Source organism: Protopterus annectens, chromosome 4.part0, assembly GCF_019279795.1.
Source record: "Protopterus annectens isolate FY-2018-M chromosome 4.part0, PAN1.0, whole genome shotgun sequence".
Classification (NCBI taxonomy): Eukaryota; Metazoa; Chordata; order Ceratodontiformes; family Protopteridae; genus Protopterus; species Protopterus annectens.
The window spans coordinates 357,815,426-357,887,514 of record NC_056733.1 but is presented as its reverse complement, the minus strand read 5'-3'; positions in this window follow the sequence as shown (position 1 = coordinate 357,887,514).

Sequence of the window (72,089 nt, the reverse complement as noted above, 5' to 3'; positions counted from 1 at the left end):
CACTTTGTAATGTTTGAGCTGGTGTATCTTTTCTGGTTGGCTTACCATTTTTTTTTTTCCCTAGGGAAAATATCGATGATCTGGCCATTCATGTAACTTGTAGTTCACTCTTTATGTGTTGCTGAAATGGCATTCAGTGTTTAGCTGTTTTCGCATCGTAATATAGACTCCAGTCAAAGTAAGATACTTACCTCAACCAGCAGACCTGTCACTAGTAGAGTACAACAAATTTCAGTGCTGGGCCCCCTCTTGTTTGGCATATACTTTTCAGAAGTCCAGGCCAAAATGGAGGGGCTGTGGCTATCCAAGTTTCCAGCTGACTGCAAATTAGGTGCTAGCATCGAATACCCTAGTAATCTCAGCATACTTCAAAAGGAGCTTACACAGACCAGTGATTGATGACAAAGCTATGGTCTTAAACTAAATGCTAAAAAATGTATCATCATTTCCTTCAGTAAAAACAATGTCCCTGCTGATCATAAAAGAAACAGTAATACTACCCTATGTACCGATTCAGTAGTGAGAGATCTGGGAACACAAGTTGACCGTTACCTCAGCTTTGACTACCATGTGCTTACTGTGTTGAGGAAGGTATTCTATGTCACTCATCTGATTAGCAATGGCATTGCCTCAAGAGCAAAAGGGGTTATAACTCCCCCATACACATCCTTCATCAGGCATATTATTGAATATAATGCTCCCTTTGGTATGGACCATATCAGACACTTGCAGAAACTTGAAAGACCTCAAAGATTTCTAAGAAAATTCATGATCTCCAGCACATGTCTTACATGGACAGACTGAAGTCACTGTCACTGTACTGAGTAGCGTATAGATTACTTAGAGCTGACTTATGTCTGGTTTACAGAGATATCTCTGACACAAATCTAATGGAAATGCTGAACATCCATAAGTCAAATGGGACTAGAGTTACCCATTTCAGAGACCTCAATCTAGCCTGTGATATAAACAGGACCTGCTGGAGAGACAGACACATCTCTTAGAGGTTGCCTCTCCTCTGAAATAGGCTTCCCATCCATATCAAGCTGAGCACTTCCATGGCCCTGTTTAAGTGCAATCTGAATGACTGGATGGGAAAACATAAATTTCTGCAGGGGACTGCCCTAGCTTATCTCCTGGATGTGGGTATTCCTTGCTAGAAAAACCTTGGGCATAGATGATATCTCTCATCTAGTATTATATTGGGATTTGATGGCTAGGCTTGTAAATACCATCTCGTCAATAGCCTAGTAACATCCTATGAACTTATGAATCTATGTCACGATAACTCAATTCAACTGTGAGGAGCAAGAACAAGTTGAGAAAACTGTCCAAAATGCAAATAATCTAATGAGAACGAGTTGTAGCAAAAGTAATGATCATTGTCATCTTGTAATTTTGGAATATGGAAATATATCACTGCAGGGTCTCTGTGTCATTCTCTTGCTGGTTTTAATTTTATGGTGTAAAGGTTAAAAAGCAAATTCTATACTTAAACTACATTACTTATGACTGAAAATCAATAGTATATAAAATGGAGAGAAATCAACAGACACACAGAAATATTGGTGTGATAGAAACTGCATGTGAGTCTCAGGTTTGCAAACTGGGAATAAAGTAAGAGAAAAAAATATTAAAAAGTTAGCAGAAATAAGTTAAAATAGTTGTTCAAGCAGCCAGGCCATGATCCCCTATTGTTCAGATGGAGGAAAGATAACTGTGCAGGAAGAATCACAGACAATTTGAGTGATATTTCCCTGTACACTGTTTCAGATTCTGGAAGGAATTTAATGACTGGGTTAAGAATGTGGCTATTTCTTTTCCTTCTAGTGAGCAGGATAATGGGGGAGTAGCAGTGGATTCTGAAGAAGACATTTCTGATCTTTTTAATGTCTGGCCAATCCATGTATTATGTGTAATGCATTTGATAAGCAGAATGGTGTAGGTTTGGATTTTCTACCTAACCTTATTAAGACTTTTGAGAAGAATATTTTCAAATATAAGTCCCTAGTGTCGGGCAACTTATATTTTAATCATTGTATACAAAGTAAACAAGTACCTAAAGGATTAGGATTGTATCATTTTCTTGACAATATATGTGCTGGCACTGCTTTATAATGTGAACTCTGCAAGTTTTTCAATGACACAGGGAGCAATCTCATATGCAGACCTGTGAAAGATAATGAGCAGCAATTAAAGATTTAGAGGGAGATTGCTAATTTAGATTAAAAAATCATGCAGGCATTTAGTTTTAAGGGAACAGTTCTGAGTACCAGGGGGTATTTGTGTCCTTAAATAGCCATGTAAGTACTATAAAAAAATAGGAAAATCAAAAAGGCACAGGGGATGCTAAAACTTGTATAGCTGGGCCTGCTTACTCTGTATCTAAGCTTTCTGGTAAAGAGTCAACCAATCAGGTCATTATTAATGATGGTAGGGATGGTGAAGTCCTTCTTATTGTCTTCTTTTACATTTTGCTGTTCATTTTAGGTCTTCTCATTGGCATTCTGCTGTCTTTTCTTCTCCCTTTTCCCAGATTCCCCCTCCTTTGCTGGTACCTTCCTCAACTTTTTTTTGTTGATGAAGACTGATGCAAAGATGATTGTCTTCAGGGCCTCAGCTTGTTCTTCTCCCTGCTTTGTCCTTGCCATTGTTAAACAACTCATGTATTGCCATTGCAACTCCCTTTCTTTCACACATTTTTTTATTCTGGCTGCCAACTCCTTTTATATGCTATCTTCTTTACATACTTTCCTCTTCATTTTCACTCTTTTTCTCTTTTTTATTTGGTTTTAAAACAATAGATAAATCAATTATAAAACAAACAAATAACTATGTACATAGGTCCACAGCTGATCAATACATCAAAGTTATAAATATCAACAATTAATATTTTTCAAGCAACTCTTTAAGTTTAAGCCAAGATTTATATGAATGTGTAATATTAGAAGTTTTCATCTTTATAGTATGCAATTCACTACTCTAAACAATTTTTGCCATACTAATAAATTCAACACTAGAGGGAGTAACTTTACTTTTCCAAGTTTTAGTAATTACTTTTCTAGCTATAGTAAGAAATAAGAGTTTTTGGAAGTATCTCGTGAATCGGGGCATTAAATAAAACTAAATATTTAGAAATATTACATCTATCTGACCATAGAGCTTGAATGAAATTATTATTTTTTTTCCAAAAAGGTGAGATGACTTCACACTCGTATACTATATCTGTCCAATCAGCTATTATTTCAGAATCATATCTCTAGTATTTAATTCTATTTGATTTATACATAACTGTAATTTTGTTAGGAGTGACAAAAGCTCTGTGTAAGAATTTCCAAATGAACATTTTCAGGTACAATGAAGATGTGGTTTTATCCACAGATTTTAATATTATTTTCTTGTATTCTTCAGAGAAGTCTTTGTTATTAATTTTTGAGGAATAGTTCCAATAGGAATTGTCTAAATATGTGAAGTCTAACTTAAGAATTTTATAAATTTGTGACAAATATGATTTATTTTTCATTGCATTATTATTGATATTTATTAAGAATTCCAATAATATGAGGAACAATTTCTTATCTAGGTTAAATATTTTATATGTTAATTAAATTTGTTCACAAAATCTCTAAATTTTTGTAAAATTAACCAATTCTCAGAATCTTGATTGTATTTGGACCTTACATTTTCAACAATATATATATCCATACCATTTAAGAATTGATGTGAATAAATTAAGTTACTTTGTTGTTTCAATACCAGCATTTTCTTGAAGTTATGAGTTTCTAAGTAATCATTTGTCTATGCAATTGAAAACATATAAAATATTAAGTCTTTAATACAATGGTTAAAATATGTGGACTTTTGGAAAGAGGAAATGATGTTATTTAAATAGGAAATTTCAGAACAGGGTGCAATGCCAATTATATACATTTTTTTTAATAACCAGATAAAAATATTAGGGACTGTTTGTTTATGATTAGTTGTGATATATTTATTATTTACTAATAATATTTCTTGATGCATTTGTTTCCATTTTGAGTCATAGGATGAATTTATCCACAATGCTATAACTTTTACAATTGTTGAAGTAGCATACAATTGAATACCAGGGAATCCTATTCCACCATTATCCCAACCTTTTGTGTGCCAATCAAATGAAACTCTTGGTTTATTAGGATGCCACAAAAAAAATAACCAGACTATTATTTAGCTTCTTTTTCAATTTTTTGGTGGAGATAGTACTAAAAATTGTAAGACAAATAATATTTTAGGGATAATTACCATCTTAATAAGCATTAACAGTTCTTCCATGGTACAGAAGAATTTGTTCCAATTTGTGACTAAACTTAAAATTTTATCAACAACCAATTGAGAGTTTGTTTGCATCATTTCTTTACTATTAGACATAATGGTTATACCAAGGTATTTCCTTTGATTGCTTTCCCAACTGAAGTTAAAATATTTTTGTATGCTTTTTTTTTAATGTTTTTATTAATTAATAATGTACTTGTTTTATTATGATTAAATCTTAAGTTCAAGATTTCTTCAAACTGACACATAGAACTAATGATATGTTATAATGAAGTTTCTATATTTCCTATTGTTAGCAAAATGTCATCAGCAAAAAAGTTGAATCTTTAGTTCAAAATTTTCTTTTATTTTGATACCGTTAATGTTCATATCAGATCTAATACTATCATCAAAGGCTTATATAACTAATGCAAAAAGTAAAGGAGATAATGGAAAGCCTTGTTTTGTGCCTTTTTGTAATTTAAATGAATTAGAAGGAAAGAACCTGTTTTAACATAAGCACAAAAGTTACTGCATAACTTAGGATTAATGCAGTTAGCTCAGGTGAGAAATTATAACTTTAAGTGTTTTAAACAGATATCACCAATTAACTGAGTCAAAAGCCTTATCCAAATTCAGACTAATGATACAAAATTATTTTTTATTTTTATTTGCATAATCTTTTAATGTGTGTATTCAGTTACTCGTTCATCTCTAACACATATAACAAGGAGGCCTGAAGTTTTGTTCAGGTGCTTTAAAATATACAGACACATCAGGATGGATAGCAGCATCATTAAATACGAACGAACTAGTTAAGAGACACAGCTTACATACACGCATGCTTACATCTCAACAGCTAACTTCAAAATGGCAGTCAGACTTGCATGTGCTCAGTATTTATACAGTCGTGCAATCCGTTCGATAGCTTCTTAAAGGTATATACACACATATTGATCTACATCCTCCCTCTTAAAAATATTGCACTTTATGAAAAACAATATCAGACATAGTCATGCATTACTATATACATTAGAAACAAAACACAATTTTCTTGTCCAAGTTGCTTCATATCTGCTACAGGGTTTAGTGATATGACCATATATCGGAACATAAGAGTTGGGACTAAATTTAGCAACAAGGTCTGTCTGAGATGCACAATTCATTTCAGGAACTTCTGGATTTCTCATAGGAACAGGAATGTCCTCTAGAACTTCCTCTGGAATTAGAACACTGGACAACTCACTCTGGGATAAAGGGTCTTTCTCACAGGCTATGTGCTGTGGCATAGGCTCGGATACCAGTCTCAAATGTTTCTGACTGCATAAAAATTGCCCCTTCTGATTCCACAATGCACGCTCTTGGCTCTGGACCAATATTCTTCACCATACCACTCTGATCATAACCTTTGGATGTCTGCATCCTTACCACTTCTACTTCTCGCAATGGATTCAGCAGTTTACTCATCTTACCATAGTAGGAATTCTGGGATAGGTGCTGCTTCAGTAGATTGGCTTTCACTGATCTGTTCTTCTTGACACATGGACACAACAATTGACTACTGATTGGTAATGTGGTTCTGATTTGTCTCGAAAGAAGTCTCTGAGCAGCTGAACCAAGATATTTATCACAAGGAATATTTATGACATTCAAGAGATTCAGGAAAACATCACTATCGTCCCGTTTGACTTCTCAAGTATATATTTTGCAGTTAGAACTGCACATTTTGCCAAACCATTTGACTGCGAGTACTCTGGACTACTTATGATGTGAGTAAAGTTCCATTCTTCAGCAAATCTTTTGAGCAGCTGCCTTGTAAACTGTGTGCCATTGTCAGAAATAGCTTTGTGCAGATTACCATGAACAGCAAAATGATGCTTCATCTTAGTAATGACTGTACTGGATGCAAGGTGAGGAAGCAGGTCAGTCTTAAACCAACTGGGGTAAGAGTCTACTAACGCCAAATAATGTTGACCATTCCACTCGAAGAAATCGGTAGCTACTGTCGACCATAGTGGTTTCAGAATCTGGTTAAGCTGAAGTGGTTCCTTCTGTTGATGTGGCATATTGATCTGCATATTCTTATTATGTTTTCCTGTACTTGTCTTTTAAAAATAAACCCAGTTTGATCATTGTTAATTAGTTCAGGTATAAGTAGATTAGTTCTGTTAGCTAAAATGGATATGAACATCTTATAGCCCACATTTAAAAGTGAAACTGGGCCTGTATGATGAACACTTTGTAGGATCCTTATCTTGTTATAAAATAGGTGATATAAGGGAATATTTCCATGATTGGGGGACTTCAGCAGTTGTTTTTATTTCCCTATAGACCTTATCTAATACTTATAACTATAACAATGCTTAACATAGCATTTTTTATCAACATAGGTATATTTTACTTTAGGCATTACTGGTGAGTTCTTCCATAAAATTGCGGTGCCTCTTCTTTTATCTTGAAAGCCAGAACCTGCTAAAACCAAATAATTCTTTAATGAAAGTTTATTTACATCTGTATTAAGTAAATATGTTTCATGTAGAAATACTATTTGAGCTGTATGTAATTGTAAGTATTTGAACGGACTCCCTCTCTTTACTGGATTAGTCAATCCATTAATATTAATATATATATGCATTTAAAATTAGACATTTGTATACAAGAGAAAAAAATAGGTATAATGAAATCACATTTATGTACACAACTTATTATTTACTTTATATATAACAATATGAAATCTTCATCTATGGACAAAACTTTTGAAACAAATAAAAATTACCTAATGATATAACCCTAAAACATTCTACCATGGAATAATGTATTCCTAGTTTGTTGAAAAAGGCATACAAACTACCTCTCAAACTCTCCAGTTAGATTAATAACGTTTAGCTCATACTTCTGAGTCATATTAATGTCTCATATGTTTAGAATGCATCATCTTTAAAAAAAAAAATGTGAGTTATTATGAATAAGAAAAGTTAAACAGGTGTTACGAATCTTTATTGTAAGTTGACTAAACTAAATATCTATATGATTATCTTTCCCTGTACCTAATATAATCTCCCTGGTCTACTATAGGGAGGAATTCAGTTGCCATTTTCATATTTATTAATTTATAGGTCAGATGATTTGATATTTTTCTATTTTATTTACTATGTGTAAAGTTGTTCATAGGATCATAAGTTCATAAATTAGCACCAGGATAAATGTCCATATGGTTCATTCCAAGCCCAGCCAATTATCCCATGTGAGAAACAAACCCTGCATTTTATGTCTAAAAGGTGAACACCTTAACCACTATGCCAGCCTCCCACTCTTGTAGATATATTTATTTTCTTTAACTGTAAACATATTTACTTATTCTGATCTCTTTCTATTTTTGTTTGTATACTATTCCTTGTACTATTACTATATTCCAATGTTTTATATTTTAGCTGTACTCCTAGTGTACAGTATCATATAATCAAGCATTTATATTTATCCTTATATATTTGATGCTCTCTAATCTATTTACTGTTAGAAACAGTCCTCTTTTTTCTTTAAATGTTATGTCTAATAGTATCTAAACAAACGTGAAAAATCTTTCCTTTCAAGATTCAAACTTTCCATAATAAATTGTTCTGAGATATTAAGTTTTGTTATCATTAAAAAGAGACAATAACAGAGAAACAAAATCCTACATTTTTTATCGGAATTGCCATTCTATAGGCTAGTGTATAAATTATCCTTTTGCTATACTTCAAGCATTCAGAAGTTTTTAATAACTGACAGTGGTTTAGATTGTAATTCACTAGCTTTTGCTTATTATCTAACTTGCATTCATTGACATGTTAACATATGGTTCAAAATATTATGATTATTTACTTTTAAACATGGAAGACGTAACCTGGACAGTTCTTAGAATGTTCAGAACTCCTGCAGCATCACAAATATATTCATGACTCTAATTAAGCTGCTTCAAGCTGGTCTTCATAACAATGGCTTGCAAATGACAGTTTATCTGTTGCAATTTACACAAAAATATCCAGAAGTAAATCCAAGAAACCTCCACAACATATACTAATCCCTAAATCCCTTCCAAATCACTAAACAAATAACAAAAAACATTTCAAAGTATTTTAACCACTAAAAAGTGAATGCATTTAAAGAAATAACATTTAATGATTTATTAAACACTATTTGTATGAGATGCTTGATATAAAGCAGACTGTCATTTTTTGAAAGGAGACAAAGCATATACACTTGCATTAAAAGAATGACAGTTGTGTGATCCAGGTTTAACTTGTAAATATATGAATGTTACTCTAATTATTTTATATCATTCCAGCAGTAACTTGTGTATATGTAAAAATCTATATATTTGTATACTTTGTTATAACATAGCATGTCTTTCCATGGTGTTATTGCATGTCAAGTATACTATCAGTAGTACACTACTAGACCATTTTAAGAACCCAGAATGTAACTTAACTTTAGTGTCATTATTTGCATCTTTTATTATACTTAATACTGTCATGTCCCACCCCTGGTAACAGTAATCAAGGAGCCTCAATCCTCATCACTAGCACCAGTGGGGGACACACACTGGGTGGATGACAGGTACACATACAGTATTTCCAGATGCAGCTCTCTGCATCAAGTGCAATTCCCCTTATGAGCATACAGAGACCACAGTCAGTCCAGGGCTGGTTTCTCCCTCTTTCTTCAGATCCCCAGAAAAACTCCCCATTGGCACAGCTATAGAATTGAGATCTCAGCTGAGTGACCAAGCCAAGATCTCCAGCACCCCCTCTGTCCAACCAGTGCTTTGTGTCCTTGCCCAAGTAACTAACATACACACCCTTTGAGGTTTGATTTACACACATACACACACACACACACACACACACACACACACACACACACACACACACACCTGAGAAAGGCTGGCACAGGTTTACTAGCTATGCCCCCTTATGCCCAGACTATAAAGTAGTTTTCACTGCCACCAGTCAGTCCTGCCAGCTATCTGAAGGCCGTTAACAAAGGGTGACCAATCTTACTGTGTAATGTTACTATCAATACATTTTTTTTTTGACCAAGAGCAAGGCTATTAGGCATGGTCCACACAGTATCACCAAATAAATATGCAAGTACTCTCAGAACTTAAATATGTCTCATAAAGATCATCCACAATTAAATATTTAATAATAAATAATAAAAGAACAAAACAATGCTAAATATATATGTACAGTAATATCGGAGTTAAAAATCACAGGAGATATTTAAAACAATGTTGCAGGACAGTTTCAAATAAATAAAGAAAAATGTCTAAGCTAAGCTTTGCTATATTCCTGACTATATCTAAAAGAATTATACTGTACCCTAGTACACTTACTTCAGAGCAAGCAAGGCAGATGTGGTGAGTGGATCTTGATGTTGTCAGGTCAAAGACAAATACAGAATACTGTTTCTCACTAAGACACTTCCCAAATTAATGTCTCAAATATTAGCTTGCAGAATGACATCATTTCTTGTCATCTGACTCTATCACAGGTGGAAAACAACCATTGATGCAGCTGGTAGCATTTAGCAAATACCTGTGAAAATACATACACAAGGGCTTTTCCTCAAATCTTGGTACTTGCTGGAAGTCATAAAACAATAAAATACTTGCAAGACAATGCAGAAAGTTCGCTAGTTTTAGACATTGTGTCTCCTTATTGCTATAAAGTAATTTAATTTCTGCTATTCTTCTGAAGTTAACCTGTTGTGTTCCAGTTTCCACTATTAAAATACATACATCCAAACAATTACAATAGTGTATGTACATTTCTGTTCCCTTCCAGCAGGGCATGCTGAGGATACATTTTTAAACAGTACTTTGTAAAACACCTCTTTAGCACACATGTCTGTACAAACCATCTTATATGACATACAGTTCTAATACATTTGTAACACAAGCATATGAATCATGTTGATATTCACAAATGACATATAATTATTTACAAAATTCCAGATAGCTGGGCTGGCAGTATTTCCTTTCATGACAAATACTACATTACTCAGCTATGCCAAGATATCTGAAAGTGTGCCACCTAACATAAGTTTCATCATAGTAATGATTAACTTTTAATAAAATGAATAGTTTAACCTTTTAAACTCTAAAAAAATATGTGGCTTTAATTTCATACATGACTAAAAGAATCAAACTCTTAACATTTTAAAAAGGGAACTAGCAACCATTTGATGTAGGAAAAGAAAAAAAGAAATGGTTTACCTTGTAAAAAGTAATATTCAGTACATGTTCTTAAGTATTCAAGCACTTCTTTAAATTAATAAGAATCCATAACCATGAAATACATTTGTCCTTCAGTTTTTTACAATTTTTGTCTTTTATTAACCATCTCTTGTTGCATATCTCTTCAAAGAAGTTGATAGATTCCAGTCCATTTCTTCTGTTTTTTCTAGGATTTAATTTTTCTGTATAAAGTCCATTGCATTTTCCAAGGTGTTAAAAAATCATCTTTCCTTTTGGAAAGCATATCTTTTTTTTTTTTTTTGCTGGAAACAAGATTTGTGCTTTAATATAGTTTTTCTTTAGGTTTTTAAAAGTGGCACACATGCTTTTCTCTTTGACATCACTAATGTTTAATAGTGATTGTGAAATCTTATAGCACATTCTTTAATTTTAACTGGATAATTAGTCCATGCAATCACTGACCTTGGTGAAGGTGGGTGGTATTTTTAAAGATGAGCTAGAAAGTGATCTATGTGCCCTTTTGATGCCAAATAAAAAATCTTCAAGCAGGTCCAAAGTTTTAGGCAACCAAGTATTAAGGAAATGAATCATCCTGTGCCCTGTGGCTGACCAAGTTTGTGGATGACTGTAAGTTGGGCACTGTTATTGACTCCCTAAATGATGTTACCATACTGCAAGAAAGTCTCACAGCAACTAATGACTGGTGGCAAAGTCATGGTCTCAAGCTAAATGCAAATAAATGTATCACCATACCATATGGCAAAAACACGACCCCTACCAATTACCACATCAACAGCAACCCCCTAAGCACCCAGCCTGTGGTGAGAGACCTGAGCACACAGATTGATAACAACCTCATATTCAACCATTATGTAGTGGCATTGGTCAGAAAAGCCTTTTACTTGGTTCATCTCATAAGTAAAGGGATTGCATCCAGAAAAAAGGAGGTTATTATCTCTCTGTACTCCTCCCTCATTAGACCAATATTTGAGTATAACATCCCGTTTTGGATGTACCTCTCCAAACATCTGTATCAACTGGAAAGGCCACTGAAATACCTCACAAAGAGAATCCATGGCCTTCAACACCTGTCCTATACAGACAGGCTCAAATCACTATCACTCAACTCGGTATCATACAGATTGCTCAGGGGTGATCTGTAACTTGCCTACAAGGCAATCTCGGACCCTGCCCTACTAGAGATGCTCCATATCCATAAGTCTAACTCCTCATGCACTACCCGCTCAAAAGGCCTGAATCTAATATGCAACATCAACAAAACCTGCTGGACAGACAGGTTTGTCTCCCCGAGGCTGCTCGTCCTCTGGAATAGATTTCTCATACACGTCAAACAGAGCACCTTACTGACTCTCTTTAAGTGCAACCTTGATGAGTGGATGGTAAACCACAAATCTGTCCCAGGGGTTCCACCTGTGTCCTTCATTGACAGGGGTGACAGGTGCTGACTAAGGTTCCTTTTCGGGATAAACTCTTCACTAGGCTTGTAAGGACCACAGGGCCATTAGCCTAGTAACTGCCTATGATCCTATGATCCTGTTTCCCTCTTCTTTTTCAGCAATCCCATAACTCCTGATGTTATTCCTTCTAGATCTGTTGTATAAGTCTTCTATTTTCTCCCATAATAAGTTGTTTTGTTTCAGAATAAATTCAGTGTTATTTTCATTTTCAACTAATCTTCAATCAAAATCAGACTTTGCCTCCTCTATACACAAGATTTACGATTGTTGTTAAGAGATTCATTCAGCACTTCAACTTGTTTTTAACATTCCTCTTTAAAATTGCCCATTTTGCTTTCTAATTTATCCATCTTTACAGATAATGCACTGATGTTACTTAGTATAGTCTTTATGTCTTTTTTCATAGTAGTGTCCTGTACACTGAGCTTACAGTGGCTCATTCTGAGACAATTAGTTTTTTCCAGCTTTCTTGACAAGGAAGAGCATTTAAAATAGTTTCAAACTTATTTTTGTAGTAAATCTTTCAACAGATATTCAACTATAAATCCATCAAGTTTTCAAATATTCTGTTTGAGTCTTTTAGTAAAAGAATCCTGTCAGAGATGTTAAAATGAAGTAGAGCTAAAAGCAGTACTGTTGACTGCTCACTATCTTGGCCACACCCTCACCCCTTTATCTAATGAAGCAGAGCTAAAAGCAGTACTGTTGACTGCTCACTATCTTGGCCACACCCTCACCCCGTCATCTAATGAAGCAGAGCTAAAAGCAGTACTGTTGACTGCTCACTATCTTGGCCACACCCACACTCCTTCATCTAATGAAGCAGAGCTAAAAGCAGTACTGTTGACTGCTCACTATCTTGGCCACACCCACACTCCTTCATCTAATGAAGCAGAGCTAAAAGCAGTACTGTTGACTGCTCACTATCTTGGCCACACCCACACTCCTTCATCTAATGAAGCAGAGCTAAAAGCAGTACTGTTGACTGCTCACTATCTTGGCCACACCCACACTCCTTCATCTAATGAAGCAGAGCTAAAAGCAGTACTGTTGACTGCTCACTATCTTGGCCACACCCTCACCCCTTTATCTAATGAAGCAGAGCTAAAAGCAGTACTGTTGACTGCTCACTATCTTGGCCACACCCTCACCCCTTTATCTAATGAAGCAGAGCTAAAAGCAGTACTGTTGACTGCTCACTATCTTGGCTACACCCTCACCCCTTCATCTAATGAAGCAGAGCTAAAAGCAGTACTGTTGACTGCTCACTATCTTGGCCACACCCCTTCATCTTCTCTTGGTTTTATGCAGTGTTAGTCACTTTCTTTTCTTCTTAACATGGCTTTCATTTCATCCTTAGACATGATAGTTCCTTCCCCCTTTCTACCTTGTGTTATAAATGTATCCCCTTCCATTCTTTTACAAATTCTTCTGTTATAAATGTACTCCTCCTTGCATTCTTTTCCAAACTCCTCACTATACATTTCCCCATTATTTATCTTCCCCTTGTTCCTAGCATTTATATAGTCTCCTGTGTTCCCTGAAACTATGGTGCCTACTTTTGTATACATTGATCTATACAGTCTGTTCCTAATCCTTTTAATGTTCCCTAAAAGTTAATGATAATCTGCACAAGCGTTTTGCCAGTGGCACCCAAACCTCCACTTCCCTGCAGCTTTCTGTCCAGTGCCATTCATTCCAACACTTCCCTAGTCCCTTCTGTTCAGTGCAACCCAGATCTCCACTTCCATGATTCCATAAGTCCTGCTGAATCCTACATCTTATGATTTTTCAACCTAAATACCACATTGCTGTTTTTCTACAGCTTTGATTACACTAATGCATCTGTGATGTTTTTTTTTTTCCATCCAAGTACTTGGGGTGGTATTTCTCAACCTGCCCATGCCAAGTTCAAGTTTTCCATGATTGCTACATTTTTTTGTGGTTGACCACTTTCCTACTATGTACACAGGCTTCATCTTTTCCTTTTATTCAACATTTGAAAACGTCTGCTTTCTCCTGATCTTATAATGTCCTTCTTCCATTTTTTTCTTTCCACGGTATATTCATTGCATTCATTACCTGATGAGTAAGATTCCCACAATCAGAAAAATATTCCATCCTTTCTAACCCTGTTCCATTATCTAATTGTCACCAACCATGAACGACAGGTTCCTTCAGCCAAGATCAACAAGCACAGGACAGTCAGCAAGCCAAAATCCAACAACGAACTGCGTCAGTATTTTAAAATGAACCTTTATTCCACAAAACAGGTTACGTGAAACGCATAGAGCGTTTTTCGTTTGAACCAATGTCCAAACTTCATCAGACAAACACTGGCTTTCGCGCCAGTACACATTTAAATATAGCACTATGATGATGTCATGTAAAACCTTAAATGGGCAGTCATCCCTTTTCTAAGTAATACAATCTACCTCTAATTTATACCTAAACAAAATATATGTACAATATAAAAAAGTTGTATATATATATATATATATATATATATATATATATATATATATATATATATATATATATTTTACTAAAAAAATCATCATCAATTTGATATATGATACCCAAACCTTATAAATAATTAACATTTCAAATGATTGTCTGAAGCTAAAATACAATACAATATCCAAGTAAAAAACATTTTTTATATGTATATATATTTTAAACTATAAAACCATCATTTGTTTTAAAAAATATTCAACCATTTTTTACAAACAGTATTATGTCATGTAAATACTGTAAAATCTGAATCATATATAACAACTTAGACAAGGAAACCTGTGTAACAACAAATAACAACAAATAACAAAGGAACCTTTGACAAAGGGACTTATGACAAGGAACTACTTGTAGGGGGCTTATCTTTCCCTAAATTTGCATAGGTGACATGCTTAATTCCCATCCTGCTTAGTGACTAGTGTATAATTTGACATGTCTCTAACTTTAAAAGGTACTTAAGGATACAGTACAATTATAGGTTAACAAACTATAAAGTTAGAGACCTGTCATATTATAAGAAAGATAAGCCCCCTACAAGTAGTTCCTTGTCATAATGTTTTTTACTTGGATATTATATTGTATTTTAGCTTCAAACAATCATTTGAAATGTTAATTATTTATAAGGTTTGGGTATCATATATCAAATTGATGATGATTTTTTTTAGTAAAATATATATATATATATATATATATATATATACAACTTTTTTATATTGTACATATATTTTGTTTAGGTATAAATTAGAGGTAGATTGTATTACTTAGAAAAGGGATGACTGCCCGTTTAAGGTTTTACATGACATCATCATAGTGCTATATTTAAATGTGTACTGGCGCGAAAGCCAGTGTTTGTCTGATGAAGTTTGGACATTGGTTCAAACGAAAAACGCTCTATGCGTTTCACATAACCTGTTTTGTGGAATAAAGGTTCATTTTAAAATATTGACGCAGTTCGTTGTTGGATTTTGGCTTGCTGACTGTCCTGTGCTTGTTGATCTTGGCTGAAGGAACCTGTCGTTCGTGGTTGGTGCCTGTTCCTTCCATTTTTGTGGTACGGAGTCTGTGGTGTTTTTGAAACAGTTCCCATTATCTAATTGTGCCAGATATGATAATCATTTATTGTTTTCAGTCACTCTTACCATATCTCTGCCACCCATCTCTACTATCTGGTCTTTGTATGTAAATGTTATCACTTCTGTAAGATGAAGGGAATGTTCAACCATGAGAAAAGAAATAAATTAAAAGGGTTATGTCCTGCCATGCATTACTACATGCATAACAGATGTAGAAATATATCCACATGAGAAAAGTTTCACCTGCATGGCTATAGTGTTAGCAACAATGTTTAAAATGAGTGGCATGTAAATATAGCAGATCTTGATATTTTGTATCCAAATAGAAGTATTCGGTCATTTTTACCTGAAACTCGTGTCTCTGCAAAAACTGTATTTTAATCAGGTGCAATCATTCTCAAGGCCGAAAGAAAGAAAGAAAGATGATTTCAGAAAAAATTCAATTATAGTGTATTTCCATTCCTGTCTACCAGAGTCAGTGTTTTTATTTCTCACTGTGTCTGAAAACAGCACCTTAAAATTAAATGACCTCAAGACAGCCTGCTGCAGGACATGACTTGTGCCAGTTTTGGCTGAATGACTGCAAGGGCTTCTGAAAGCAGATTAAGTTAACACAGCTTGAGGAACCAGCAATGATTACAAAACTGTAACTTAACTGTATTACCTGTAAATGAATATCTATTTAGTTACAGAAGCTGCAAACATCATATAAATCCTTCTCAACCATCAAATGGTTTCCTCATAGCTTTAGCCCAAGTTTAATTCATAAGGCGTCTGTTTAAAAGAAATAATTTTACTTATAGTGAGACAGTGGTTTTCTTTACAGTTTATCTGTTTTAGTAACAGCTTAACTACTATCTCCCTCATCCTCTCTCTTTATATATATATATATATATATATATATATATATATGCGTATGTATATATATATATATATATATATATATATATATATATATATATATATATATGCGTATGTATATATATATATATATATATATATATATATATATATATATACACACACACACACACACACACACACACACACATAAATTTGCCTGCCTCTTGTTATCTTTGTTTGTCTGTCTATCTCTCTCTCTCTTACTTGCAGTTCTCTCTCAAGTGCTTTGCAATTACTTTACTCCAGACAGTTGAAGTCTTACAGTTTGCTAGTCACTAATACAGGCTATCTGAGTTTTCTACATATTTTTCAGTGTTTCTCAGACAATCTATAGTAAATGACCTGTTCTTTTTTTTTCAATCCACTGTAGACCCATAAACCTGTAAAAAGTAACTGCAATAAACAGAATGAAGTGTTTAAAGGCATACAATAACAAAAGAACACCACTTGTATGACTTTTTTTCTTGGGTTCCCACACCTTAAGCCGAATGTAAGTCTGGGCAAAACTGCACTAAAATAATTAAATTGAATTGAGGCTCTGGGGCCATTCAGCTTCCAGAAGTCATGGGGTTCTAGATACTCTGAGGTGCATTTTACAGCTTTTTTTCTAACCTGTCTATCCAATGATGGTCTTAGCAAAAATCATTCATCCAAGAAAAAAATGAGTTATTTTCAAAGCTGACAAAAATAATATTTCCCAAAAACTGAGACGACAAAGACAAAGTGTACAAAAATGCATAACCGGAAATACTGTCTGCCTCCCTACCAAAATAAATAAATAAATAAATAAAATGTCATATGCCCTCCCTCTGGTGTTCGATTGGGATTAAAGTGAAAGAAAAAATGTCCACAATCAATTATTTAAGGTAGGTTATTGCTGTCATATATTTGCATATCATGTCCGCTTACCCCCTACATCCAAAAGAATCAGGGACAAAGGCCTAAATCAGGCACAGATTTTAGATCTTGTTGTTATATTCTTAGAAAGTTATTAGAATAATAGGTTTTGCATTTACAGGCATTTTCTGAACGATACAGTGTAAAATTCACATGCCTGTCATTATTTAGTGACTACAATCCACAACATTTTGGAAGAAGACCACAAATGTCATGAAGAACACATCAAAACATTGGGCAAGATTGTTTGCAGTTGACAGCAATACCCTCTGTGTACAAGCACACAAACTCGCGCACAGGCACAATGAATGCCACTTGTATGATTGCATGCACTTCAGATATTTGCTTGTAATCAAATAGATGCATAAATAAGGGCCTAAAATTATATTTCAGCTTGCTGATGTCATAACCATACAGACAAACCCACTTTAAACCCCTCCACCTCCTCAGCTTCCTAGCTCAAAAATCCATACTTAGAAAGTTGCTGGAATAGCAGGTTTTATATTGCATTTTTAAAGGACATGAAGTCTGAAAGGCTTTGTGTTGCATTTTCTGAAGGATATGAAGGGAAAAATTCAAATATCTGTCCATATCTAGTAACTGTAGAACTTAATGATGTCCCAGAAAAAATAATCAAATCATGTTTTTGAAACACTTAGCTCCCCAGTAAATACCCCATTGGAAAAAAAAAACTTGCCTCATGCTCCAGTATCTGCTTCCCCAGCCAGCCAGTGACCATCCATTCCCATTTTTTTTATTTACTGGCTTTCTTTTCCAGCAAGAGCCACAGTTTGAGTAGCATTCTTCTAGATGACATCTGGTTTTCCCAGTTGCTTCTCTTTCCTTAAGTCATGAAAGTGACTTATCAGATTTCACTGTATATAAAGTGTGTCATGTGGTCTACTTAAATTATACCAGTCAGGTCTGAATCAAACCTATTACTCAGGAGGAGGACAGACTACAAATGGTGTGGAAGCTGTGATGAGAGAGAGACTTTAAAATGAAGTAAGGGATGTCATCAGAATTAGTGACAAACTCATGGCAATCAGACTCAAGTGTAATGACAGGGCGGTATTCATAATCTCAGCCTATGCCCCACAGCAGGGTTATGATACTGAGGAAAAGATTGCACTCAGACAGCAACTGCAAGACCTACTAGATAAAGCAGGACAACATAAATTGGTGTTGAGAATGGGCGACTTGAATGCACATATCGGAATAGACAGAAGAGGATATGAGGACTGCTTGGGTTCATATGGGTGGGGTAACAGGAATAAAGTAGGAGAGGCCATTCTAGACTTCTCTCTGGCAAATGGCTTAATAGTAGCCAACACATGGTTCAGAAAGAGATCACATACAAGACCGGCCAACATGCAACTCCTGTAGACTTCCTCCTAGTAAGAAAAGGACACTGGGGTAGAATCAACATTTGCAAAGTCCTCCCCAGGGAAACCGTCGGCCCACAACATAAACCACTGGTTGCCACAATCAGCTGCTCAGAGAAGGTACTAAGGTATAGCCAGGTACGGAAATAAGGTACATAAGGAAAGCTTGTGGTGGAATGCAGAAGTCCAGGAAGTCATCAAAAGAAAGGAGTGCAGAAAAAAGTGGGAGATAGAAAAGACTGACTAGGCTAAGAAGTAATACTGGATGGCTAACAAAGAAGCTAAGAAAGGAGTTGCAATAGCAAAGAACTGGGCATCAGAGGCACTCTACCTGCTTCTGGAAAGTGACACAGTAGATGGCACAAAGAAATTACATCAGATTGCAAGGCAAAGACAGAAATATAAAGAAGATAGTCAGACACCCTTCATAAGGGATATCAGCAACAACTTGCTCATCAGTCCACAGGACATCAAAGGCAGATGGAAGGAGTATTTCCAGCAGCTTCTGAATGAAGAAAACTCCACAGAAGCTGTACTGCCCCAGATACAGCCTACAATGACAGAAGAAGAGCCCACACTAGAAGAAGTAAGAATAGCACTAAGGAAAATGAAGTCAGGGAAACCATCAGACTCAGATGAAGTCACAGCAGATGTGATACAAATGCTGGGTGAGATAGGGGAGAAATGGCTTGTGAGGGTACCAGAGAGAATGGCACATCCCAGATGACTGGAGAATAGGAATACGTATACCAGTGTACAAGAACAAAGGGGACATCCACAACTGTGGGCAGTACAGTGACATCAAACTCTTGTCTCATTACATGTAAGCTCTGGAGAGGGTGATTAAATGGATACACAAAGTAGTAGAAAGTAAGATGAGAGATGAGCAGTTCAGATTCAGATCCGGATTTAGCACAAATGACCCTATGTTTGCAGTGAGAAAAATAGTTGAGAAGAAGCTACTGATGAGGAAAGAATACAACTGGGAATTCCTAGACTTGGAGAAAGCATGTGACAAGGTCCCTAGAAAGCTGATTTGGGCAGCGCTATGGTGGGTCAAAGTTCCAGAAACATAGGTAGAATTAGTGCAGACTATGTACAAGGACCCAATGACTCAAGTACGAGCAATGCTTGGTCTCACAGAGGGGTTCCCAGTGGGAGTGGGTGTGCAACAGGGTTCAACTCTGAGTCCCCTGCTGCTCATACTGATGATGGATTACATTAGCAAACAGGTCAGAGGGGACAGATTAACAAAGTTGCTATATGCAAACAATGTGGCATTACAAGTGGACTCTGAACAGCAAACGATAAGTGGATGGAATGCAAAACTGAAGTCACGTGGGATGAAACTAAGCACAGATAAGACATTGGTAATGGCAGCAAATTGGGGAACTCAGAAGAAGTTGAGAATTGAGACTGAAGGGAACGGAAGATAGTGGAACTGGTTAGTAGCTTCAAGTATCTGGGAGGGGTGGTTGAGGAGAAGGATGTTTGAATGAACAGGTCAAAGCTAGAATCAGAGGAGCTGCATTCAACTGACATAGAGTCTCAGGTGCAGTGAATGACAGAAGAATGTCAAAGAAGCTGAAAACTAAGGTGCACAAATCAGTGGTGCAACCAATACTACTGTACAGTACAGAAACCTGGGCAGTAAAGGCATGAGGAAGCAAGAGGTGATGGAAATGAAGTGCCTGAGAATGGTGGTAGGATGCACAGTGTGGGACAGATGACGAAAAGGGGACATAAGAATGGAAGCCAAAGTAGCTCCAGTTGCAGAAAAGATCAAAGAGAACAGGTTCTGGTGGTCTGATAAATATGCAGAAAAGCAGAAGACAATCTGGTGAAGAAGATTTGGGACAGACAGGAAGAAAGTAAGAGGAAATGAGGACATCCAGCAAAGAGGTGGATGGATTGTGTGAGAGAAGATCTGCAACAGTCAGGCATGTGTTTTGAAGAAGTCAGGAGTGTGACATTGAATCAAGAGAGATGGCAACAGTTAACAGGTCTATTTTATATATTCGAATGCTTAATTGTTTGAATCATTAAAGATTGAACTTTAGTGATCAAACAATTAAATGTTCAAATATATTAAAAATAAATATTTACAAATAAATTAGAAAAAGTAAAGGGTGTAAACAGGGGGTAAGCCCTCCTGCACCCCACACACCCCCCATACTTAAATATACCAACTCTGAGATCTCACTTCAGTGTGCTACAGCGCAGAAATGGAACATTTCCCATTTCCCTACACTGTAGCGTGATCTTGCAGTTGGTATATTTAAGTAGCCCCTCATGTGGGGGGTGCAGGGGGCTTGCCCCCCTGCTTACACCCTTTAGTTTGTTTTTTTTTTAATGATTTTTTTTTTAATTTTTTAAAATATTTGAACATTTAAATGTTCGATCACTAAAGTTCGATCTTTAGTGATTCGAACATTTAAGCATTCGAATATATAAAATAGACACCAGTTAACACAGCATCCCGACCCCATGGAGAAAATGGGAAAGGGGGGGGTTGATGATGATGATGATGATGAGGTTGGAATAAATATCACATATAGGGTGCTTATTTTATAAACCTGTTACAAGTTATCAGTTTACATTTTAGACTTTATATGGCCAAGTAGGACAGAAGAGCATGATTATTCATCCCTAGAAGAAGCAATATTACTATGGTAAGTCGCTTCATGTTCACTTCCAAAAGATTCGACTGCAGATGTAATTGTCATATTCATCTAACAGGACTATAGCTAATCCTTCAGATATCATACTGGGAATGTTTTTGGACTGCACATACAGATTGCTTTATTTGCCAGTAGCTACAAATTTAGTTTGTGCCTTATTCACAGGTTAAAGAAATTCAGTTAAAAATACAATTTTTAAAGTTTGGGAACAGTGTATACAGATTATGATCAACAACTGAGTCATCAGGTCAAGCTAGAAAAATTCCTATCTTTTAGAAAAAAAGCACCTTGCAGGCTGCATTTGACTGGTACTTTTGCTTTTATTTATTTATTTATTTTATTTATTTAAGTTTGATGACCGGAGAAGTCCACTGGGCCAAGAAGAGTCCATTTTCAACGGAGGCCTGGGGAGAAAAGCTCCACAATAACTGCAAGTTACATTTCACGTGTTACAAAAGGACATAGTTAATACAGCAAATTAAACATTTACAGATAAGCTCCATGAAATTTGCAATTGGCTTGTCACAATGTTACAAAAATGAAAGACATAATTCAATATAGAAATTTCAACATTTAAATAAAGTGAATATTTTTGTTATAAACTCAATTGTATGTTTAACATTTCAAAATATATAGCTACTAGCCATTTGTAGGTTAGGAAAATATTATACAAGGAGAGGGCAATAGTATATTTGAGATTGGAGAGCATAGTACAATAGATATTAGAGAGAAAATTCATTTTTGGTAGGGAAGGGATTGTTTTGGGTGGGATGAAGTAATAGTAGAGGTAGTTGGATGAGTCAATGCAAGGTGGAATGGGTGGTTAAGTTAGAGCGTGGCAAGGGCATTCCCATTTGGGAGAAAGATGAGAGAGTAGCTGATATTTGAAATTTGTATGGTTAGGTAGGTTGCATAGGTGTGTGGGGATAGAGTTCCACTGTTTAGCTAAGGAGTGGGACAGCAGTAGATGGCCAGGAGGTCATGCAGGTTTGTGGACCTGAAGAAGAGTTTGGTTTTTGCATCTGAGTGAGTGGTTGGGAATGTAAGGTTTTAAGGAAGTAGCAAGAGCTGGGCAGTTGGCAGGTTTAAAGATGAGCTTGTGGACAATGGTGAGTTGTAGGTAACTGAGGTAGTTGGGTAGTTCAAGCCAGTTGAGGGTGAGGAGGGAGTGGCAGTGGTGGGATGAGGTTTTTCAATTGGTTGCAAATTTTGAGATCTTGTGGTAGCAGGATTCAAGTTTGGACCGAAGGCCAAGATGGAGATTGATGAAAAGAGAGACACCATACATAAGGGAGGGGAGTAGGAAGGTGGATGGAAGAGTTTGATGGGTAGAGGGGCTTAGAATGCGGTTGTGCCTATAAAGGAGTCCTAACTTTTGGTGGGCTTTCTTGATTGCGGAGTGGATGTGGGTGTCAAATTTTAGTTCTTCATCAATAATGATGCCAAGAAGCTAGGTATTGGGAACAATTTCATGGAGGGTGTTGTTGTGGCTCTGTATGGTGAATATGGATTTGTCAATGGAGTTTTTGATAAAGGAAAAAAACATTAGTTTGCCTTTATTTGCATTTAGTGCCAGATGGTTAGACTGCATCCAGGTTTCTGTTTTGGAGAAGGCTAGTTGGGTTTTTGCTAGGAGCTCGGAGGGGGAGAAGGCTGAGCAGATGATTGTTGAGTCATCTGCATACTGGATGATAGTTGAGTCTGGATTGGATTGGTTAAAGTTGTTAATGAATAGGTTAAAGAGAAGAGGGCCAAGAACAGAACCTTGTGGTACACCTGTGGGTGTTGGAAAGATGGGGGAGGTTGAAGTTTTCCATTGGACAGCTTGTTGGAGGTTGGACAAGTAGCTAGCAAATCAGGTGATGGCAGTGGGAGAGAGGTGTAGGGTGGAGAGTTGGATATAAGTAGGGTGTGTGAGATGGTGTCAAAGAACTTTGACAGATCTAGGAATAGTGTGGATACGAACTTGCCTGAGTCACGTTTGAGGTTTATGGTTTCAAGAAAGGAAAAAAGAGCAGTCATAGTGCTTTGGCCAGGGCAGAAGCCGCGTTGGGTAGGGGAGAGGCAATTGTTTAGTGTTAGGTGTGCCATGAGTTGTGCTTGTATTGTTTTTTCTCGTATTTTAGAAAGAGGGGAAAGGATGGCAATAGGCCTAAAGTTGGTAGTATCAGTATTTTTGCCACCTTTCTGGAGGGGAATGATGTAAGCATGGTGCCGGATAGAAGGGACATATGATTTTTGTATGGATCTATTTATAAGAATAGAGATGGGATAGGCAATGATGTCTTCAGATTGTTTGAGGAAGGTGGGTGGAAGGTTGTCGGGTGCATTGTGACAGGGTTTGAGTTTGAGGAGAAGTCTTTTTATAGTGCTTGTGCAGATGGGCTTGACGCAGAAGGATGTGGAGGAAAGTTGATGATTGGGGTGGTGGTTGTGGCAGGAAGGGGTGGTGGTGGAGAAGGGTGGTGGGAAGGAGACTGATAGTTTACCTATGCAGTCTATGAAAAATGAGTTGAAATGACTGGCTGATTCAAGATTGGAGAGGTTGGGATCTGGGCAGGGGTTTTCTTTGTTGCCAGGATGCAGCATGGATGAGATGGAGTCCCAGAATTTTTTTGGATTTGTTGAATGCAAGGACTGGCATTTGGAGTAGTGGGCTTTGCAGTCTTTAATTCTTAGTTTTTTTGCAGAGTTTCGTAGTTACTTATACTCTAGGAGGGTGTTAGGGTTTTATGTTTTTGATATTGTTTCCAATTTTTTTTGTCCCTTTGATGCAAGGCTAGTTTAGTATCTTTTGATAACCATGGGCAGGGATTCATTTTGATGAGTTTGGTTTAAGGGGGGGGGGGCTTGTTGATTGAGAAGGGTTAGGAATGAATGGTTAAAGCAGGAAACTGCATCATCTAGAGGAAGGGTTTTTAGAGAAGACCAGTCAGTATTCTTTAAGCATTCGGAGAAAGTTAGAGGGTTGAAAGAGGAGAGGTTGCGGGTTTGGATGTAGTGGTGTTGTTTATGCAGTGGAGATGGGAGACGGTCGGCGAAGGCTGGTAGGTGATTGCTGAGAGGATCAGGTAATGTTCCAGATTTGGTGATAAGGTTTGGGTGAGTTGTTATGATCCAGTCAATGATGGTACCAAAGGTACCATCTTTATTTGGTCTGGTTGGAGATTGTATTAGTTGGGAGAAGTTATACAGGTTGATTGTGTGGGACGAGGCTTCAGAGTTAATAGTATTCCAGTTGATGTTGGTATCACCGAGTATATAGGTTTCATTTTTTATATTGGAAGAGAACCAGGACAGGATGTTTTCAAGAGTTTTGATATTATCACCAGGGGGAATATAGAGGGCAGTGATACATATGGACTTGTGGTTCTTTATTTTTAGTAAACCTATTATAATTTGAGCATTGGCAAAGGTTGATATTTTATCGGAGTAGGGAGTTATGGTATGGGAAGTGGGGTAGATTATTGCTACTCCACCTCCTTTTTTGTGGGCTCTGTCATTGCAAATGATTTGGAAACTTGGTGGTAGGATTTTGCTATCTTTTACATAGGTTTTCAGCCAGGTTTCAGAAACAATGGTAATGTCGGGGTGGTTATGGGAGAGCCAGGCATGGAGGTTAGGTACTACAACTCTCCACCCTACACCTCTCTCCCACCACCTGGTTTTCCAGCTACGTATGCATTAAGTGTTGTGAGGTGAATGGACTTTGAGTTTGTGGGTTGAGTGGAGGGTTTGGTGAGACTGATGTTAGAGATAGGTCCGGGGCTGAGGTGGATGCTGACAGCTAGTGAGAGAGGATGTGGTGGAGTAAAACAGTGAGGCAGTGTGTTGGGCAAGGGTAGCTTGGGTTGTGTGAGAGTAGTGATTTTCTGGTACCACATTTAAGAGGAGAGTACAGGGGAGGGGAGGGTTGGGAGCAGTTTTGGTTTGAAAAAAATGGATTGGGTTAGAGGTAAAGAGATCATATGAGATGGATGAGTAGGATGGGAAGTGAGGTTGATGATAAGTTGTAGTGGAGTGGGCGTGAGAGTTATGACAAGGGTTAGGAAAAAGTGTAAGATAGGTAAGAGAAGAGAGAGAGATTAATAGGTCAAATGGGGTTATAGGGAGAGATGTTATGTAGAGCATTGTAGGAGAGGTGGATGTTTGGGGTGATGTAGATCTACAGGTGGGTGGGCTTTGGCTTAGATGTATTGTGATTGGAGAGGTGGTGGGTGTAGAGGAGTCAGAGGATGTATAAAAGTACAGGTAGTGGGGGCAGGTGGAATTTGGGGGCAGGATAGGGAAGAGGAGTGAGCCTGAAGGGCGAACGGAGCGGGTTACACCTTCTAGGAGTAGCACCAGTCGTCAAACAGAAAACAATCAGTGAGAAGGTTAGCAAATACAGAAATAGGGCAACCTATCATTTTGGTTTGAATGTTACCTTTCTGTATGTTTTTATTATTTATGCACCAATGGGGAGCTGCAGTTCAATGAGAAGTAGGAAAATAATGTAGTTATGCCAGGGGTTTAGAAAGGGACATGCAGTAAATTATGACTCAAGAGAGTACTAATTAAAAAAGAATGGAATATAGTATAAGTGAGTACACAACTGGGGATTCCTATGAAGCAAGGGCAGAAATGCTAAGTCAAAAGATGATGCCTTTCTACATCAGGCTTTTTGATTCAATATGTAAGTACAATCATAAGTATAAATGGTACTTACATTTGTGCACACTACTGAGGGACACCCGTGTGACAGACAGCAATAGTGTGTAGAGGCAGAGGTTTTTAGTATTTATAGATCACGCTGCAGCTCAGGGGAGGAATAAATAAACTCTCAAGAGGAAGAGGGAGGGAATAGACAGGAGTGACAGGGCTGGGGAGCTTACAATAAGATTATGTTAGGAGACTAAGAGAAGGGGGGGGCTAAGAGCCAGGGCTTGGAGAAAGCTGTGAGAAAACAGGTTTTACAGGGCTAGGAAACTTACACTAGAATTATGTTTTGAAAAAAAGAAAAGGGGGGGGGGCATGGACCAGGACTTGGAGAAAGCTGTGAGAAGAGAAAAACAATCAACCAGCTAGCCCAGGTCAGTATCTAAAGTTGTCTGTTTATCTGTGTGAATTCAAAAATAGATTTAGTAGAGCATCAGGGGAGTGGAATATAAAATACATGTAAAGCTTTGGGAAACTGTATATATTTGTTACAATAAATGGGAGAATAAAATATAAGAATATAAAAGAAATGTTATATACAAGAGAAATAAAATATAAGAATATAAAATAAATGCAAAGCTTTGAAAATATATATATATATTTGTTACAGTAAATGGGAGGAAAAAGGGGGGGTGGCAGTAGCATGCACAGCAGAAGAATCAGTAGGAATACCACAGAGAGAAGATTATAATAGACCTGCACTGCTCACAGTCTGTTGATAAAAGTAGAACTTGCAGTAGCTTTTACTGGTTTGTACGGGGTTCCGCTCTCCGTGTTCTTGTATGCAGGCAGTTGCTTCAGGGTTTTTTTCTTTTATTTATTTATTTTTTTTGTAACAACACTTCTGACTGCTAACAGCAGAATTCCTTGTAAATCCTAGTCAACAACTGGATGAGGGTATGAATAGAATAGTAGTGTCTGTATATGAGAGGAAGACAAAGGAAGATTAAAACTACCACATTTTTTTTAATTGTTAATGTATTTGTTTGTTTGAGGTATGTTGTTTTTGAGGGGCAGTACAAGGTTCTGTGGTTTGGGTAGCTTGCTGAAAATATTTAGCTCTTACTTGAAATATAAAGTCAAAAATGGTAAGTATATGGGTTGTGGGTCAAGGGCTAAAAATGGTCACACTGATTCAAGGCTGTTGCCACACAAGTGGACAGTCACTAGTTTTTACTAAATAAAGGGTCATATTCATAGCTCACAATTTTGTAACTGCATAGCAGTTATCCACGAACAGCACTGATACACATATATGCAAATAAGCCTAGTGTGGGTTATTCATGCTAACTAAGGAAATGTGAAGACATTTTGAAAAGCATGTCTACTTATGGCAAAAGCATAAAATACATGAAGATAAGTGTTAAGTATATACAAAGGACTACAAGAAAGAAATAGGCTTCTTATGATTTCATATGCATTTGGATATTGCGGACGAACTGGGCTATGCACATTCAAACTTGAAAGACTTAAGGCAGGTGGTGGACTCTGCCACTTTTATTATTAATTTTAAAAAAAAAACAATAAATGTTTTTACTATGTTTTATACAGGGGTATCTTTATGTGGATATCCTGATGTTTACATTAAAGAGTGGAAAGGGAGATGGGAAAGATTAAAAAGGGGAGACACAGCAGGAACAGGGAAAGATTAAAAAGGGGAGACACAGCAGGAACACATTGAGACGGTTGTGCTGGAGGAAATGAGAGAGAATGGGTACTATGTTTTTGTTGGGGCTAGACACTCCATTTGTTTCAGTTTTTTTTTTTTTTTTTTTTTTTTTTTTCTATAAGAGGGTAGTGTGGGTGCAAAAGATGTTAGTCGATAAGATATAGAGAGGATAAGGGAAGGAAAGTGGTGATGAGGCGTGATGCCTAACAATGGTTCCTAGTACACACGGCCTCAAATATTTCTATTGCCAGATGGTGTTACAGTGGAAGACCCAAATGTTGGCGAGGCAAGAACCTGTGGTGGCGCAGTAGTTAGCTCTGACAGGGGCAGTGAGTCTTCTACCTGCTGAAGAGAAGCTCCAATTAGCTGAAATCATCCATCCACAACCTGCTTCACCACATCCTCAACTAAGTCCTGAAGACCCCACTCAGTGAAGCTTGAAAGGTCGTTATGTTTCAGGGTGCCTTCAGGACCAGAGACACCACAATCATTCTGTAAGGATATTCCTGGATGCAGAGGGCAAATGTTCCCTAACGTAGTAGATACATGCTTGGGCTGCTCCTGAGGAATTTGGATCTTAAAAAAAAATAACAGAAATGGGAGAGAAAGAAAATAAAAAGGACAAAGGAATACATAATTAAAATAAGAAAAAGAAAAAAAAATGGTGACAGAGACAAACAGAAATTGCACACAATAAATTCATACATAATGAAGGACAACATTCAATTTCTAAATATAAAACTATTTTATTTTTATAAATCTTTATTGAATTAAATCAAAATGTACAGGAAGTGCTTATGCATGCATTGAAACAATGGTGTGGAAAATGCTTATGCATACATAGGAACAATGATCTGGGGAGTGCTTATGCATACATGGGAACAATGATCTGGGGAGTGCTTATGCATGGATTCCCTGTATAATCTCGAAATACTGAAATGTTGAATTTCAGTATCTCGAGATCATAAAGGCAAATCCACAAAACACAGACAGCCCAAAACTGTGAAATTTGAAATCCCAAACACACAGCATACACCACACCACACATACACCACAATACCCACACTACAAAACAAAAAAACACACAAAAACATAACACCATATATCCACAAACCTACACTACAAATAAGAAGGGGGGCAAGCCCCCCTGCACCCCCCCATGTGGGGGGCAAGCCCCACACTCCCCCTATTTATATATACTAACTTCAAGATCGCACAAACAGAAAAATAAAGTAAACTCAAACCCAGACATTCTACATTCCCTCATGCGTGCACACACACACACATCACACATATACAAATACCAACACATCCAACACTTACACACTCATACTTTCACCTGCCTACCCTAACTCACACGTACAACTAACAAACACACTCACATACACTTAAACTCCCACCCAAAACCCTTACAAAACACTCACTTACCTTAAATTCCACCTAAATCCACACACAACACCGGACATCATCCACACAAAGCACCGCACGTAATGTAGCATAAAGCCATAACCGCGAATTTGAGACATTCAAATTCACAATTATGCACTTTCACTGTTTCAAAAATTCGCCTTTATGGTCCCAAAATACTGAAATTCGAGATTTCAAAATTTCGAGATTATGAAGGATAACCTTATGCATACATGGGAACAATGATCTGGGAAGTTGTTATGGGTACTTGGGAAGAATGAGTGTGTTGCTATCAAGTCTTGGTGGTGTGTACATTTTACACTCTAATATAGTAAGATAAATAATAACTACATGTTATTTGTGCCTGATATGCATTTGTTTGTTATTGTACTGAAACCACCATTTATAAAATCAGTTAAAGACAGCATATAGTATTTATACATTGACATATCTTTCAGATTTGGTTGTAATAATGTACCAAAAGTAATGTAGGCTTTAATTTATCATCCTTTATAAATACTTGCTGTTATATATAGTAATGAAATCAGTTAAAGACACACTACTTCATTAACTACTTTATTCATACTTACCAGTGGCTTCAACTAATCTGATGAGTCTCCCACCGTATTGGGCTTTATTGTAGCTAATCTCCTCATCCACTGGATAGAGAACACATAAGGCAATTGTTGTTTACCTATATTTAAAAATTTTTCCTTAGCATTTCTGATATTATTTCTAATACTATGCAAGGCATTTCATTTACTGTTGCATTTGCTTAGTATATGTTTGTTTAAATATTCATTAATATCTGAATTCTCATATTGTGCCAATATTCCCAATTATGCAAGTTATAAATAATAGGACTAAAGCTTTCCTCAAAGTGTTATACTTTTATATTTGTGATTGATCTGCCTGTTTGGGGGGACACTGTTGCCTGGAATCTTTTATATACACTTTCAGTATCTTTGAATACACTTTCAGTATAGGTTCTACTTTGAACTGTTATGGCTTAAATACCTAAATTGCAGTTTCATGAAACAGCCTGTGAATTTTTTCAAGCAGAATTAGAATCTATAAAAACACAGAAAAATGTAGAAAGTGAAGGAAGTTTTCAGTTCCTTTCAATTCAACCTTCATTCAGCAAAACATAATACTGGTACAGATGGATGTAGTACATATACTTCAGGACAATAACGTATGCTTTGTTAGTTTTCTGCCTAGTAATAAGCATTGAAGGGAGTGCTTTAAAATGTATACAGAGGTAATCAGTGGCGGATTTTGGCATGGGCGCAGGGGCACGCGCCAGCCCCTTTTTAAACTTTTTTTTTTTAATCAGGTGCATCTTCCCAAAGGATCCTGTCTCCAAACGTGCCTAATACATAGGAGATGCGATTGGAGGTTGCAGTCAGATGATTTTTTTTATAACGATCCTCCTCCAACTGCATCTCCGTTGTAATTTACGTATGTTGGTGGGAGCTGTCATATGGCTGAGTAAGTTAATCTTTTGTTAGAAAATAATTTAGTTTAATTTTAAAATAAAAATACAGTTGACTTTGAAACTACTCTTCTACAGTGACAAAGTGATGTGCACTGAGGTAATGCTAATTTTTATTTTATTGACTTACCAATTTTCAAGGTGCCAAAACGGTACAGTTTTCTCCAGAAGAGTATTATGTGCGTTAAAGATTTCTTTGTAGTCTTTAAGAGACTGCGTAGTATTTTTCTTAGTTCTCCCCTTAAACATCAATGCTTAAGGAGAGAACTAAGAAAATTACTACGCGGTCTCTTAAAGACTACAAAGAAATCTTTAACACACATAATACTCTTCTAGAGATAACTGTACCGTTTTGGCGCCTTGAAAATTGGAAACTGATGACTTGTAGATCAAAGATCTTCATGGAATTAGAATGTTTTAATGTTGTATTAGTTCCAAAAGAATATACACATTTTTATTTAATAAAGGCTTATTTTCATCAACACATTTAATTAGGGTGTTAGAAGGAACATGTAAGCTGTCTTTCTATGACGTGAATAATTTGTCCAAACCTGCATATAATAAAAATTACTGAAGAAGGAATTTTTTGAGTAATAGTACCTGAAAAAATGAAAAAAATATAATCCTTGTGGAATGAGGCAATGCCTGATTATGTCAATGAAAACGAAACGTTTTATTAAAATGACAGCTATCCATTTCATTGTATTATTCCAAATCCAGTAAGAGTGTACATTTTATATAATAATTTGGTGATCATCACTTTCAAATGCTCTTCTGAGGTCCACAGATATTTATACTAGTAAGACTATTTTTTTTCTAGGGAGAAGTACATTTTATCATTGTTATCTGAAACTTACTAAGTCATGCAAAGAATTTATTATGAGTTGAATGAACTCAGAATTTATCATACTGTAATACAACTGTATATTCCTTTAACTCCTTCCTGAACCTGCGTCATGACTGAAAAGGGCATTGGGCCAGTCCATGTATGTGGTCAATAAATAGGTATGTGTTAATAAATAAAACTGTTATTGTACTTATAACATATACATTTTGAATTCAATCAGGTACTTGGCTATCCAAGCACTGAGGCACAAATCACTTAATATATTAAAATATTCTAGTGTTGAGAATGGCCTACTGTGCACTCCTAGGTATTGCTTAAGCCAGTAGTTAACTAACATGCTTGTTGTGAGGCAGGGTGAATGCTGGGGCTAGGAAATAGCAAACTTAATGATGTGTCATGTGTTGAGCATGTTACTTTTTGGTCTCTGTAACAGTTTGGTCTGACAGTTCATTGATACCAGCGAGGGTGACAGGGTGTGATGCTGTGAAGAAATTATAATACAAACAAATAATGTTTAAATGGATAGCTGATCTTTATTGCTTTTTTTAAACAAAGTTCGATATATGAGAGGTAAGTTAAAAACAAATGTCACGATGGTCAGATAACTTAAAATGCTTTTAGTCAATGGTGTAGCTGGAGGGGGGTGCTAGAGGGGTGGTCTGCCCAGGCACACATTTACATTAAGAGTTTTAATTGAAAAAAAAAGTGATTTTTAAGGGTGTTCTTCATCTTCGACCCATAGCATCTGTTCTTCCAGTCACGTCTGTGTATGCCGCACAATTTGAAATACAATACAGCATTTGTTTTGATCATCTTATTGCTGCCTGTGAGTGCACTAGTGAATGTATTGCTGATTCTTATTGCTGCCAGAGTGTTTAATTTGTCTTGCTGCTGGTTCTTATTGCTCTGTGTGCTGCTGGGTTGCTCTGTGTGTTGCCGGGTTGAATGTCTGGCTCATACATTTGGTCTGTTCCTCTTACAATTTGTGGTTTTCTGGCAAATCAGTGAGAATGGAATTCACTAAATAATGATAGCCATTTAAATTTCAGTCTTCGTACCTTCAGGAAACACATGGAAACACAAATCATGTTTTATTCTAGTAACTTTCTAAGATTATGCAAGCAATATTTAACATTTGTTCCTGGTTTTGGGCTTTTGATCCCCCAATAAATTTTGGCTTTTACTAGATTTCTTGTGCTGCAAAGGATTTAGTTGATTGTCAAGTGAATTTTACAAGGAGCTGAGAGCTTTTGGGAAAGAGAAGTTCTGCTTATGCCCAGTTTGCATTGCTAGTAACACAGCAGATAGTATACTTGCTTTTGATGCAGAAGGCTGTGGGTTCTAATCCCACAGTATGTAGATGGATTGCTGATATGGTACTATGTTGTACTTTAAAGGGGGTGGATGCTGCAGTCCTGTGTAGATTCTCCTTTGGAGGAGATAAGTTTCATCATTACTAGGTAATCAGTTTGCCATCTATTCCCTATTGCAATATTACTAGCTTATCATTTTTTTAATGTAACATGGGCAATTTATTCTTCAAGGGCAACAGGCACTTTATTTCTAGATGAAACAATGAAATATAAAGTTGTTTGCTAGCAGCAACTTCATTAGTTACAGATCTCTTTAATATGGAATTAGATGACTTGCAGAGATTGCGCATATTTACTGATATTGGTGGGTTGTAATGATAGAAGTTTCAGTAGACTTTGATGGAAATGTTCTGAACTGGGCAGTTTTGTCATTGTTGCTTTATGTAATAAATGTTCAAAATAATAAATTTAAAACATGCTCTAACAAATGTGCTGTATTATATAAGGAATATAATTTAATACAATCAAGAAGGTGAATCAAAGAACACATGTATGTCTGCATGCTCCTAAATATGTGTGCAAGTGGCCTATGATTTGAAAACAGCCCAAAGTTAAACTTTTTATCAGTCACTGCCCAGATGCATTTTCTATGAATGTGAGTTTCAATGCTGTTTCAATGAATGCAAGTTTAAAGGGCAGAGAAGTTTTAATGCTAAGTCTATTTTCATTGTGAAACTGTTTTCCTTTGTTTAGCAGATTTCTATTATCAGTGTTTGTGCCATAAAATTTTAAAATACATTTTTAAATGAAATCCATAATAGTAAATGTAGAAGTAAAGCATAGAGCAGTATTTATGGTAAATGGGGAGAAATAGCCAAGTAATGGGACACTGGAATGACTGTGGGGGGTCTGTGTATTGGGAGTTCCATTTGACCATGATTTTTGTGTGAGGGGGGGCTGCAAACTCAGACATTCCTGGACAGCACAGACTCTAGCTGGTTAAGTTAAGGCGCTATTGTAGAATATTGTGTCAGATATTTGAACTGAAGCCCAAAAATGACAGCACTTTATATGTTTGAATGTAAATATATCTCCCTATTTTTCTCTCAGTGGGGGATTTGCAGACCTAATGGTTCTTTTCTTCTGAACTGAGAATTTTAAATTTGTAACTGAATAAGAAAATACATAGTTTGACGGTTTTGTTTGGGCTGAACTGCCTATTAATAGACTATGTAACTGCAGTCAAAAACTGGCCACAGTGTCAATTAAATTCAGTTTTATTTGACCCTAAATAGGTTATGAAACACTCATACTGGCCGACTTTTCAACCAACAGCCCTGATCCATCCATTCACAGCCCTCTTTTTTTTCCCCCATTTGTGCACAAGGCATCGGGTTGTCACTTCAGCAACAACCCTAGTGTCCTTAGCAAACTGAAATGATGATTAAAAATATAATTGAAATATAAAAGAAAAAATATATAATTGAAATAGATGCAAGGAAAAGAGAACACGTGAAAAATAATAAAAAATTAACTTATTTACATTTTAAGAGCGGTATGCAAAGCAGCCAGTAACAAGTGATTGAACATGTTTTTTAATCGGTCGTAGTTGTTTTAAAGTTTCTAGGTAACTCAATAATGTTTGTGTACATTCATGTAGCTCTCCTTAATGTGAAAGTTTTACTAACAGCTGCATCTAGAAAGCTCATGTCATGGTTAATAATGCTGTAATTAAGAGTATATTGATGAATTGACATGATTCTGTATTTACAACAGATATTTGTTAAAAATGTCATCATTAAATGTGTGACAGACCCTTTTAATGTGGAACATGCAGTTTAAATAAAGTACATTTGAGAGGTTTATGTTGGGTTGGAACTGGAAAGAAACTGACGCTTTCATTACACAAAACGAGAAAATTGAAGCTGAGTAGCTGATTAAGATTTTTAGATGTCTTGGGGATGGCAACAAAGGCAGAGTTGCAAGAATAGATGGAGGATGGGGAAATAAGGTAAACGTTTTATTGCTTTGGAAAATGAGGTGGTTGATATCCTCACTGGCATGGATTTTATCCTGTGTAGTAGTTCCAGTTATACAGAATGTTTCTGTATTGGTAAGGAGCTTCTGTGATGGATGCCACATATGAGGTGAATGTTTTGTGCCTCTGAGTGCTTGAATGTGTTTTTTGATAATGCAGAGGTGAGTTATGGAAAAGGTGGTTGTATATGTGAGTTGATAGGAGCTTAATCAGTGACTGCTAATCATTTATGGTACCTAAGCATTTGGGAGTACATTTACCATTTGAAGTAAGAAATGTAGAATGCTTTGATGGTAGTATAGAGCTCATGTGATGAATGGTATGTCTGAGGTGAACATGATGTGGCTTTAGGTGAGATTCTGACCTTTTTAATAGTGCATTGGAGCTAGCTGAGCAATAGCCATGAAACAGGAGGTTTGCATATCAGGACTGATAGGAGCTTAATCAGTGGTTGGTATTCATTTTATGGTTGTTAGGCATTTGGGAGTACATTTAACATACAGAGTAAGAGATTCGGTTTTGAATTGTTTGAGGGCACCTATTGGAATGTGTAGCAGAGAGAATGAGCCAGGGAAAGGTTTGACACATTGGGCAATAATTTTATTTTGCTTTCTTGGCTAAAAATGTGTTTTATGGCATAACCTGCTTTCATCTGCTGATTACGTGGGTGGTAAATATCAATGATGCATCTATCCAGAGGCTGAACTGTTGTTGCTAATGGTGTAAACTGTTTCATTAGGCTACTAAGCCAGAAGATATAGCAAACCTACTGGCTGATTAAATTCAGCTCCAACTTTACCCCTCTCTCCCCCTTAACCTTCCCTCAGAAATACCATCTAATATACCCCCCCCCTGCTATCACTAGGGAACAGGTCCTTGAGGCCAAGAACACTGCATCAATGGGTCCAGACAGTATCTCAGTATGCCTTCTAAATAGCATGAAAGTGACCTGCCAGAGCCTCTGGAATTGCTATTTAACTATAGCTTCTAAACAGGCTTTTTGCCACATGAATGGAGAACAGCAAATTCATACCTCTGCACAAAGGTAGGCCGTCTACAGACCCTGGAAACTATAGACCCATAAGTCTCACTAGTCTTGTATGTAAATCCATGAGAAGAATTATCATGGAAATGATCAACAGTGATATAGTAAACCTCCATACACTGGATCCAACCCAGTTTGGTTTCATCAAGGGCATATTATGCCTACTCAACCTGGTAGACTTCTTTGAGAAGATCACCAAAGCAATGGATGAGGGCAAAATGGTTCAAACTGCCTACCTTGACCTGGCTAGGGCATTTGACACAATACCCCACTTGGGCATTGCTGACAAACTCAAAAGGTTGGGTACAAACTCATATGTTACCCAGTGGATAGCCCACTGGCTCAGACAGGACCCATGAAGTTAGAACTGGGCAGCCACCTCTACAAATAGGCCAGTTACAAGTGGAGTCCCTCAGGGATCAGTCCTTGGACCACTCCTTTTTGGCATTTACTTCTCTAAAGTCAAGGCCAATGTCAGTGGTCTCTGGCTGATAAAAATTTGCAGATGATTGCAAATTAGGAGCTGTCATTGAATGTCCAGGAAGGGCTGACAGACTGGTGTCAGAGCCACGGACTAAAACTAAATGCCAAGAAATGCATAATAGTATCCTTCAGAAAGTCATCCACCCCTGGTAACTATCATATTGACAATATACCCCTTAGAGTTGATCCAGCAGTCAGGGGCTTGGGGACATGCATGGATAGTAATCTAGCCTTTGACTATCATGTGTCTACAGTAGTGAGGAAATCCTATGCTGAGCAACTTATAAACAAAGGTATGGCATCTAAGTTCAAGGAAGTCATTGTTCCACTGTATTTAGCATTCAGAAGACCTGTCAACTAGAATACCCCTTTGGTATGTACTTAACTAGGTCCTACCTCTCAACCTCTTAGAGCAAGAAATCTGGACAAAGACATTTATAAAAGTGGGACAAAGGCCCAAAAGTAGGGACAATTTTTAAATATTGCTCTTACAAGCTTAGAAAGTTAGTAGAACAGGTTCTGTATTAGCATGACTTTACTGAAGGGTATGTAGTCGGAAACTCAAATGTCATTATTTTCTAACTTCAGTCTTTAGTGATTTGCCACTAATTTGCCAGAAAACCACAATTTTATGAAAAACAGACAAAAAATATGCGGCAAAAATCTGGACATTCTGGAAAAATTGTGCAGTTTAGAGATATGCCAGGCATATCTAACTACTGGAACGTCCACAGAGGTTCCTCACTAAAAGAATACAGGGTTAAGTAAAATGTCCTATGCAGACTGCCTTAAGGTTCTATCCCTGTCTCTTACATGCTTTTGAGGTGAAAGCTATTCCTGATATGCAGGGCATTGTCAGACCCCACTGTGCTGGACCTCCTGCATATCCACAAAACAAACAGTACCAGAATTACCTGTTCTAAAGACTTAAACCTTACCTGTGATATAAATTAGGTCTGCTGGAGAGACAGGTATGTATCCCAGAGATTACCCAGTCTGTTCAAGTGCTGTGTGCTGCACAAGAATTACCTGTTTCTTCTGCCATATCTACAGCAAAATCATATGCAACTGAATGTACATTGATGTCTTTCCACATGTCAGAGCTTCTTAAGATGGTCTTTTCACAACCAACAAACCTAGTGTCCCACTTGACCGCTTACACCCCGGTAGTCAACTAACCAGACTGCGCCCCCCCTTTTGCAAATTCCTGGATCCGCCACTGAACACAACTGGTAATTTCTCACAAACTAAGTGTGGGTCATTCACTTGACACTGCAACCTCCACCCTCACCCCCAATCTCCACTCTGAGGTACCTGCCCAAGTTCAACCATCTTGTATATGCACTTAATACTGTGGAAGAAATGAATATCTTTCATAAGTACTATACTAATAAAAATGTTCTGGCCTACAAAAATAAAATCCTTTCTTTACAAAAACTGCCTGCATGCCCTTCAACTGGTAATTAAGGTAATGTATTTTGCAAATTAAATTATGTGACAATGCATTTTTTTTTCTTTTGTGTATAAATACATATATTTATATACATGAAGAAATACTTACTTATATGTCTTTACTCATGCATTTACATTTGTATTTATACAGAGAATTATGTTATTGCATAATCATTCCATATATGTGTATACTGATGCAGTTCTGTGTAAGAAATATTTATGCTTTTTTTGCATTATTATAACATTATAGATACATATTTGCAGTTACACATATTTGTTAAGCTGTGGTGGTGCAGCAGTAGCATTGTCGCCTCACAGCAAGGGGTTCTCCCGTTCAATTCTCGGCTGGAGCACCTTCTGTGTGGAGTCTGCATGTCCTCCCCGTGGTCAAGTGGCATTCAAAAGACATGCATGAATGGGCATGCCTTCGTTGAAGGTTGGGCGTCGGGCTGGCATCTTGGCACCATAAAAATCGACTGCCAATCATTAGCGGACAGGAGTTCCGCTGTGGTGACCCCTAACCGGGAAAAGCTGAAAGAAAAACAACAACATTTGCAGTTACACATATTTCTTCTACCAAAATACCTTCAATTATGCAACCTTCCTACAGTTTACTTTTCAAACATAAGTTTAATATAGCCAAAAAAACAAAAAAAAATACTATACTATATATACTATAGATCTCTGGCCTTCTCAGTTACTGCCTTATCAACCCACTAAGCCAGCTGGTCAGGCCTACACTTTTCTAGATTATCATACTTGTGATGGAAGTGGTGGCCAGAGCAGATTATCCCTGTCAAGGATGACAGATATTCATTCATTGCCTATCAGATGTCTACTTTTATCCATTTGGAACCTCTCACACATGCCTGGATCTTATCATGGTATGAATAACTCAGAAGGCGAAGCATTATTTTAGTCTTTTCTTATGACCAGATTAGAGTGAAACTTTGTGCCTTCACAGATGCTGTCATCATTTGAAGTGTCAGTACCAGAATGAACAAAATATGAGCAGGGCTGTGGTTTACAAGTTTAGAACCACTCCCTCTGGGATGTGACATCACCCCAGCCAAAGCCAGTCAACCAACAGGGAAGTGAGACCAGGAACTTTTATTACTGGCATGTCTGGTTTTACCAAAAGTTATTTTTCCACTGCATGGGAATACATTCACATTTCATTTATATGGTGGATAAAAGTCATTAATGACATCATCATTTTTTTTTTCATTTTAGAGTTGCTACTGCTGCCATGCATTGCCTTTGCTACATTTTGGATTATTACACCTGAATGTCATGTTTACATGCCTCATGCAGTATATCAGCAGCATTATTGTTTTTGGGGGCTTGTTTTTCGTAATAATAAATATACCTATAAGTACCAACTTTTAGTAAATACTGAGTGGTTTGAGGTGATAAAGTATGATGTTGGATGGGCAAGGATTATACTTTATGGTAGTGCATACTCATATACAAAATTGACTCCATTTTGCCTTTTCTAAACATTGTCAGCTTTAAGAGCAACTGAGGCTATCCAGACATTGCCATGGCATACTGGAGACTGCTGAGGAGTTCTGTGGACTCCATCATTTTCCCCAGTGCATTCACATGAACCTGAAGCTACATTCATGACTAGCTGAGACCTGACTACATAAATAAGTTGCCGTACACATTTACGTATTACTGCAATTCAGAGCAATAAATGTAGAAAGGCCTAATATGCATACAAAATGCTAAATAACCTTGAACTTACATGAATAAGTTCAACACCACCATATTAAATTTTGATTACTCAAATTAAGTGGCAAATACATTAGAAAACTGCAGACTTTTTAAAGTAGGAGAAAATAAGAGAAATGTTGCAAATTAATATGAAACAGTTAAAAAAATATTAAGATTATTGACTTCACTTCAAGAAATGTTTTCTTTTACTCATAGGCATAACAAGCTGACATTTTTAAATGGAAAATCATTATGCCAGCAGTGGAAATGATTGGAGATAACTGAGAAAATCATTTGCTTTGGTGTCATTTAATGATTATACATACATGGTAGAAATGACTGCAGTGGTGGTGCTGCGGTAGCGTTGTCGCCTCACAGTAAGACGTTGTCCTGTTCAATTCTCAGCTTCTGTGTGGAGACATGCGTGAATGGGCGTACCTTCATTGAAGATTGTGAGTCAGGGCCGGCAACTCGGCATGTAAAAATCTATTGCCAATCATTAGCGATCCGGAGTCCAACTGTGGCGACCCCTAACCGGGAAAAGCCGAAAGACACAACAACATACATGGCAGAAATGTAGTGATTTAGCTGTGAAGTACTGAAGTGGCAAGAATGTTTGTTGGCTCACTGGGAGATTTCTGAGGGTCACTTATGAATGAAAAATGACAGTACTGATTACAAGAAAGTGATAGCGGCTAAGGAAATGGTGGATGTGTTAACAAACTGCTTTCTTTGCTATTGTGAATACATTCATGATAGTGCAAACATAACTTCAGTATAACTTTAGTTGGCTGGACTGAGACTCTGTATGTGTATATAATTATGGGGTTTGTGTCACCTAATTTTTTTCTGAAGAAGGCAGGCATGCTTCCTTTGTTGTGTTATTTGACTGATAATTGTTTCAAAACTATTTTTGTGTATGATTGTGGCATATTTTTATGTATAGTAATGATGCAAAACAAGTAGTCAAGACAAGGAAAGGACAACTTCAGCCCTGAGGAAAACTGCATCTTTATGCCAGCCCTTTTGGGCATATGGCAAATGTCTGTTTTATAAAGGGGGACCCAAGCAAGCTGAGAGGGCAAAAGCCTAGAATTAAGTTGAAATGGACATTAATGCAGTCAGTAGAAGGAACTGCACAATAACACAGTGCAAGAAGAGTTCTGTGTTATTGATATCTGTTGCACTCAACCGACTTTACCTACTGAGTCCCTTTTCAATACCTTGACCTCCTGACCAACACATTCAGCCACCCAGTCTAGGACATACCTGTTTACATTTCTCTCATTTAAACATATTCCTCTATCTCCTCACATTCCCACCAGTCTCAGCACTCTCACTCCACCCACTCTAGCCCCACACAACCACCCACTCTTCTCTTCACTTCCCTATCTATCTACCCACTGCTCTGCTCTCCTTTTTGGTAACATTTCCTTCTTCTCATTCCAGTCCAGCTCTCAAGAGTCCAGCTCGCAAGCCCAGTCAACCAGGAACAACACTCTAAACCTATCTCCCTCCAGCCTGGACAAATAAAGAATCTATTGAATAACCGAACCTCTGCTGTGTTACTTAGTACACATGTAAGCTAGTGTTTTCCTTCATCTCTTCCTTACCTGTGTAAATTGTATTTCAATCTGCCATAAACTAAAGCATTTCCCGATAGCATGCACACTTGCTGAAACCCTATCCACCACTATTCCCAAACTGTACTGCCTGTATTTTACCATTAGGTGGCAGCAAACATACACTCCTCCCTGTAGCTCAGCCCAATCACCCTTCCCAACCCACATGTACCCTACTAAACCCTGGCCCCCAGCTGCTCCAGCTGAACAAGATAACACCTCTCCTCATACAACTGCAGTAGCCTAGCTTCACTTGCATAGCTGCTACAGACGATGTAATCACCCTATTTTTATCCTATAGTCTTAAGCTTTGTAGAATCAACCCTATCTCCTGCTTTTAGACTTCACTACCTCTAGTTAATGTAAGAAATAACAATTACTCCCACAGGAACTGTTCCCTCTTTCCCTTTGACCAACCACCATCCTCAGTCAAAATCAGTATTCACTGATAGACTCACACTCACCTCTGCTGGGGCTGTAATCCACTCCTTTCACCCTGCGGGCTCACTCCGCTCCCCTACCCTGCCCCCAATTCCCACATCCCCCCATTACATGTACATTTATCTCAATCCCCACCACGCCCATTACTCCAATCAACCTATCAGGCTTAACCACTCCCCCCGACACATTATTTCTCATCAAGCACTCCACCCAACACTACACTGTGACCACTCCCCTAGATCTTGTCCTACTCCTAACAACCACTATTACCTCACTTAACTATCTTACTTATCTCACTCAACTACCCTGCCCCAACCACACACACCCTACACACTCCACATCTACCATACAACCTGCCTGCACACCACCCTTCACCTCCATAGCACCTAATCTTTACCCTCTCAACCCAACCTTACTTTTCAAACATAGGATACTACCTATCCTTCACTCGCACTACACACCCCAAAACCCAGACTCCACCAAATCTCTCCCATTCCTTCACTCACACTCATACTCCTCAATCATATTAAACCACATCACACTCATCCTCCTTCAGATCACCCTATCACTCTCCAGTGACATTCACCCCAACCCTGGGCCCACACCACCAACTCTCACCCCCAGCTCCCATCACGCGTACACTCACACCCATAAATCAATACATCTGGCCACACTCAATGCCCAAAGCCTAAGAAATAAAATTCCTAATCTCCATGCATGGCATCACCATAACCATCCAGACATTACCACCATCTCAGAAATCTGGCTTAAACCCTCCATAAAAGACAGCAAAATTCTCTCACCTGGCTACCAAATAATATGCATTGATAGACCAAACAAAAAAGGAGGAGGTGTTGCTATAATCTTCTCATCCACCAATACCTTAACTCCTTACACCAGTCCAGTCCCTAATTTTGGCCACGCTGAAATAACAATTGCTCTGCTAAAACTGAGCAATCACAATTCCATATGCATATCTGCCCTATATAAACCCCTGATAATAACAACCCAATACTTGTACACATCCTCTCCTGGTTTTCTTCCAACATAAAAATGAAACCTCCATCCTAGGTGACACTAACATAAACTGGGCCTCAGTAAATACACTAGCCCCATCTCAATCACTCAACCTCTTTAATTTCTCCCAACTTGTAAACTCCCCTACCAGACCAAGATAAGATGGGTCCACTGGCACTATCATCGACTAGATCCTTACATCCCATCCCAACCTTATCTCTAACTCTGGAACCCTTCCAGACCCCCCCACAATGACCACCTTCCCACCTTTGCTGACCGTCATCCCTGCCCTCTTCAGCAACAACACCATTATATACATACACGCAATTGCTCCAACTTCAACCCTCAAACTTTTTTCCAAATGTCTAAGACTTAGGTTCATAGGTTCATACTAGGCTATCTGCCCTGGGACAATTACAAGTCTAGCCCGATTTTGTTTGGCTTACGCCACCCCTTGATTTGAGTATACTGTGCCCTTTTTAAGGTTTAGTTTACTGTGCCTCTGTCTAATAGTGACACGGAAGTAATCCCCGGGACAAACCTACGATCCCCCATCCACTCATCAAGATTCTTCTTGAAGAGATTCAGTGAGGTGCTCTGCCTAACATGAATTGGAATTTTATTCCAGAGTGAAGAGAGCCTCTGGGTTATGAATCTGTCCCTCCAGCAAGTTCTATTTATTTCTGTGCTGAGGTTCAAGTCCCTCGAGCGTGTGGCTCTAAGGGATTTAGATTTACTGAGGTGGAGCATGTCCATTAATTCTGGATTGGACATAGCTTTATATGTCAGGCATAGATCGCCTCGAAGTAGGCGGTATGCAACTGAGTAGAGCTGGAGTTTTTAACCGAGCAGCATATGGCATCTGCTTGAGTCCCTTGATCCTCTTGGTGAGGTACTTTTGGGGTCTTTCTAATTGCTGCAGGTGTCGGGTAAGGTACATACCAAAAGGGGCATTGTATTCTATGATGGGCCTGATGAGGGATGAATAAAGGGCACGATTACCTCTCTTGATCTAGATGTGAATCCTTTCATGATGAGGTGGGCTATGTAGAAGGTCTTTCTAACCACTTTGGCAATGTGGTTGTCAAAGGAGAGATTGCTATCAACTTGGGTCCCCAGATCCCTAATTACTTTCTCTGTACTTAATGGGTTACCGCCTATGTGGTAATTTGTGGGCACATTGTTTTTGCCAAAGGGTATGATTATACACTTTTTGGCATTTAGCTTTAGACCATGGCTCTGGCACCAGTTATCTGTCTCTGTGAGACCTTTTTGAAGGATGTTTGTGTCAGCTGGAGAGTCGATTATGGTGCCCAGTTTGCAGTCATCTGCGAACTTGGTGAGCCATAGTCCTCCCACGTTGGCCTGTACCTTGGAAAAGTATATACCGAACAAGAGCGGTCCCAGGACAGAACCTTGTGGGATGCCACTTGTGACCGGTTTCGAGTCTGACATGTCTCCAGCAACTCTCACTCTGTGGGTTCTGTCTTTGAGCCAGTTTGCGACCCATCTTGTGACATAGGGGTTTATATTTAAGCTGGATAGCTTATCTATGATGCCCGAGTGGGGTATTGTATCAAATGCCTTTGCTAGGTCCAGATAGGCTGTGTGGACTAGCTTCCCTTCATCTATGGCTTTGGTGACTGTTTCAAAGAAGTCGACCAGGTTCAAAAGGCAGGATCTGCCCTTGACGAAGCCAAATTGGGTAGGATCTAGTGTCTGTAGGTCCCCAATGTCTTTGTTTATGAGCTCCATGATGATCCTCTCCATAGCCTTGCAGACTAGGCTAGTCAGGCTTATGGGGCGATAGTTTCCAGGGTCCGTAGAGGCTCCACCTTTGTGGAGTGGGACCACTGTTGTTGTACGCCATTCTGTGGGCACATATCCTGTAGTGAGGCTGAGATTGTACAGCTGTTTTATTTGAGGGATTAGTTCTTCTTGGAGTTCATGTAGGACGCAACCCGGGACGCCATCTGGTCCCATGGAAGCAGTGTTTTTTGCTTTGGAGAGGGCAGCCTTCACCTGAGCATCAGAGATGTTTGGGAGGCAGCCCTCTGCTGGGATAGATACTTGCTCTTTTGGGGAAGGGGTGGAGAAGTTTGCACTGAACCTGTCTGCCAGGATATTGGCGATGTCTATGGGTTCAGTGTATTTTTTGTCATTTAGAATCAACTCAGAACAAGTCTGGGAGTTGCATCCCAGGTTCCTAACATAACTGAAAAAAGCCTTATGATTGTCTTTAGTGTCCTGTGCAATTTTTCTCTCGAAGCTGGCCTTGGAGGATTTTATGAGGGATTATAATTTTTTGCTAGTACTGATCAGAGCTGCCTTCCCTATTAGGGATTTTGCTCTATCATGTAGTAGCTTCCTCCTTCTGTTGTACAGTTTATTTATGGCTGGGGTCCACCAGACTGGACGCCTGCCTTTGGATGATTGGGTCTTGGTTTTGTTTGGGATAGCATGTTCCATGCATTCCTGGAGATGTCCGTAGAATGCATTTATATAGGATTCTGCAGTTTGGGCCGTAGTTTCCACTGGCCCTGGGGCCTTGAAAGATTCCACTTCAGTTTTGAGAAGTGAGAAGTTCGCTTTTGAGAAGTTTTTCACTGTGGTTTTCTGGGCTGGGGGTGGGGTCAGGACGTGGATATCCAGTGAAATTAATTTATGGTCTGATCTTACCAATGAGGGATATACTTCTGGTGTGGAGCATAGAGTACCCATGTTGGTAATGATCAGGTCTAGTATATTATCCCCTCTTGTGGGAGTGGTGACTAGTTGTTCCATAGCATTTGAGTTTATAATTTCCAGAAACCTTTGGGCTAATGTGCTGGGGCTTGAGTAGTGCTCCCAGTCTATGTTTGGATAGTTGAAGTCACCCAATATAATGGTGTTCGGAGAGATCTTCATGTTCTCCAATGTTTTCAGGAAAGCCGAGTGGGATTCCCGACATTGAGAGGGTGGTCTGTAGGATGCTATAAACTGAAAAGCAGTCTTGCCCACTGTTAGTTGCACATGGATGATCTCCGATACTTTGTGCAATGCCACTAACCTGGAGGTGTGGATATCCTTGATAAATATGGAAACTCCCCCTCCTTTTGTGGTTCGGTCCGGGTTTTGGGGCCGAAAAGCATGATATGAGGTATAACCTGGTAGTGATGGAGTGCTCTCTGGAGCCTTGAACCAGGTTTCTGTCACTGCACAGCTATCAATGTTCTCCATACTGAGGAGAGCTTCGAGTGCGTGCATCTTGAGGTAAGACTTCTGGCGTTTAGCAGCATTACCCTTAGTTTCTTGTTCCTTGTGCTGTCTATGGAGGTGGGTTTGACTTTTGAGCCTTGCCTAAAAAAGGCACAATGGGGGTGGCAAAAGCCTTTGCCAATATCCGAAAGCCCAGTGGTGACAGGTGCAAGCCATCCCTAGCGAAGCAAAGTGGCTTGTCGAGCATGTCATCCCAGGCTGACAGACACTGGATCCCCTTTGAATGACACCAAAATTTTAGCCAATTGTTAAAATTTATCATTTTGTCTTTATACTGTGGCATCATTCTAGGTGAGGGTAAGATGCTGCTCAAGGTCAGGGTCATACCGGCCTGGGCTACATGATCAAAGAGCTCCTCTATGTCTTTTTTCATGTAGTCCAGGGAGGTACATCTCAGGTCATTCACACCAGCATGGACAATGATGGAGTCATATTTGTATTTGCTTTGGAGTGACCTGAGTGCTTGCGTTATGTGGCGGATCCTAGCGCCCGACAGGCAGCTCACTGTGACCTTCTCTTTGTTCAGCCTGGTGAGCGGGACATCAGTGTGTCTGACAATAGAGTCACCTATTACAAGAGTATCAGGTGTGTTATTCAGCCTTAAGGGCTGTGGCTGCTTGGCACACTGATTTTGTGGGCTATGTGTTGTGCGTGTTTTGTTTTGGGGTAGCGTTTGCTTGGATGTCTGCTTTGGAGGTCTCTGTTACTTAGGTAGATTTTTATTTAGAGCCTCTGAGTATGTTTTTGTGTATTTATGCGTTTGGTTCACAAATGTGGTGGGACTATGTGATACTGGAATTGTGTTGTGTGAGGTTACCTTCTCCTCCTGACTGGATTCACCAGTTTTGAGATGAGAGAGCTCAGCCTCCAGTTTGGCTATATAGTTGCATCTCTCACATATATTTGAACTTGTTTGGAGGAGGAGAGGGTTGTCCGTGTACATGAGACAGTTGTAACATTGCCACAAAATTCCCAGATTCACCAGCTGGACTGGAGAGGAAACCATTGACTGACCTTTGGACATGCTAGAGTAATATAGGGAAACTGAATTAAGACGGACCAATAGGGGTCAAGGTAATCGTAGAGAGTATAAGAGTAAGTAGTGCTTATGGTTTAATAGTGCTAACTTGTAAGATTACTTATTTGGACCAGTGAAGGGCCTTAGAATGAGAATATGGTGTTTAATTTGAGAGATAGAGCAGTTCTAAGGGAAAAAGTGAAGAGCAGACTTTGTGGAACCAGGAATAGTTTAAACCCAATTAGAGTGTGCTGCCCGTTGTTGCACTATGCACAACAACGTGCAAAACCGCACAAAAGAGGGTTTTAAGAGAGGGAGATCAAGGAGTTTGGAATTGACCCAAAATGGCCAATAAAACTACAGTTTCAAGGCAGTAACCACTCCCACAGGGGCAGGCAGGCTGCTCAATGTTTATCACTGCCACTGATGAACAGAGAGACTTCCCTTTAGCCCAAGCAAAAAATGGCCTCCAAGAAACTTACAAACAGTTGAACAGCAAGCCTGTAACTGAACTTTTTTAAATCTCAGAAAAGTGGAAAAAAAGCAAGATTTTTTTTTTTGTTTTGTTTTTTTTTAAAGATAGCAGAGGTTCACAAGTATCAACAAGTTATAACTGTGCAGTAAATGACCCCACACTTGAGTGCTAGGCCAGAGACAGATAAAATGCAAGTTTTAAGAAAAAAACGATTTTAAAAATAAGTGCAAACAGGAAATTCAGTAAACAGCTCTAGGTTGTGTTCTAAATACAGTTACCAATGCAGAAATCAAGTTTAACAAGCCAGAAAATGCTCGAAGTAGGCGGCTATGCAGAAAAACTTAGCAAATAATCTGAAGAAAAATACTTAAAATTTCAAAAGTGGCTCCTTTCTTCTCTCAGCATTTTCTCCCCTTGGTGGGTGCTTCCCCAACAGCCAACAAGTCTGAAAAGATGCCAAAACCACAAGGCAATCTGGTTTTAAGAGAGGGAGATCAAGAAGTTTGGTATTGACCCAAAATGGCCAATAAAACTACAGTTTCAAGGCAGTAACCACTCCCACAGGGGCAGGCAGGATGCTCAATGTTTATCACTGCCACTGATGAACAGAGAGACTTCCCTTTAGCCCAAGCAAAAAATGGCCTCCAAGAAACTTACAAACAGTTCAGAACAGCAAGCCTGTAACTGAACTTTTTTAAATCTCAGAAAAGTGGGAAAAAAGCAAGATTTTTTTTTGTTTTTTTGTTTTTTTTTTTAAAGATAGCGGAGGTTCACAAGTATCAACAAGTTATAACAGTGCAGTAAATGACCCCACACTTGAGTGCTAGGCCAGAGACAGATAAAATGCAAGTTTTAAGAAAAGAACGATTTTAAAAATAAGTGCAAACAGGAAATTCAGTAAACAGCTCTAGGTTGTGTTCTAAATACAGTTACCAATGCAGAAATCAAGTTTAACAAGCCAGAAAATGCTCAAAGTAGGCGGCTATGCGGAAAAACTTAGCAAATAATTACTGACCAGTCCCCCCTAAGAACCCTAACCCTCGACAATGCCACCACCTACTTCAGTGATGTATTCATAAACACTCTCAGCAACCATGCCCACATATGAACCAAATGAATCAGAGCCAATGCCTCCCCCTGGCTATCAAAAGAAACCAAACTTCTCATGCTACAAAGAGATAAAACCTGGAAACTATATTAAAAAACTAATTACCAGACTACCTTCTTGAATTCAAACAACTTCGTAACTCTGTAAAAAAAAACTTATAATCAGAGATTGTAAATTATACTATTTCAAACTTCAAACCAAACACTCTACCAGCCCTAGAAAGTTCAGAGCCTTTATCACCTCCCTCCTCCACCCTGGTAACAAAGAGAGCCCCTGCCCAAACCCAAACCTTACTGACCTGGAAATTGCCACTCAATTTAACTCCTTCTTCATAGATTGCATAGCCAAACTATCCTTCTCTTTTCCTCACCCCCCCAAACATCAGCTTCTTCACCCCATCCAAGTCCACTCACCCCACCAACCCCTCTCCCCTTTTAACCTTAAACCCATCCCCACAGGTACTATAAAAAAGCCAATACGCCAACTAAAACCTAGCAGGAATTCACCTGACAATCTCCCAGCAACCTTCCTAAAACTCTCTGCTGACAATATAGCCCTTCCCATTTCCATATTAATCAACAGATCCATCCAAGAAGCATATGTTCCATCCATCTGATGCCAAGCATGTATCGTCCCACTACATAAAGTAGGCAAAAACACTGACACCTCCAACTTTAGACTATAGCTATCCTTTCCCCTATTTCGAAATTCCTAGAGAAATGTGTCCAAACCCAGCTCATGTCATACCTTACCCAAAACAATTTTCTCACCCACACTCAACACAGCTTCTGCCCTGGCCACAGTACCATGACTGCCCTCCTATCCTTTCTCGAAACCATAAATCAAGCTTGTGACTCTGGCAAACTAGTAACTTCCCTGTTCCTAGATCTATGCAAAGCTTTTGACACCATCTCCCACCCTCTACTCTTAACTCAGCTTGCATTTCGCAACCTCTCCTCCACTGCCTTAGCCTGGTTCTCAAGCTATCTCTCTGAACATCAACAAGCCGCTCAGTGGAAATCCTCAACCTCCACCTTTCAACACACCCCCACCGGGGTCCCACAAGGTTCTGTTCTAGGTCCACTGCTCTTCAATATGTTTATTAACAATCTTCACTTTGCCATCCCTGACTCATCAATAATCCAATATGCAGAAGACTCAACTATCATCTGCACTGCTTACACCCTCTCTGACCTACTCCTAAAAACTCAGTTAGCTTTCTCTAAAACAGAATCTTGGATGAAATATAACCATCTTGCCCTAAATGCTAACAAAACAAAACTGATTACCTCTTCCCCTTCTAGAAACTCCATAATAGACAAAAACTCTTTCTCAATACTTAATAGCGATAACATCCCAATAGAAATTGTATCCAATGCCAAACTCCTTGGCATCATCATTGATGAGCATCTTAAATTTGACATACATATTCAATCCACCATTTAAAAAAAACACCAGAAAATAGGACTTCTTTACAGAGGCACAACAGCTACCTCTCCCCTTCCACCAGAAAAACCCTAGTATCTACCTACCTTCTCCCCTGACTTATGTATGGTGCCACACTATTAAGCAATCTGAAACTAGGTCTATGATCCAAGCTCGAATTATGCTATAATAAAATAAACAAATTTGCTACAAACTCAAAAAACACCTCCCACCACTGCCACTCTCTCCACACCCTTCAGTTGCTCGAACTTCCCAATTACCTGACCTTGCTTAAACTCACTATTGCCCATAAGCTCATCCATAAACCTGCTAACTCCCCACCCTCTCTGCCACACTAACCCCCTACATCCCTAATAGCTCACTCAGATCAGAAAACCAAAACCTCCTACAGATCCACAAACCATCATGATCCCCAGGCCACCTCCTACTGTCCTACTCCATTTCCAAACTATGGAATTCTCTCCCTCCCACTCTTCAAAATACCCAAGACCCCACTAAATTCAAAACTCTTTTGTTCTCCTATCTTACTACTAAATGGATATGCACACCCCACTCCCCAACTTAATTTCCCCCTCTAGTCACTAATCCTCTCCTCTCTCACTGCTACTACTACTTCTTCACCCTTATTGTGTCAGTCCCCTAACTTACCAAAAAAAATGTGATTTAATACTTTTATCATTTGTCTGCATCAAATATGCCATGTTATTGTATTGTATACTGTATTTTCTCTGTGAAGTTACTTTATGTTACCTCACTATTATTTTGTACACTGCATATTCTCACATTTGATTGTATATTCTATTTCTCGGTAACTGTACACTGGAGCTTTTCTCCCCGGGCTTCCACTGAAAACAGGCTCTTCGTGGCCAGTGGACTTCCCCGGTTATCAAACCAAAATAAATAAAATAAATAAATAAATGAATAAATAAATAAATAAGAAGAGGACAAATGATATGGTACAACATGCTACAGCCAAGACAAGGCAGAATGCATGTGCCCATAACAGGAAATGGGGGGGCTCCAAAACGTCTTCCTTTAATACCAGATAATGATTATTTCCTCTCGATTTATGGTGATGACTGAAACACAGAAGACGCTGGGACAGGAATAATCAGAGGGGGTTGGACATTGGCTAGTACTATCATCTGTAGCAGCAGCAACAGCAGTTTGCTCAGGGAGATTGCTTTAAAAATGACATATATTTATAGAGAGAATTGAATGCTGACATCAAATAATTATATTAAATACCTGACAATTACTACTAAGAGGTGAATCTTCTGCATCCGCTCAGAATAGCAATGAAGGTACTGTGCATGATGAGTGTCCCACATGTCCTTACTCAGCATATACTCATCCCTACAAGCTCTCTTTTTTAAGAACATTTTTATTAATTTACCACATTTACAATATATACACAGAAAGGAAGAAATTCAACATCCCAAACTGGCATAAAATGTTAGGAATGCATTAAATTATCAAGGTAATCTTATACAATTAACACATTAGGAAACTTGATATTTCAATAGTAACATTTTAAAGCTATCCCAACCACTGAAAATCTTAGTATGATTTATACATCTTATTCTGATCACTTCTTTTTTTTCAGTTTTACGTAGTATTGCTGTTAAATTTAAAAATTCTTTGAACGTAGGAACTGGGTTTGAATCCCAGTTTTTTGTAACAACTTTTATAGCAACTGCCAAAAGACTCCAAAATATTTGTGTTTGGCTTTTACAGATAGAGAAAGTGGAACATTCATTAGTATTATTGATCTAGTTAAAGAACAAATATCCTATGTATATATTTTCAAATAAAAACATTCCGGTATAAGCATGAAGATGTTTGGCTACTAATTTAAGTAACAAAGCTTTATTCTTACCACCTACTGAGTCACTCAATCCACTACTATCTAAAAAGTTCCAAAATCTGACATCAAATTATTATTATTTATAATTAGGAAGAAACAAAAACACTCCAAACTAAGAAGAAACATAGCAGGATCCACAACAAATAGTGAAAATAACATATGACTAGCCTTCAAACAGTTCCACACCCAATATCAGAGAACGTAACAGCAAACCATACTGCAAAGAAGTAAAATCCAAGAATTTTTATTATTATATTATTTATAATTAGCTTCCTTTGTAGGTCAATTTACCTTTGATGACAGCATTCATATATTCATATAATGGGGAAATAGTGTTGCATTCCTCTTCACTCATGTTATTTACAAATTCATTTCAGACTGACTGTTAATATCAACTGGTTAACAGATTCATCCAACTTATAATCATTCATTAAATATTCTGGTGACTTGGTTTTTCCTTTTTCAATACAATTAGACCATAATATTAATCCATTCCTTGTTATCAGTTCATTTGAACATTGTTCTAAGTTTCCTTAAATCAAGAGGTGTGTGCAATAGGAAAGCACAACATTTTTTTTATTTTGATAGTAATAACATATTTCTTAACTTCTTAAGACCAATTTCACATATGCAGAATTTAAAGATCGAAATAAATTTCCTTCTAAAGTAAGTTTCATTAACCAGATGAAAGGATTGTTACATATTTCTAAATTATCATATTTGATAAACTTATAAGAATTTAGTATAACCTGCTCCTGAATGGTTTTCCACTGATTAGTGGAAGTTGAGTCTATGCAGAGTATAATATAGTTAAAGTTTGCAGCAATAGAATATGATTCTACATCTGGGAAGATAATAACACCATACTCCAATAATCTTATACGGTTTCTATATGCAATTCTCAGTTTTTTGGAATACCATAAAATGAAGTTAACATTTTTTTTTTCATTTTCTTTATTTTTTTTGGACAGTTATTAAAGCTATTGAATGCAATATATATATATATATATATATATATATATATATATATATATATATATATATATATACACACACACACACACACACACACACACACACACACACACACACACACATACAAACACACACACATACAAACACACACACACACACACACATATATATATATATATATATATATATATATATATATATATATATATAGTAAACAAAGAATAAAAAATGTATACAAAGAATAAAAAGAATAAAAACATGGCTACTAGAGGGGGATAAAGTAAAATATAAAACCACAGGATAGCAAATGTTATCACAACCACCACGGAAAAGCACAAGTTCTTAAAACCAAAAATGCAATACATGAATAACTAAAAACTGGTGTTAAAACTAAAAGATGAGCACTTTTAGGTACATAGCTGCACCCTTCATCAGATCTAGTAACTTCTCCTCCGTGTAAGACTTTAAAAGTCAGCATGAACTAATCACAGTTCAGTGTTTCAATCTCTGCCCTCTCAGGGCAGATTGGAGAGGAAGACATGGGTTAAGGCCAGGAGGTGTGTCTGCACATAAGTTGCCAGTCCAGTGCATCTCAGCTGTTTCTGTTCTTAAACAGATATCACCATCCCTTGGATCTACTAATATAACTTGTAACACTGAAAAGAGAAAATTATGAGCAGCATTTAAAGCAATATGTTTCATTAGAGGATTCTTCATCTTTCAAGCGTATGTCACTTTTGTGCTTAGAAATCCTTAGAATCTGTATAAAGATGAATTTTAGATTGACACTCCTTGTTAATTGAGAATCCATCATTTTTTTTCATTGCTTCTTATACTATTATCTAAGGGTTTGAGAACTAATGCAAACAGTAGAGGGGGCAAGGGACACCATTATTTTGTGCCTTTATTTAAAGTGAGTCCTTGAGAAATATAAGGTCCAGTTTTAACATATACTGTGGTGTCTCTATAGAGCTTTTTTAATATTCCAATAAATTGTTCTGGAAATGCAAATGTTTCTAAAGTTTTGAACAAGTAGTTCCAATCCACAGAATCAAAAGCTCTCTTGATAGCTAAGCTAATTAGGGACAATTTACTGTTCACTCCTTTTGCTACATCTGAGACAGTTACTACCCTTTTTATATTATTATACATTAATCTACTGACTATAAATCATGTTTGATCTTTATTAATTAATTTGTCTACTATATGTCTTAATCTTGTAGCAAAGATGGAAGTAAATATTTTATAGTCCAAATTTAGTAATGAAATAGGTCTATATAAGAAAACTAACTGATTTTTATTTCCTTGTTTAATTATAGGTCAGATTACAGAAACTTTCCATGAGGGAGGAAGTATTGTGCCATGCTGAATTATCCTGAAAATGACACTCAGTAATTCTAAAATATTTAATGGAACCAAACTGTATAATTCCATACTTAAACCAAGAATTCAGCATGGGACAATGTTTGCTACAAGATTAAGAAATATAGTAGACAACCCATGTGCATAAGAATAATGAGTAAATGTTGATTATTTAGCATAGCGTTACTCGCTGTGATCTTAACCAGTTGCGCACCTATCTTGTGCTCCAGTAAACGGATAGCACTATAAAACATTAAATAAGAGGGAGTTTTTCCTCCTTAGCAGCTACTCTACTTGCTATCCAGTGAGGTTTAATTATAAATTGCTTACAGCCTACTTTTAATGTGCTCAGGCACAGAACGCTGTACTCTATCACCTATCTCAACTATCGGATACTTTTCCCAGGCAAAAAACATGGGTTTTTTGCTATCAGGACTATTTTTATTGACCTGCTTGCTGCAACTGGTTCATACAATTAATTGGAAGCTGTGTTCTGTAAAGCTTAACTTAGTATGTCTGATGTGAAACGTACTTGCTGACATTACTGTAGTTTTAGCCTGTGCAAATTACCTAGCTATATAAAATTACCCTACCGTCTTTACCACATTTTTTCTGATTGATGTTTATCTATCTAGTTGTTTTTGAAATGGTTTAAGCTTATATTCTGGGTATTATGGGCTCCAGTCCACAGGAAATGTTCTACTGAATATAGCATTTACATGACTGTGAAGGTTGTACCAACTGTTAACCTGCTCGGTTTAATTTCTTTATCTTTATCTAAGCTTTTATAGTAATTATGAATTATTTGAAGGCGACTGTAGTAGGCAAATGCTTTTTCTATGTGCCACACAATTAGATGTTCAGGAGTCTATATGTTGCTTACCTGTGTTTAAACTGCACTGCTTCTTATACTCCACTCAGCTATTGACTTGCACTCCTCCTCAACATTTCAACTCCCACAGCTTATAAGCCTTGTGCTGAGAGACAGGCTATCCCCCTATCAGCAACCTTGCAAGATAAAAGAAATCCCAACTGAAATGAAGGGAATACCCACCCTGTAAGCCCTACGTGAACTACCTAGATGTACTTCGCTCAGCCTCACAGTGTAGGTGATAACCTACAGTTTTTTTAGAAATGTAACTATAAAATTGTGAGTGCTTTTGGTAGAACTATTTATAAGGGCCAGCACACCCGCGGACCTACCCCCGAGGCCGTCCATCCCTTTCTTACTTTTCCTCCTTACCTCCTAACTAGCTTAGTGAATTTAGTGTAATTCCCTACATAGATCACTAGAGGGCAGCAGAACATAAGGCATATAACGCTGTATTTTACTGCTAGCCGAACTCCACTAGCTCTGCAGAACAGCCATTCTCAGTTATCCCTGTTAGTACTTTACTTCTAGAAATTACCCCCCACCCCCAGAAAGACATTAAAATGAATTAACCTTTTAGTCATAAATATAGATAATGTAGACAGCTTATTCTACTGTCACTACTACTCCTGCTATAGGACTCTTTAATAATACCTTCTCCCCTACACACCTAGACCAAAAGCTCACCCTTTTTATGTCTTAAGATAAGTAGATACAGAAAGTGCCTCTTACCTACCCAAAGCCTTGTAGAACACAGTCTCATTGTATAACTGATTACCTCTCAGCTTCTCTCAGCCCTGACCCACTCTGTTCGCCCTGTGGGCTCACTCCGCTCCCCTACCCTACCCCCAATTCCCACCACACCAGTGGCCCTAGACTTATACTTCCTTAGCCACACCCTCTCTCCCACCCTTCCAATCCTATGCTTACACTAGTCTATATTATTTAACCACACCCCTCCTATCTACCTTTCTCCATACCCTCTGCATCCAGTACCCCCTCTTACAATACTTACTCTTATATCATTACCTTTACCACTCCTTTCTCTCAAAGGACCCTACAAAACCCATACATAATTTTGTGTTATCTAAGCCCAGTTATTACTGTAGCAGTATAGGTAACCCTAACAATATGTATACAATAACAAAACCCTTACTAACTAAATTAATACTCATAACTACTCTCATACCTGTCCTCACCATTGCTTATTTCCTCACCTCCATTGAAAAATTGAATTATTACCACTTTAGCTACACCCCTAAACAAACATCTACTCATAATTATACCCTTACCCATTTTCTAACAAATACCACATCCACTCCTTGCTACCTGCTAGCCAAGTACCATCGACTCACACATATCAAATTCAATAACACCACTGTAAGGAAGCTGAAATATCTAACCAGCTTCATTAACTACCCAGTTTCTGGCCTAAAAACACCCACCTTAAAAGAAGGTGACATCCACCCTAACCCAGGCCCAACTAATGTCCCCACTTTATTAACTCATTCTACCACTCCCTCCACCCTAACAACTCAAACCAGTCTCTCTAATTCCTTACTTATAGGTCATCTCAATATCCGCAGTATTAATAACAAAATTGCCCTGCTCCACGTCCTCCTTGATATACATTCCTTTGATATCTTCTGTCTCACTGAAACCTGGTTAAAACCGGGAACTAAAGATAATGAAATAATTCCCCCAGGTTATAATATATTGAGACTCGACCGCATAAAATGCAGGGGAGGGGGAGTAGCACTATTGTTTAAATCCATGCTACAGATCTACTCGATACCTTATAACCCACCTTAAGATAGTAAGGCCGAAGTCCTTATCTCCTGACTTCAACTTAACCCTAGCAAAGCCCTATACATCATCTGTATCTACCTACCTCCTGGTAATAATAGTACTACAATAGAGGACATTCTAAGCTGGTTATCTACTACTTACCCACAAGAAACCATTATACTAGGTGTCTTTAATACAGACTGGAAATGTGTAAATACAGATAACCTTCATCACTCATTACTCTTCATGGCTTTAGTCAAACAATTACCACCACCACTAGACTTAACAAACCTAACAACAAAGAGAGTATCTTAGATTGTATACTTATTAATAAACAGCAACAAATCTACAAGGTAGGAACTCTACCAGATGACTTAAATGATCATATGTTAACTTACATTATAAGACAAAAGAATGACATCCCTAACAACCCCTCTTATAGGATCTCATGAACCAAGAAACACTTTAAGCCTGTAGTTTTCCAAAATGAACTTTATGCCTGTAACTGGAACCCACTAAAGACTCTCCCTCTTGAGGAGGCTGTTAAATATTTTAACTCTAAATTCTTAACTATCCTTGATAAGCATGCACCTAAACGGTCCATCAGAACAAAGTCCAAACCAGCTCCCTGGCTCTCAAAATATACTAGACAACAGATATTGCTTAGGAATAACTCTTGGGCCAAGTGGAGAGCATCCAAAACATCTCTGAGCATCAAACATTTTAGAAATATTACAAAAAAAGCAATACTCACTGATAAAAAAAACTACAATTGTAAACTACAGCAGTCACACCATAACTATCCACAAAAGTTCTGGTCTAGCTTAAATAGACTCCTACACCCAGGGCACTCTAGCACACTGCACCCTCTAGGGGCTGATAACAATTCCTCCCATCAAACTGCCAATGCCTTTAATACCTTCTTCACAGACACCATAAAATCTCTAGCCTGCCAACTTTCAACAAACAACTCTAATATCCCTACCTCTTTACCTGATACTCTCCCTACATTCCAGATACAACCCATTGCTACCGCGTACATCCAACAACATATCCAAAAACTTAAGCCATGTATACCCTCTGCTGACCAAGTACCATCTGAATACCTGCAAAAAGCAGCTAAAGCAGTTGCTTATCCTGTATCCATACTTATAAACAGAACCATAAAAGAAAGAACCATTCCTGATATCTGGAAAATCTCCCACATTACCCCTTACACAAAGGTGGTAACTCCAGTGATTATTCCTACTATAGGCCTATAGCTTTCTTATCTCCCTTAGCAAAAGTTATGGAAAAATGCATTCACCATTAACTAATAAACCACTTAACCCAACATAATATACTAGCTAACTGTCAGCATGGCTTCAGGCCATTCCATTGTACCACCACAGCTCTCCTATCATTCACCGACTCCATCAATAAAAACTGTAATAACAACATCCTCTTATCAGCCATCTTTACTTGATCTGTCAAAAGCTTTCGATATGGTCAACCCCCCCCCCCCCCCACACTCATAAAACCTCTTGAATCCCTTTCACTAGACTCCAAGGCTGTTCTCTGGTTCAAGTCCTATCTTACCAATAGGCAACAAGCAGTCCTCTGGGAGAATAATCTATCTGTCCTCCTGCCAGTCTCCCTCGGAGTCCCACAGGGCTCCATTCTAGGTCCGCTTCTATTCTTTTTATTCATCAATGACCTACACTTAGCAATCCCTCAAGCTACCTGCATACAATATGCAGATGATTCCATGCTCATATGTTCAGCCAACTCCACATCCAAACTACAATCTCTAACCCAGACAGTATTTAACACAGTCGAGACTTGGTTCTTGAAATGCTGCCTCCTTTTGAACACTAAAAAAAACAAACTCTTACTCTTCACTCTTAACAGTAAGTCCCCCCTATAAATTTCTCTATCAAATTGAATAATGGCACACTTATAACTCCCGACTCTAACACCAAACTGCTAAGAATCATAACTGACAATAACCTTACCTTTGATAACCATATAAATAACACTATTAAAACCGTAAATAGAAAATTGGGCACCCTATACAGAATAAAACCCTTCTTAACACCAACAGCCACAACTACAATTGCCCAATCCCATCCAATCTCAACTCTACTCTATGCTTCCCCCATTTATACTAACCTAAAGAAAAATAATCTTGCTAAACTAGCCAATTCCTATAACAATATTGCCAGATTTGCCACTGGGAACCCATTTAGAATGCACCACTGTCTGAACCTACAACAGCTAGACTGGCTCGAATTAAAAAAACATCTTAATACTTTCCCAACTTACCATTGTCCATAGGATTTTCTACCAACCTAACAACACATCTATACTTTCTAACTTTTTTACCCCCTATACAAACCTCAATTCCTTACTTTCTTCCACCAAACTACTGGCTACCATAAGCAAGTCCAATAACTTGGCAGGTTTTCTAATGCTGCTGGAAAATATTGGAACCTGTTACCATTAGATCTAACTTTACTTTCCTCTTTTCCACTCTTTAAACAAAGTCTCAAGAAACATCTTAAAACATAATGGTTATGTCCTTGCTGCTACCCTGACTAATTATCTGCTTTAGCTATTGCCCTATCTCTTTTCTGCCTCTCTTCGCCAATTAATACTGTTTTCCCCTTGGGAAGTAATAACTGTCTTAAATTATTCTTACAACTAGGAGATGAGATGAATGAAATTGTGTATGTATTGTAATCTACCTCACATATCTTTATGAATGTGTGTCTTATCCTTTTAGGTATTAGTTTCATAAATAGTATTATCTCTTTAGCTAATGCTCTCTGATTATTTTAACATAATTTCATTTATATTAATGTATGAAAATATTTTATATTGTCTTGCTCAAATAGTATACATTCTTTTTAATTAGCGAATACTCTATGATATCTTTAACATAATTTTTCTTTCATAATTGTGTATGTTAAACTTTTTTTTATGTTACCTTGGAGCTTTTCTCCCCGGGCCTCTGCTGAAAATGGAAATATGTCCAGTTGGACTAGCCCAGTTAACAAATGTAAAATAAATAAAATAAATAAAGAACAATGACTTGTCTTCTGCTTTTACTATTAAATCAACTAAATTATTATTATTACTAATCCATCTGTTTAGTGCTTTTGGTTATGCCAGAATTTTAGCTTTCTTCTGTTCACTTGTATCTTCTATACTAGATATGCAGTTAAAATCTCCTGCTAAAATTAAATTACTCTTCCAATGTCTTTGTAGTAATTTTAACTCATTAACTCCAAGTATCATCACATGGTGCCTCTGTGCTTAGATCCGAGTGCTCTCCGAGGCACTAGGAATTGTATGATGTTATACCTGAGTGCCTTCCACAAGCAGGAGTAACTTTATAGTCATATTTTAGCTCCACTGTTAAAAAATAAGCTGAAAAAGTTCATGAGTGTTGTCAGTTACCATCTCACCTTTGTGTGGCATTACTTGATGCTCATATTTGATTTCTTTTGAGAAAATCAGTTTGCCATGCACTCTGTATCTTCTTGTGAACTATTTTGTATGCCTTCCATGAAGCAAGTGGTGACAGCCAATCAGATTCATGCAATCCAGGCCACCACTTGCATAACACCTCCACCCCCAGACCTAAGTTTTCTTTGTTCTGTCAAAATAAATAGAAGGTCATCCAGTAGCAATTCCCTTTCTTTTTTGAAACATTTGTAGAATTTACCAACATTGCTACTGGAACCTTTGATTTATTTTGTCAGAACGATTATGTGTGCTGATTGGTTCACAAGACTGGAGATACTGCCACTATCAGGGTCTGAATAGACAGCAGTGGAGAGAAACCCCGAAAGCTAAGCAAGTAGAGTACAGGTGCAATGGAGAGATCTTTTTTAAAACTACAAAAAGATCAATGCTCTCTTGGAAATATTGTGTCCATCAGGGTCTGAATAGACAGCAGTGGAGAGAAACCCTGAAAGCTAAGCAAGTAGAGTACAGCTGCAATGGAGAGATCTTTTTTAAAACTACAAAAAGATCAATGCTCTCTTGGAAAAATTGTGTCCCATAATGCCTTGCTTCTTCTGCATGTAATCTTTTTTCTAGGTTGCTGTGGTACTTCCTGACCCCTGTGAAACTAAAATGCATGTCATTATATAGTAAATTATTAGAAAATCTGGACAGATGAGAGGTATGCTGCTGTGATGTTCTGTTATATTTCAATAAAAACTTCCAGTGGTTCTGCACGGAGTATGATGTTATTTTGAAATGTTTCCTGCCTGAATAGGCATTCAGGGAGCAAGCTCAATTGTAGTGCAAAAACTTTGTTTCGCCCTCAAACTGAATCCATACTCACTGGATTAAAAAACATTGTTTCACTTCCCATAATCACTGGCATGTACTTGGGATAACAATGTTACCATACCTCTCTCATTTAGCTATTTCCCTGATATTATTTTTCACCTCCCCCACTTTTTTCCTTTTGATGAGGATTGCAGTCACTCAATGCAAAGCATATGCTGCTGTCCAAACTATTCAACAGTCTTAATATATAGTAGTTATAGCTTACATGCAGTTAATGTTCTTCTTTCGGCTTTTCCCAGTTAGGGGTCGCCACAGCGGAACTCCAGTCCACTAATGATTGGCAGTAGATTTTTTAGAGGTACCAGCTTGACACCCAACCTTCAACAAAGGCACACCCATTCTACACATGTCTTTCAAACGCCACTCGACCACGGGGAGAATATGCAGACTCCACACAGAAGGCACTCCCACCAAGAATCGAACGGGAGAACCTCTTGCTGTGAGGCAACAATGCTACCACTGCACCACCGTGGCTTGCAGTTAATGATCCTTTTTATTTATTATAAAGCCTGTAATTTGACTTGTTACCAGTCTGTAAATAAGCACTGTGGCTGAATCATTTTTGAGTTTCAAACTTCATACCCTCTGTAAAAAGTTGTTATTCCATCAACTTTCACTGTTGGTAACAACAAGATTTAGCACCTCTGTTAAGTATGGCTTTGTGCAGAACTCATCCATTGAGAGGTCCAGGTTCAGGAAATACCATAGCAGTTGTTGGGTTCAATCAATTAGCGATCCCATCTATTTCTTATAATCTCTGTAGTTTGATGGGACACTTGTATTAATTTTTAGTTCCCCTGAAAAAATGTAACGAACCTTACCTCCAGTCAGACCCCTATGAGTACATTATCCCACAATATATCTCTTTGTTTGTGGCTTGTTACAAAAGGCAGAGTTCACCAAAACAGTATGAGAAATGCAAAATCAGTTTGAGACAGCAAAAGTTCAATTACTACACTATGTCCATACGTTAGTAACGTGTGGACAAAACAGCATAGTTTAAGCATAGCAAAACACACTGAATTGCAAGTATGTCATGCTAACCTGTATCTCTTCATTCATAGCTTGTTGGTAAAGCCAGGACTCACCAACAAAATAAAGAAGTCCCGATAGATAAGGATGAAAGTGCTTAGTTTTTTTTTTTTTTTTTGTAGAACTGGTGTGTTTAATAAAAGTCACTTAAAAGAACAGATGTGAAATGTATAAATCATGTGAATGCTTTTGCTAAAGTTGATTAACTGTTACTTTAAAAGTGCCCCAAAATATATGTTTTGCAATTTAAGTATTTACCAATGAATCTCATAACTGCCATAACATGGAAGACATTTTGCGAGTGTGTGTATGCTTATATTTGTAATGTTGGATGATGGGAGGTTGGGAACTTGAGGACGGCACCTAAGTGTGATCTTTCAGTTTTAATTTAGCACAGTCTGTTCATATAGGAATTTGAATGATAGAACCCAAGTTGTTGTATTCTTCTATTCATTAATGTTTTATTTCTGTGTATATTCTGCATTAAACATAGCCCTAGGTCATGTAGGAGATAGCAGGCACCGAAAGTTGAAATGTTACAAGATAATAATTCTTCCAGGGGAAAACTGTATACAGAGAGCAGCAAGCAGCATGTTGCGTCTTTCGGCTTTTCCTGGTTAGGGGTTGCCACAGCAGAACTCTGGTCCACTAATGATTGGCAGTAGATTTTTACATGCTGAGTTGCCAGCCCTGATGCACAACCTTCAATGAAGGTACGCCCATTCACACATGTCTCCACACAGAAGACGCTCTAGCTGAGAATCGCAGCTGTTTAGCTGAAAATGATACTGCCTATTTTTGTGGTATGTGGTCTTTTACAGATGATTTTAACATCTGGGAGAGTGACAGGTTGCAGAATACTTTGGGAATAGTAATGTGAATAACAGGAAAGTTCTTTTATACAGCAGAATATAGAGGTGTTAAGCAGGAATACTGCATCTGAAAGGCTTCTGGAGACAGATAACTTTGAAATGGAAGAAGAGTGAGACTGTCTTGTTGAAGAGACCTGGACTGGAATTTGGGAGAGAAGTCATGATAGAAATGTAAACAGGGAGTGCATTAAAAGAAACAATGCATGTTTAGGATCTTGTCGCTCATCTTTTTTCTTCATTCCATCTTATCGCTAAAGAAAAATAGTGGCTAATAATGAACAGTAGATTGAAAAATCTTCAGTGTTGGGTAGCCAGTCAGAGCATTGGAGTAGGCATTGCATGTTTTGGAGAGTTCATTAAGTTTAAGGTATGGAAGGGGGGACATTTTGGAGGAGATGTGAGATTTTGCAGCACAAACCATACCCACAGCCAGTGCAAAAGACAAATCTTCACTTTTTTTGCCAAAATAAAAGCTTGTTCTTGTAGCATTTGAGTTGCATTTAGGTGTTTCAAATACAAAATAACTGTTTTGTGTAACTATTAATGAAAACTTAAGAAATATTTTTGTCCTAAAATCTCAGGAAATTTACCATTGACTATTTTTTTATTTTTTTCACAGGATACAGCTGCCCAAATAAGGACTGTTTTGTGCAAAGAGGGAGATGTGGTAGCCCTAAAGCTGGGAGATCCACTCAGAAAAGACTTCAGATAAAACAGGTAGCAGTCTGGCCAGAAGTGGGCTAGCAAAGATTTATTTTCAAAAATATTAGCAACACAAGACGTATAAGATGTTTAGGTATTGTGATGTGCAGAAGCTGCACACCAGTGGCATTTCTATACCTGTATTTATTAACTAATTTGGAAAATGTGTAAATAGTGTGGCTCAAGAAGCACTTTTTATTCATGACTTTGGTCACATAGAGCAGATATTCAAAGGAGACTGTACAATTTCAGAATAGGCAAAAGTAATGGCACACATGCTGCTACAGTTAAAACACTTGCTAAATAAAAGCATGGCCGAAATTAAAGAAACAAATGAATATGTTATAGAAATACATAGTTTAAATTCAGTAGTAGTATATTTCTAGGAATTCAGTGTGGTGGTTCATATGTTTGCAAAAGTAGGAAATAGATGATGGGAATGGGGAAGTATGTGAATCAGAGGATGGTGAGACTGAGAAAATTGTGGGCCTAAGGTGCCACATTATACCTCTCAACCTGGAAAAATCAAAAATCTGGACAAAGGCCCATGAAAAGTAGATACAAGTGGCCAGAAATCTAGATACTGGTTAACATAAAATTTGCATACATAATTATGTAACCCCGCCCACTCTGATGAAATTGTGAGATACCAACATTCAAACAAAAATTGAAGACAACACAAAATATAACCGGAACAATAGTGTTTTATTTCTATTAGCATTTGAACTTGTATCAGACTTTGAAGTTGTATAAAACTAAAAGATAAGACAAAAGGCACAAAGCCAAACTTATTTAAGTTATTTCCATTAATAAGGCACTAAAGTTGTTATGATCCAGCTCAACCTTTAGCAAAAGCTAAATACAATCCTAGCAGAGTTACAACATATGGGAGCAAAACATACATGTAAAGGTTATCACGGTTGCTTGCAAATCAAAACCTCTTTCAAGCACAATGCCACTCTACCAGTGGCATGTAAAATGGTCTTAATTACTTGTACATATGAAGTATATGAGTCATATGCCTCCATCAATACATACAAATACAAAAAAGTCCTCTGCTTAGACACTGCAGTGGCATCAGCACTGAGTGCTGGTGGTTCTAAGTTTGGGTACCAAATAAGAGCAACATTATTTTTTGTTTCTGTGATTACACTACTGATTGGTGTAGACAAACATGGTGTACAGACACCCCAGTGATCCTTTTACAACAATATTCACCTTTCAGCCTCCAGTCTAACATCATTCTGAGTCCACCAAATAAAGCTGCTTTATTTTGCACAACATCAGCACAGCAATCTGTGCAACCTGTCCCAGCCTGGCATCCAACTAAGTCTCTTGCCATCCTTCTTTCAGTGAATCAGCAATACATGCCTCCTGTCTATCAATGGCCTGTATCCCCTGACTCTCAAAGCCAGTCAATTACCAGTGTCTGCTGCTTCTTTTTTCAGTTATACTCCCATGTTGCAGTATTTATTTAAAAGCACATGAAAGCAAGTAACAACTAATGTAAAAATACTTTCTGTAAACCACCCTTTGACAAGAAAATACTTTTTAATAAAGACCAAAGACAGCACATACAGATATGGACGATGATGATAATTTATTACTTCAGAGCTACTATACTATATGAAGTCACTATGTGCCCCACACTCTTGCATTTTTGTCACCATACAGGTTTAGTGAACTTGTCTTAAAAGTAATTAAGGTGTGTGGCCTCTGTCAACAGCTGCATCATCAGTATAGACTAACTATTTGCATGGTTACTATTTAAGACAAAAGAAGGGTACTGTTTATAAAGGTTTATTTCCAACAGCTGTTTCACACTGTGTTAATTTATATCAAAGTGCTCCACTATCTGGGATGATACAGTTTGGATTTTCTTTTAATTTCATTTGGTGGCATAATTTATAACACAGGACACTTAGTGAAATGTATGGCTCACATACAACTCAATATTTTTGAGCATATATTATTATTATTATTATTATTATTATTATTATTATTATTATTTATTTTGAATATATTGGTCTTTTAATGTAAATGCACACAAGTTTGCCGATATAAATGGCACATCATGCAGATGTCTGTCACTAACTCAACAAGTGCCAGATAAATGACTGCAAGTAACCTTTCACTCCAGAGTATAAGGAGCCCCCAAATAAAGTGTTAGATTTGTTAATTGTGCCCAGAGTTGCATCACAATAAAATAAAGTAAAAAAATGCAAAATCCTCATTACAAAGAAAAACTCCAAAAGATTACATCATTACAGTCTGACATGCAATAAAGTTATTTGATTCTTCTATATAAATCTTTCTAAAAAGTTTGAAATTAGCAATAGTATGCAACTCTCGGCACAATTAGCTTCACAGGCATAATACAGTGCTGCTTTTTTCATGCTAAATAGTTTGTCCATCCTATCTTAAGAAAATAATCGCTGAAATTCTCTTATACTCTGAGGTACATAAAGTAGATGCTCTGCATAATATGAATAAAAGCCCTACCTCTTATTGCCCTGGACTCTGCTTTGATTCCTACATAGAACTTCTGCTAAAATGTTCCCATGGTGTGGGGAAGCAACTAAGCAGTCAGGCAGACATTTTAAGAATGTCAGTAACACAAAACCTTCCACAGTGGACCCCATGTGACATAGACAATAGTTCTTAACTGCTATGTTACAGATACAGCACTGTGACTGTTGTAGTCCTGCTCTTTGACTCAGCATTGTGCCTTCTAGATTTGCTATTTTTTTGTAAATTATCAAGTTTTTAAGAACACACATTGCAAAATAATTAAACTAAAACTGTACGAGTTATGCTTATTACTGACTTTTTGGTACCTATCATTTTAGAACTACTGGTCCCTCTTCCTGACTTTTTTTATGATTTCAGAAGCCAGTGCAATGTTTTTTAGACACGAATCTACTGCAAGTACTTATTTTGCACCATCTAGGTCACTGTTCTAAGATGTACTAGAATGCAACTTACCTAGATCTGTCAGAAGAATCAGTGCTTCAGCCTCGCCTTTTCTTTTTCCCTTTACCCCGGGCCTCTCTCACTCCTGTCTTCATTACTACTGAAGTCAGACTTTCTCCTTTTTCTCTTTCGCTTGCTCCAAGTTCAACAGACCTGGATCTCCCTTGATTTTCTCCTTCTTGTTAACTCGGCCGACTGAGAGCAGGATCTTCTGTTAACTTGCTCAATGGACAGGGACCTGTCCGTTCCAATTTCAAACACTAATGGTACACATGAAAAATATACATCAAGTTACGAATTTAGGGACCACCTGTTATTAAGTCAACTTTGAAGCTGTCTAGACAACTGCCTAACAGAGACACTGTTTTTTATTTTTTTGATAATATGTTTCACGGGTTTGATATTCTATCCGAAGTTAGAAGATATATATATATATATATATATATATATATATATATATATATATATATATATATATATATATATATATATATACATACATGGTCTTCTGAAATGAAGACATTTTTAAAGACCGCAAAACATAGCTCTCAATCTTTTCCTTCTAGAAAAACGAGAAACTAAGGACTGCATCCGTGATGTGGTTTCATTTTGGTCTGCATTTTCAGGCACATAGTGGATTATTTCTTTACTTACCTAAACTCCAGGACAGTGATTTATGTCATATAAATGTGGTAATTATGAGAATGAACTAAGGCGGTCATGCCTTAAAGCAGCTACTGCAAAGACGTCCATCCCTGTCAAATGCTTCTTGTAATTCAAGCCCCTAGAGTGGCATAACAATAAATAAAAAGATGGGTAACACAACTGTAGTACCAGTCGGTGACAACAGGACACTTCTCGAAAGCAGAACTGAATTGCAAGTTGCGACTCACAATTGCAGTGTTCCTTTTGTTAAGTACACCACGTAATTTCAATTCCTGGAATTTGGGTGGAAGCATATAGCACACTTCTACCTGGGTGGCAATAAAACTTCTTTTTATGCAGCCTTCATTTCACAAGTATAGACTATACAGGTAAAAGTGCATGATGTAAGATTAAGTCCCCACAATAAATCGGATGTTGAAAAATCTAATCTCTAAAACAAGAAACCTTTGTCACTTCTATATCCTAAGGCTGTGATTTATGACAGTTCTACAGAAAACAAACATGGCTTTGACCTGTCCATAGTGCTGAGTGTGCGTGTGTGTGTGTCTGTGTGTGTGTGTGTGTGTGTGTGTGTGTGTGTGTGTGTGTGTGTGTGTGTGTGTGTGTGTGTGTGCGTGTGTTGCCTAGCTTTACCTCTGCATTATGCCTGTGTCAGACGGAAACAGCACACCGCAAGTCATAGGTGGGCTGCAGCCTTAAAGCTCTCCAGTCTCCAACACCAACAGGCAGCAAATGCAAATTGTAAATAAAAAAAAATCTGAATTTAAAGGGTCTACTCGGGAATTCCTGGCATCCCACTATTTTGCCCTCAAAACTTGGAAATAATGAGGAATTTGGTATGGTTGAGAGCTATGTGCCATATGATGGCACCTTGAATAACAAGTGGAGACTTTTTGTGTAAGTTGGCAGTGGTAACCTTTGTGTTTGTGAGGCAGCTGCATATGGCTTAGCAAGGCTTTAAAACATCACAGAGGTAGTATTTCTGGTGACTGCTACTAGGAGGGAGTACTGTAGTGAAATTAAGAATTCCCAAGGAGTTCCAAGGTAAACATATGTACTTAAACATGCATCTCTAGGTCTCTAGGAAGGATGGATGAGGAAGAGGATCGAAGATTGAATAATTTCAGCCATGTTTTGCAGTGGCAAAATCTAGCTGGATATTGTTGTATGTAGCTTGTGTTGTAAATGTCTCCTGCACATAACACTGATAATTCTACAGTTGGAGTAATGTACCCATTCATAGCATCCATACAAAGAATAGCAGGTATTTCAGAGTTACCCACACAGTGAAAGAAATGGAGGAACTTGGCATGACAGGAATGTTGGATGGCTAGGCATTTATGCATAGATAATACCAATAAATAGCATAAAAAATAACACTACTGGGAAAAATCTGCTTTTCTATGAAAACAAACAGACGTGCTTATGCAGGGAGACAAGACTCCTTTCAACCCTGCATGCTTGCCTCTTTAAATATACTACTTTTGAGAGCAATTAATTTTGAGATTGAGGAGAAAGCTTCATACCCTTAAAATTCTATGATTGCAAAATAGTAAAGCCATAAAATGGGACTAACATGGATTTGACTAAACTGATTTGACTAATCTCATTCTGACTAAATCGTTATCAGTTAAACTCATGTATCCCTTTATAACACTTCAAGAGACAATAGGTTCAAGGGTTCATTGGAGGTTACTAGTCTAGCCACCCTAAAGCCTTTACAAGCCTAGCCATGTTAATTCCAAGTACCCCGTTTGTTCTTTCTGGGTAGTTCGCAGAATCAGTTTACAAACAGAGTGGGTCTGTGATCAACACCAGCTACCCCTGTCTATGAGAGACATGGGTGCAACCCCAGGGGTGAGTTTGCATTCTCCCATCCAGTTACCTTGGTTATGTTTAAATAGGGTCAGTGAGGATCTCAGTTTTACGTGAATAGAAATTCTATTCCAGAGAAGCAGCAGTCTCTGGGAGACATATCCGTCTCTCTAGCATGTTCTGTTAATGTCACAAGCTAGGCTGAGATCCATAGAGATGGTAACTCTTGTGCTATTTGACTTTCGGATGTGCAGCATTTCTATTAGGGCAGGGTTGGAGATTGTCCTACAGGCCAGACACAGCAGCCTATAAGATACAGAGTAAAGTGACAGGGCTTTCAGTCCCTATTTTGTGCCTTTGCATGTCTGTTACCTTTGGCTTTCTGCAGATATCATGTGCTGAGGCCTGCAGTGGCATAGCCGTAGGCAGGAAAAGAAAACAAACACAATAAAAATAATGATATAACTTTGGTGAGCTCATTGGCAGATATGAACAAATTATAGTCTGATTTTAATAAGATACAGAAACAAGGCTGTGGTAATGGAGTATACACTGACATTGTGAAGACTCTAGACACGTCTTTTTTCTTTTCACCAGATAAACAGTTTAGTAAGGATCAGGATGATCAGGTTGCATAATGAGTCCCGATTACTACATATCTCGGTGCACTCGATCACTATATCGCATTGTGTCGCATCATTTGCAGTACCACTTCATTTTTATCTGTTAAAACAAGGAGAGCATTATGAAATGCAGTCTTGTCTACAATGTCTATTTGGGATGTTCATGAAGTGACAATAATCTATTTTATTTTAAAAAGAGCTACTATATCTTATGATGGTAACTGAAGGTAAAGGGATTTTGTGGGCATGTGAGTTTGCAGTAGGATATTTGGGTGTGAACTGCAGATTATGGATTTGTATTGTGTTTTATTTTTGTATTATTATTATTAGTTGTACTAGTAATAATAATATGATCATATTTAAATGTGTACTGTACTGATCTTTGTTTTATCCTTTCATCCATATATATATATTTGCTACCTTTCATCCATATATATATATTTGCTACCTTTTTTAATTTGACATGTGATTACTTAAAGTGCATCATTTTTATGAAGTGCTTTGGATAAAACAATACACAGAAAGTTGAGATGAGGATATCTAATTTTTGCAGTACGAATGCTTTCCCCTATAACAGGCATTTCACTGATGGGGTGTGCACACTCCAGTATAAGTAGGTACATCAAAGACATTTGAGATATTAAGCTCCTTCTTGTGTCCCTGAGAAATGGTTTAAGCTTGACAGGATGGGAAAGCACAGTGCATGCCGAAAGAATTGTGATTTGAGAATTAAGTATGTAACACTGATATTTAGTACAGGCAGGATCTGTCTCTATAGTAGAGGCAGCGAAGGTGGATAAGTAGTGCATTACAGCTAACCAGGGTAGCAGCTGTATGTTATTACACTTGATTAGGAGAAAGCATCAAAAGTCAAAAGTCAAAAAAAAAAAGTCAAAAGTAACTTTGTTGTCATTCAGACCATACACAAGGTGCACAGCCAAACAAAATTGCATTTCTCCAATCTGGTGTACAAACAGAAAAACAAAGCAACACAGAAACAAAATGCATAAATACAACAACAGTGATCGAGTCAACTGAAGGCACAGAAAGCACAAAAAGGCACAGAAACTTCATCAGCCATGCACGATTTCATGGACTACAGCAGTCCACTCTGTCCACCCTACCATCTCCGTCTCCAACACCAACAACATCCCACGTCAGTCTAGTCCCCTCCAACACCACAGAACCAAATTTGATTCAAAAACAACTGATAGACAAGTCGGGCTTCTCTTGCCTACATTCTGCACAACTGCTGCTACCTGAAGGCCTGAAGTTCAGCAATCTTCCACGATCTTCCCACAGTCTACACCATCCACAATGACACCATTCCCAACACCAGTTCCATGTTTGACATTATTAGCCACATCCCAAATCCAATCTGGTTCCCTATGACCCAACAAATTAAAATCCATTCTTTTTTTTTTTTTAAATCAAACCTGGCAGCCAAATGTCCAGTTTCCACTTTCTGCACTCTAACTCTCCACTGCAAGCCTAAACTTCCATAATCAGTTCAACAATCTTAAGACAAAGCAAATTCAACAAGGACATGACGGACTTCACATTTGCAGTCAACAGTACACTCAACCAGGTCAAACAGACTATTTAACAGATGACATACCAACAATCTACAAAAGTCCAACATAAAACCCATAACATAAAACACATAATGCACATCGGGAGCCGGAGAGGCCGCTGTGACTTAAGGCGCCGCCATCTCCAATCACAAATGAAAATCAAACCATGAACCAGTAGTACACATTGCTACTTCTTAGTGCTGAGCAATATATACAGTATTAGAGCCTTGCATACTGAAAGAATTGATAAGACTGTAGTATACTGGAATGAAATGGAAACAAAGGAAATGAGACTGGAATGAATATTTTTAACCAAACGTGTCTTTCCTTTATGGGCCAAGTATTTTTGTGCTGTTCAGAATGAATTCTGAACATGCTGTAGTTTGGTTAAGAATACTTTTTAGATGTTAACAATATCCAAATATTATCTCCAATAACACTGCTGATAAATAATAATCTAGAAATTCGGGAATGCTGGATACCAGTAACAGTGCTGATATATGTAACAATGCTGACAAATATATTCAAAAGGTTCTGCACATATATTCTGATTCTCCTGAATAATATCAACTGAAACAGTCTTTTTCCTCCTGAATAATGCTGGGTATTTGACCT